Source organism: Panthera pardus, unplaced genomic scaffold (assembly GCF_024362965.1).
Source record: "Panthera pardus isolate Hobbes unplaced genomic scaffold, ASM2436296v1 HiC_scaffold_21, whole genome shotgun sequence".
NCBI classification, from domain to species: Eukaryota; Metazoa; Chordata; class Mammalia; order Carnivora; family Felidae; genus Panthera; species Panthera pardus.
In genome coordinates, this window is record NW_026526777.1 from 57,427,600 (window position 1) to 57,499,299 (window position 71,700).

At 48.9% G+C, this 71,700-nt stretch overlaps 1 protein-coding gene across 1 annotated transcript; it reads left to right on the plus strand.

The window, feature by feature from the left end:
• Window positions 1–29,140: 29,140 nt before the first annotated feature.
• Window positions 29,141–54,656, plus strand: DPT (dermatopontin). Its single transcript, XM_019423952.2, has 4 exons — window positions 29,141–29,487; window positions 41,112–41,237; window positions 50,440–50,547; window positions 53,459–54,656. The coding sequence occupies exons 1-4, from the start codon at window positions 29,183–29,185 to the stop codon at window positions 53,523–53,525; spliced, it is 606 nt and encodes a 201-aa protein (XP_019279497.1). The 5' UTR covers window positions 29,141–29,182; the 3' UTR covers window positions 53,526–54,656.
• Window positions 54,657–71,700: the final 17,044 nt, after the last annotated feature.

Sequence of the window (71,700 nt, forward strand, 5' to 3'; positions counted from 1 at the left end):
GGGGGACTGGAACACCGGGGCTTAGTTGGCAGGAGTGGAAATTGGCACAGTCTTTCTGGAAAGTAATCTGGCAGCTCTAAGGGAATTAGCCTCTGGGTGCCCTACAATACAGCAGCCTCTCTCCAGAGAACCTGCCTGGGAAAATCTTGCGTAAGCCCATTAAGGCCCCACATGGAAAATGGAACACGGGAGAATTATTTGTAGCAGCAAATAGCTGTCCCATGGCTATGGGAAACGATATACTGGTGAGCATACCCTGGAAGGAGTAAGCATAAAGGTAAGAAATGTAACGAGACACTATGACGTCAGCTAAATGCAACATACATACGTGAAACACCCGCACGCATTTCTCACAGGCAGGTACATATCCAGAACATCTATTCAACGTCGTAGAGGAGGTGCCCGCTTAATAGGAAAGAAAAGTAATGGAAAATGGGGCGTGCATGGAACCCTGAAATCAAATAAGAAAGGGACCTTGTGGGGGTCAACGTAATACACCCATATGCCACCAGCTGCGAGAGGCATTTGATTGAATCAAAGCTCTGCCCCTAAAATCCAAAAAGTTAAAAAAAAAAAAAAAGACCTACACGATACGGAACAGAGTGTTACCAGAGGCGCTCTTGGATCTCGGTGGACACTTTTCATTGAACATACGGAAATACGTGAGCCCCGTGGGACAGAAAATGCAGACTGAGACTCTGGTCTTCAATTCATGAACTCTGGGCTTCAGTCTCTAGAAGTTCTTTCCCATTCGGCAACACTGGGGAAGATGAGCCAAGCGGGGAGCGGAGGGCACGGTTTCTCGATCCTGGGACGCCGGTGACAAAGCTCCCTCCCGGCCGGGGTCTCCTAGAAACGCTCGATTTGTGTTCCTGCCTGAGCAGTAGGGTCCCTGTTTTCCCTTTGCATGCTGGCAGTAGCATATGTCTTCACCGTGGCTGCCTTCCAGCGACTTCGAAGCCAGAGCTTTGCTCCGGGCGAGCATCCAGAAGAGTGATTTGGACTCCGTGGCTGAAGAGCCCGAGTCCTTAAGGAGGACCCACAGGCGATGCCGACTGCTTCTTCCAGCCTTTGTAAGCTGAGGAGGGAAGGAGGCCGGTAGCCCTCGGTCATTCTCAAGTCTTTCCTAGGTCATTCTCAAGTCTATCCCAGCCACCGTATGCTGGCCTTAATTTGATGTGCATTCTTTTACGGGATGCCCAGGCGCTTGGGAGGGTTTCAAAAGCAAGAGGCGAAGCCTTGCATTTTTGTTGTAGATCTTTGCCCCACCTGCCTACTGGCTATGAGTCGCTGGGCAAACGCTTCCTCAAGCGTGTCGTGTCGGTGGGGAAACCGAAGCGTGTGTACCTTCTCGGTGTAAGAGAAACACCGTTCACCAAACAGAGCGAGCAAGTTCCTCCATGAGGTGGTGAGAGGCCTCTGGAGGTCTTCTGATCTCACCTCCGATGCTCTCCCCCAAGCTGCAAATGCCACGATTCTTAATGGCGAAACTACCATTGGGGGTGTCTGTCGTGTAGTAAGCTGTTTGTAAACAAGACCTCATCTCATAATTTTAACCCCGCTGCTAATTAGCTGCTCTCAGTCCTAGGTAACAAGCAAGGAATGGTCTAGAGAGGTTCCTGCCTTGTCCCAGGTGACAGAGCTAAGGCACAACAGACCCAAGAGGCAACCGAGGCGTGCGTGGGTCCATGTGCGGAGGCTTCCGCCGTCTCCATATTGGTATTAAAAGCCTCTGTTAAGATCCAGAGACATTTTCTCCAGCCCTTTGCAAACTGAGTCGTCCTCGGCACCTCGGTATTATTCCTCGGTTCCAATTAGGCAGATGTGCCCTCAAAAGTAGGACCCTGAAAGAACGAGGCAGAGAAAAATAACGAGGCTCCCACCCTGGGGACCGTTCGCCACCTAAAGAGCACACAGGAGAGGCCCAATCAGTAAAAATCCCCTTCCCTTCCTGTCTTGCGACAGGTGCACCAGGGAAGGCTGGACCCTAGAGGCTGGATTCTCGGAGAGGTGGCAACCTCAGGAAGGGTGATAAGAGACTCTCCACGGCAAACATAACCCATTTTTCCAGTCAACCAAGGGCTATTCTCTGGGCCATTTTTCTAGCTAAGACTGATGGTACCAGGGCAAGGTACAGGTTTTGATGTCTTCCCACAGCCTCTAAGTCCGCCTGAGGACTGTGCGAGAAGGAGCCTATGGCTGGTCAGCGTTATGGGTCAGGCATATTGACTTCCACTTGATCGCCAAAATGCCCCATGGTAACAGGTAACGATAATTGTACTCGCGGGGATAGCAACGGCTAGTTTAGATCCTACTATATTTTACAGCCAGTGACAAATGTCTTAGAAATATCTCATCTCACTTGACCCTCTAAACAACCCTCAAGAGTCGATATCATGACTCCTACTTTATATAATTAAAACGGAATGGGGCACCCGGGTGGCTCAGTCGGTTAAGCATCTGACTGCAGCTCAGGTCATGATCTCGCGGTCTGTGAGTTCGAGCCCCGCGTGAAGCTCTGTGCTGACAGCTCAGAGCCCGGAGCCTGCTTCCGATTCTGTTGTCTCTCTCTCTCTCTCTCTCTCTGCCTCTCCCCTGCTTGCACTCTTCTCTCTCCCTCTCTCAGAAATAAATAAACGTTAGAAAATTAAAAACACAAAAACAGACACTTGCTTAATTGTCCAGCCATTCATCTTACTAATATTTATGGCGAGGAATAATTAATATAATCGGTATCTGTAGTGAAGTGTAATCGAACATGGTTTATTATTAATAAAGGAAAAACAATTAACAGTAAGCAGAATCATAAGTGCTATTTCCTCCATAACTGGTTGCCTTCTACGTAAAAGCCTTCTTTTATTGGGGCATCTGGGTGGCTCAGTCAGTAGTTAAGCATGCAACTCTTGATTTCAGCTCAGGTCATGATCTCACAGTTCATGGGTTTGAGCCCCGCGTCAGGCTTTGCACGGACAGTGCAAAGCCTGCTTGGGATTCTCTCTCTCTCTCTGCCCCTCCCTTGCTAACACTCTCGCTCCCTCTCAAGATAAAGAAATAAACTTTAAAAAAAAAAGCTTGTTTTTTATTTCCTCTAATCTGGGAATTCATATTCTTGGGTCCCAAAGGATTCATGGGTAGAATTCAGGGGTGGAAAAGGGAGGCTGTACCTAGATTTGAATAGAAAATATAACGCTTAGGCTTTAGTAGCCTCTCACTAAAATGATGTTTTTCAGTTCTACATATCGCCGACAAACTACAGCAGTATAATCAGAAATATCTAACTTTATCACCAGTATAAACTGTATATTTTATTTTATTTTATTTATTTTAATTTTTTTAATGTTTATTTATTCTTGAGACAGAGACAGAGCATGAAAAGGGGAGGGGCAGAGACAGAGGGAGACACAGAATCCGAAACAGGCTCCGGGCTCTGAGCTGTCAGCGCAGAGCCCGACGCGGGGCTCGAACCCACAAACTGTGAGATCATGACCTGAGCCGAAATCGGACGCCCAACTTACTGCGCCCAACCCAGGCGCCCCTAAACTGTATATTTTAAAATATTTACAGATATTACAACTATTTTAAAATTTCATTTATGCTTGTGTCTACTTGGAAATATAGTTAATAGACCCACTGCTAGACCTTTTATATTTAATACTTTAATAAAGAAGCATGCACGTATCTATTGCTAGATCACAATTTTTTAAAAATATTTTGGTAAGTGCATTTCAACATATTCCATCTCTTTGATAATCCTGTGCAGTTTATGTTATGTATTTGGAACTATTGCGATCAGCGCATGGACTTTACCGTAGAAAGTTTGAGAACTGCTGCTCTCTGCCATGCCCCCAAGGTACATTTTCTTACCAGTTGGGGCTGGAGTTCAGAGAGGGTAACACTACCCAACCTCTTTAGAGCAAGGGGGCCAGACCCTCAGACCATCCCTCATAAATTCCTTCCATCCACCTTGCACCAGCCCATGAATGTCCAGATGGGTTTCCCTCTTTAGTTAGCTTATGTCTTCACCATCCCAGAGAGTAGTAGGTCATCGTGGACAGAAAGCTCCGTGACTGGTGTCTCTCCCAATATCGACTGAGGCTCAGGGCCCGTGTCACCAGCTGGTCATTCAAGAGTTTGGTGCTGGGGAGCCTGGCTGGCTCAGTCGGTTGAGCGCCCGACTTCCGCTCAGGTCATGATCTCACGGCTCGCGAGTTCGAGCCCCGCGGGGGGCTCTGTGCTGACAGCTCGGAGCCTGGAGCCTGCTCCGGATTCTGTGTCTCCCTCTCTCTCTGCCCCTAACCCACTCGCATCCTGTCTCTGTCTCTCTCAAAAATAAACAAACATTTAAAAAAATATATTAAAAAAAGAGTTTGGTGCTGACGCCTGGGTGTTGCTGGACCTTCTCTGTGATCCTGGGCAAGTTCCTCAAGACTCAGAACCTCAAGTGCCTCTCGTTTAAAACTGGGATGAAAAGGCTTGATATTTGTAAAGTGCTTCACCACTTTCAGGCCACTCCTACCTTACCCCTGGAGCTCTCACACCAGCGCGGTGGGGGCACAAACACCGTCATGTTGTATGAGACGCAGGGGAGAGGACTCAGAGGGGACGGTGCAGGGTGGCTCTAGCACCCGGATCTTCAGACTCTTCCTCAGCAGGGACACCCTCACTCTGCATCCCCCGCCGGAATGGCCTCAGGGACCTCCCTACCTGCCGTCTCCATCCTTAAAGACGCAACTCGTCCAGTGAGGACCCTTCATTTCCTCCCGCCATGATCCCTCTCGACCGCGCTCTCTGTAGCACCTGCCGCCTGCCTTCTGCCCTTACCCGTGAGCTTGGATCCCTTCCCTAAGTGGTAACACTCCCGTGCGCTCAGGTCTGAATCTCAGGTCTACCTCAAATTCGCTGACTGACCCTGAACAAATCACCTCGGCTGCGTGGGCCTCATTTTCTCACTTTTAAGTGGGGATACTGCTGATGTCGAGATTTGTCGTGAAAATAAACAAGATGGTGTACGAAGATGCTTTTGTAGAACCATGAAATAGTCTATAGGGTGTCAACCTATCAGCAACCAGAGTAGATGGGGGAGGGGGCGGGGGGTGAGGTGCAGAGAAAGGGCCCGGCTAGGTCACTTCCCCTTTCCTGACCCTTTATGTCCTCGTCTTTGACAACAACACTCTCATCTTCCTATTAAAGTTTTTGTGGGGATAAAAGGAGACAGTGCACAAAGGATCTTGATACGATGCCCGGCCCTCAACAATTTGTGCTGTCGTAAGCGGGGTGCTATTATTTTCTTTGGGGGAACAGAATCTTCTCTCGTGTATTTCGAGCCCCACAGCATTAAGCACAGTGCTGCAAATAACGGGTGCCCAAACACAATTTTAAAAGTACGATGAGGTGGGACGCCTCCGAGGCTGAGCCATTTGAGTGCCCCACTCTTGTTTTGTGCTCGGGTCATGATCCCGGGGTCGTGGGATCAAGGGCTGCATTGGCCTCTGAGCTGAGGACGGGGCCTGCTTGGGATCTTCTCTCTCCCTCTGCCCCTTCCCTGTTCTTGCACACGCTCTCTCTCTCTGTCTTTCTCTCTCTCTCTCTCTCTCTGCAAAAACAAACAAACGGACTATGAGGTGACAGAGAGATAAGAACGGCTGTAAAAATTGTAAAGTTCTGTCTAAATACCACGGCTTCCTATTTTTCCATGTTACGGAGCACGGCAAGCAGGCCCCAGTCCTGGAGGTTTATCCTGGGTTGCTCTGTGCACTTGGAAGGACCGTAGGTCACACGACCGACAACACGCTTTTTGGTTCCACTGCGCCAGAAGCTTTCCCGGCTCTCTCACCCCCAGTGGACGTTGAGCGCCACGAGAACTGAGTCCACGTTTCCCGCTCCGCAGATTCTCAGGGGTGAGGGCGACGTGAGCGAGGGAAGGCCCTTGCTGAGTGTCTGCTGCTGACCGCAATTGCTCGACCCATTCGAGGACCCAGGGTCCAGGCAGAAACGGGGCTAGGGCTTTGAATACAGAACCCCTTCCGCTTTCTCTTTGACTACTTGGGACAAAAGCCGTCCTTAGGTTGAGCCGAAATAGAGAACGACAGCATCCGATGAGGATGCTGTGATTTTTTACTCCAGGAGTTCATGCCCAGCTGAGAAATGGAAACAGGGTAAGCGTTTATAGGCATCTGTTGTTAAATTAATTAAATGCACAGCGGGGCACTATAGCAGATATGATGAAATTAGCTCTGCACCCCTAGCTTGTTAAATTAGGAGCTCGTAACCGGTGACACTAAGCAATTAAGATTGAAGCCTCGAAGTGCCTGAACTATGATGTTTCTGGAGCATGTGTCTTACTTTTGCGTCACACGTTAAGACACAAGTCGCTTTGATTTGCATACCATTTGAATCGCACGAGAGCCTCGTGGGAGTTGGTGGTATTATCTTCATTTTCAGGCTCCGAACCGTCAGCACAGAGCCCAACGCGGGGCTCGAACTCGTGAACCGTGAGCTCGTGGCCTGAGCCGAAGTTGGGCGCCTAACCGACTGAGCCAACCAGGCGCCCCAAACAACCAACATCACAGTTTCTGTGGGTGAAGAAACAGGACACAGCTGAGCTGGGGGCCTGTGGTTCAGTGTCCCTCTTGAGGCTGCGGTCAAATCATTGCTGAAGGCCCACCAGGGTGGGGGTGGGGGGGACCACTGGCTTCCAAGCTCGGTCTGGGAGGGCCATTTAGTTCCCTGCAGGCTGTTGGACTCAGGACCTCAGTGCCTCACTAGCCGTTGGCCAGAGGTCTCCCTCAGTTTCTCACCACGTGGGTGTCTCCACAGAATAGGCCACAACATGGCAGGGGTCTCGTCAGAGCACGAGAAAGTGAGGGAGAACAACCCACACGGAGCCACGGTCTTTAACAACCTGGTCTTGAAAATGGCATCTGTCCTTTCTCCCGTGTTCTGTTCATCAAGAGGGATGGGTTCCAGAGGGCTGTGAATGCCCGGAACAGGGGTCAAGGTTGCCTACGCCGTTCGTGTTGAAGACAGGACTCAAACTCAGGTGAACGTTTTGTCTGACACGCCATGTTGCTCCGGCAAGGACCCGTTAACTCCTTCCAAGGCTTCCTGCAGGGACCCTTCTTGACACCAAGAATGCAAAAACAAAACATGTGACCCGAGGAGATTCACGGTAGTTGGGCGAAGACTTAACTGGACAATTAGAGCGCACGGGGACAAAGGCTGTGCTCCAGAAAGCGCGGGGCATGGTGGGAGATCTGTGGGAAGCCAGGCAGCCACGTCCTGCAGGGAGGGACTGGACAGCCGTCTGACACCGGGGCTGAAGGGCTGGCGGGACGAGGTAAAGGGAAGACGTGGAGAAAGACCTTGCTATGTTTGCTAAGTTTGCTATGACGGGGTCATATGTCTTATTGATGATAAGAAAAGCTGTGTTGAGGGGCACCTGGGTAGCTCGGTTGGTTAAGCGGCAGACTCTTGATGTCAGCTCACATCGTGATCTCAGGGTTCGTGAGTTCAAGTCCCCGCCTCAGGCACTTCTGAGCTTGCTTGGGATTCTCTCTGTCCCTTCCCTGAGCGTGGTCTCTCCCTCTCTCTCTCTTTCTCTTTCTCTCTCGCGATCTCAAAATAACTAAATAAAAACTTGAAAACAGAGAAAGGCTACGTTTATTACCTATTTTATCTATTGCTTACCTATAGACAAATCTATTGACAAATCAATCTGCCACAAAAGAATATTAAATCAGTTTGCGTGAAATGGCTTGCAAAGCTGGCTTGTTATTACAAACACCTGTGATGGCCCAGGAGTCAGCAAAATCGTCATCTGTCTTTCCCTAGGGTCCTTCCAAGAAACCAGTCACAGGATCCATCAGCCGTGTCCACGGAACCTTTCTTTGCATTCTCGAGTTTCCCTATTTCTTCTGACGTTTGCACTTCACCCTGTACTCATTCCCCGGAATTTCCTTCCCACAAGAGCTTCAGCCAAGCTAGCCCCGAGCCGTGCTCAGCGATGATGCAGGCACAGACCTAAATACTGGATTTCTGATGGCTTAGTAACCCTCCAGCTTCTACAACCCATGACATGCACGCATACGTCTGTTCCACACTCAAAGGGGGGAAAAGAGCAAATGAAATGGGACCCAAGGTCCCATTGGCCAGTGACTCGATCCTTCCTGCTCACTACCTGTTCGTCCTCCACTCCATGAAGGACCGCTGTGGGATACACGCAAGACCAGCCGACTGTAGGAAACGTTGATATCAGGAGAGTTGACGACAACAAGCTGCATTGATTGAGCGCTTACTGTGTGCCAGGCACCGCACTCAACGCTCTCGCACACCGTGACTCTTTTGATCTTTTTAACCGCCCGTGAGCCCTATTGCACAGGAGGGGAAACTGAGGCCTGGGGAGGTTAAGTGATTTACCCAAGGGGGTGACCGCTTGAAATTCCCATCCAAGCGCTTCTGTCTTCAGAGATGGGAATTCTTAGCCCTTCGGCTGCTCCATCGTCCGAAAGCTTAGACAGGCACAGCAGACTCCTCTTGGTTCATTTGGCTCATCCATGTAGAAGTTTTACTACGGCGTGCCCAGGACTTGGGTTTAGAAAAGTCCTAACGTTTTACCTGTTCCCTCGGGTGCATTCGTTCTTTAACCCCTCAATGTTCCTTCAGGGAGTAGAGTCACTTTGCTTTATGACAAAGAGGCCTGGGGAGGGCATTTCGGGGAAGGAGCTAGCTCTGTTCTCACCCATCCCGGACTGACAGGAGCTGGTGAGAGGGCCCCCCTCCCCGGGGGGGAGAGATGGGACATGAGCATAGAGTCACCTTGTGGCAGAACACAGGGGGAAGACCAGGCTACCGAATGCGTGTGGAAGAAAGCAGCTGTGTTTCTTTCACAAGCCTTTGGAGGTCAAGGGTAGGCTACCATGACAGACGGAGGCTCTGGGAGGCGCACACACTGCGAGTTTCCAGCCACTCGGGATTCTTCAGTATGAACACCCACTGGATGCTCATGAGCGGGACCGGAGGCAGGGCCAGGGGCCAGACAGCATCCCCCACCGGCGGAGGCCAGCTGCAGGTAAAGCTTGACACGTCGCTCAGACCCTTTCCCCTAAAGAGCAGAAGCCTCAAGTCGCCTGTGGGAGGGCAGCTATCCCCGTCACCCCCAGATCAAAAGCGAAAAGCCATTAGGGCTGGGAGGAGGGAACAACTCCACCCGCCCCCCACCCCGGGTGAAGGAGGAGGAAGCGTCCAGGGGCCACATCAGCAGAAGCACCTTCAGCCGGGGGGCGGAGAAGGACCAGAGAGAAAGGCGCACCCCCACAACCTGAGCCCCAGGGTGGGCCTAAGAGCAGGTGACAACCAGCCACGCAGTCCGGGGCTGGCACGGCCAGGAGGCAGGGAGGGTCGTCCTCCAGACGCACCAGCACGCAGACGAGCGGGATGTACGTTCAGGAACACTATTTTTTCCTTCTCCACCCACGGCTAAGCTCAAGGCAGATAATTTTCCTTGTGGACCCGCTTCGTGAAGTTCTTTTCTTTCTTTTTTCCCCCCTTTCAACCTAGTCTATTCTTTTGTGAAAAGTAGACGACTCTGTATCATTCCGGCTTTCCTTTCCCTCCTTAGTCGAGGGGGCTCCTACCACACGGGAGGTCCCAAGGCCACCGGGAATGAGCCGGTTGCTCCGGGATCGCTGGTGGGTTAAAGGCTTCCCCTCCTTTCGGATTCCTGTATTTAGTTTGTTTTCATCAGGCTACAATTGCTTTTAAAAAATAAAGGAGGGACACCTGGGTGGCTCGGTCAGTTGACTGTCCGACTTGGGCTCGGGTCCTGAACTAGCGGGCTGTGAGTTCGAGCCCCGCGTCAGGCTCTGTGCTGACATCTCGGAGCCTGGAGCCTGCTTTGGATTCTGTGTCTCTCTCTCTCTCTGCCCCTCCCCCCGCTCATGCTCTGTCTCTCTCTCTCTCTCTCTGTCAAAAATAAATAAACATTAAAAAATAAAAAATAAAGGGGCGGAATGTCCTAATGGTGCCGGTTAGTCCATTCCTGGGTTTGAATCCCAGGTCTGGCTATCCCAATTAGGACTATGCGACCTCGGGTCATCTTTTTGCTTTTCTGAAGTTGTTTTGGCATGTGTAAAATATAAACAAATAATACGTATGTACATATCGGGCTCTCGTGCAGACTCAAGAATACCGAACGCCAAGAGCCTAGAACAAAGGGATCTTGCCTGGCCTGTAACCGCTGACAGTTACAACAAGTTTCGTTAGTAGATCCTCTGGGGATAAATGTCCTAGAATCTTTAAAAACTACCAAGTGGCCATTTCCAGGCGGGGCCTGCTGTCCACTTAGCCCAGAGTGATAATAACATAGCAGAGGCAGGGTTTGGAGTCCACAAGACTATTACCCTAAGGGCAAGGATCGTGGTAAAGGGGATTTATCTTGGTCTCCATCATTCTCTGTCCTAACCAGAAATGACCCAGGGGCAAAAACAACACTCTGTCTGATGTACAAACGATTGCCTCTGAAAAGAAAATAATAAATAAGGTAGGGAGAATCTCAGCCAAAAAGCCAACTATGGTTATTAAGGAGAATCTTAGAAAGTACCAAGGGTATGAGCTCAGCCGTATTTGGGCTGCGAAGCTGGCATTCTCCGTCGGCCAGGGTGACGGTCCTAAGGATTACATCCACAACATCCGAAGGGTAATTTAATTCCCGTATTCCTGACCCACTTACACTAGCGTAATTTGAACCCGGCCTGAGAGACACTGAGCGATGCACAGCCTGCCCTCTCTCCTTTCGGTTCACTCGTCCAGATGAAAATTAGTGAGGGCCTAATGTCCCTTTGAGAAGTGTTACGTCTATTGGATTTCACACGTGGCGAAGCCTTGGGGATGGTGAAGGTTTTTTTGTAAAAGTCGGTTAACTGATGGTTAGGGGGTTGTGATCACCTCGGATTTTCTTGCTTACTGTGCCCTGCGGGAATCATTCAAGAATCTGTCCGTCAAAGAAATGATACGCCATGGCGGCATCATTCATGGGTGGCTGTCCTCCCCGAAGGGATGTTTCGACGACATGGAGTTGACTTTGCGGGCACTTGACCTCTTTGCGATGCCCATTTGGACCTCCACAGACAGTGAGGGTCTCGGCTTGAGCTCCCCCGGAAACAAACAGTGAAATGTAGATTTGCTGGCAGGTTTCCTGAGAAGTGCTTTCGGGTTCGAGATCTGTCGGTAAGTGCGGAAAACAGAGCTGGGCAGAGGGAGCAGTTGAATTGTGATGTGGTGTCGACCAAGGCCTCACCCGGTCCCACAGAGTGTTCTGGAGCAGAGGACGGCCCCTCAGAGTCGTCCTGAGCTGAGGCAACGGGCCCGTCCTCTGCACCACGTATCGACCACTCACTGGGCTAAGCCTGTGGAGGGAACAAATCTTGGGGCCAGGAACTTTCTTCTTGCGAGGCACAGAGCTGTGAACAGCAGCAGCCAACACTCTGACCGGCTGGGGGGGAACGTGTGCCCCCGTCCTGGGCCGGGCCGGGGGGATGCGTCACAGCTTCCCGTCCACACCTACGTCCATGAGCAAAATCAAACACAGCTCCCGGCCTCATGGAGCTCACAGTCTAGCGGATATTCACGGTTTTTCTCAGCTTCCTTTGTCTTGACCTCACCATTCGTCTTGTCCCTGGTGGCCCTGTCCTCGCTCTGTCTTCGTCCCGCTTCCTCTCCCCCCACGGACTGTGGAGACAATTGTGATCATAATTGGGTTTGGGTCAGCACCGGGCTTCCTCCAGCTGGAGAAAAGCGTTCTATTGGCTCAGTGCTGTGTTCCCCGGGGTTCGGCTTATTGAAGTCCTCAGTGGGGGCTCCTGGGTGGCTCAGCCGGTTAAGCGTCCGGCTTTGGCTCAGGTCATGATCTCACGGTCCGCGAGTTCGAGCCCCGCGTCAGGCTCTGTGCTGACGGCTCGGAGCCTGGAGCCTGCTTCGGATTCTGTGTCTCCCTCTCTCTCTCTTCCCCTCCCCTGCTCACTCGCTCGCGTGCTCTCTCTGTCTCTCCCTCTCAAAAATAAAAAAAGTTTTTAAAGTCCTCCGTGTATGGTGTTAAAATGGAAGATGAGAAAATGAATAAATTAATGCTTATCAAGCACAATAACCTCTGGAGGAAAAGAAGTTATGTAACTCTATAAGGGCCGTGGATGTTTATCTAGGTGACGGGAAGTTTTCTCCCTTAGCCATTGAGGGAGCCCAGTCTTTTCCAGTAATCAGGTACAATCTCTTATAAAGCTTTTGTAAGAATGGATGAGACACGCAGGGGACTCAGATTATTTCCGTTCTACGGAGGAAGAAACTGAGGCGTGGCATAGGCACAGGCTTCCCCTTAAACCACAAACCCATGAAGTGCTGGAAATGATAAAAATAGCTCCAAGTTATCAAGAATCTACTGCTTTCCCTCCCTGTTAGACCCTACACTGCTATGCTTCCATTTACTGTTACATTTACTTTTTTTTTTTTTTTTACATTTACCCTGGGAGCTAACTATGAGCGAACTGAGGTTCAGAGGGGTTAAGCGACTTGCCGAGATCACACAGCAATTAAATGACAAGATTGGGAACCAGCTTGTCTTATAACGGAGCCCAGGTTCTTTGCACTACCTTATGCCCAGGCGTTCTGGTCTGTGGCTTAGCATTCTGCGAGGTAGGGAACTAGCTCTAGCCTTTGATTCGTGAGCAAAGCAAAGGAGTTTCAGAAAAGAGAGCCAGGGGCGTGATTACAGGTGAATTTCGCCTCAGGTGAAGGCTGCTGCGAAACCCCGTGTTCCTAGCGTCACAAATGTCACTGAGTTGCTGTGGGAAGAGGGCCAGTGAGGAAGGAGGGTAGGGCCTGCCCCAGCTCAGTGGGGTGGACAGTGCAGGGACCCAGCCCTCGGCTCGAGGAAGGGCCCTCGCTGGGAGTGGGCACCTCGGCCTTACCTGTGAGCCTCCTGCAGACACAGCATCAAGGAGCCGCCTGAAGCTTAGCCGGACAGACCAGGTTTCTGTCCCAGACTGACACTCTCCAGGGTGTGCCTTGGCCGTGTCACCTCACCTGCCTGAGGCACAGCGTCCCAACGGGGACATCGGGGATCATCTTTACAGCAAGATGGGCGCTTTACAGCAAGATAGGTCGAGCAAGTCGGACGCTCAACCGACTGAGCCACCTGGCGCCCCATAAACCATGTTTTCGAGCAGAGGGGGACGGCAGCCCTGGCCCGGCCAGATCACCTCCGTGCGTTTTGCCCGCCGAACAGCAGGCTCTCGGGGCACAACTTTATAGAACAGGGAGGGCTTCCTGGTTCCAGACTAAACCGAGCTGACCTGACGTCGGAGCCTCTGCGTCTCCTATTTCTCAGGAGCCTTCAGCTCTGCAATTTGCACTTCCCACGGTCCCTGCCCCCCACTTGTCAGCCACCTTGACGGCGTGCCCCCGCCCCGGGCTCCAGGGCCCTGGCTTGGAAGGGCACAACATAACAGAAACCCGCGCACCTGCTTACCAACTGGGCCCTCGGCTCCTTGAACTTCAGTTACTCCGTCTGTAAAGCGGGGATACGGTTCACGGACACGCGGGGCTCGGTCCGTGCTCCACGAAAGCCACGAATACGACGAGTAGTAGAATAGCGTCATCATCGAGATGATCATCGCGAAAAGCAAAAAAAAAAAAAAGTGTGTGCGTGTGCAAGTGTGTGTGGAGGGAGGGGGATAAATTCAGAGATTCCGTGACTGATAAATTCAGAGAGGCAGAATTGACCTCAAAGGCATTGATTTCTGACAGATGGCCACCCTGGTTCCGATAAAAGGCAGTCAGCTCTAAGGGGGCCTCAGCTTTAGAACCGCATTTTAATGAGAAGGATTTTTAACTTAGTTATCATCTGGCTCAGGGGTGCTGGTGATCATTTCATTCATTCCACAAGTATTTCTCCTGCCTGCCATGGGCAGAGTTTTCAAAATAGAACAACTACCACATTCAGACGAGAGCGGTACACGCGATTTCTTGCTAACCGGTTGGAATCCAGTGGGGGTGACGCTGAAAAGAGGGCAGGGTGGCCAGTTCCGGGCGCATCGGTGTTCCCAGCATCCTCCTCGCTCCGGGAACCCTCTCCGCCAGCACACCCCATCTCAGCATGAAGGTCCTCACTTGTTCCCTGGGACCCCCTCCCTCCCTGATGTAAATCCTGTCTTTGGTTCCCCCCCATGCCCCAGTCCCGGCCAGTTCTGAGAAATTAAACAGAGAGAGCATATTTCACATTAGAGTAATGATTATAATCCCATTGAAGCCTCTATCATTCCAGAAACATCCCCAGTATAAAGTGGAACAGGCCTTTTCGATATATGAGCCCAGAAGGATGTCAGATAATTCTCCCGATTCCGTTACAATTACCTTTTTCACTTATAAGTGTGTTCCGATTTATTTATTCATTACCATCGTCTAGATCTTTATTACTATTGGCAGAACTGTTGTCAAAATTGGTGACAGATGAAAAAAGCACAGTGCCTTACGTGTCTATAGTAGGTATGTAATCCACAGGAATTATCATTATTACCAGCCAATAAACCATGATGAATTTAAAAAATAATAATAAAGTGGAACAGGATGGGCACGAAACACCTTGGCCTAAGGAGCGGAGTCTTATAGGACCGCAGGCTCTCCAGCAAAGGATGAGGTACAAGCAGATAGTTTTGCCTCCCACTCTGACATTTGTGCCGGAAGATGGGAGAGGAGGAAGAATTTGCGGGAAGAAAATGGGCCAGATGCTGATGTGGGCTTTGGAAACAAATAAATGAATAAGACAGTCTGAACAAATGCTTAAGAACGAAAGAAGGATGTGCCTTGGAATATACTTTTTTTCTCCAAATAGGGACGTTAGCCGTGTTCTGGCTGTGACGCTTTTTGACATTTTCCCCTCCGTCGCAATCTCTAGGGCTAGACCTCTCTCCCCTCCCACCTGACTCATCTCCTGTTTGACCCATTGGATGGATCCTTAAAATGCCCCGTTAGCTAAACAGATTTTTACAAGGATTGTGTGAACCCAGCGCTTCTGTGAAATCGTCAGTCCTTAAGTCTGTTTTGCTGACATTTTAAAACAATGATCATATGGAGTGATTTCCCAAACCAAATGAGGCCAAAGGGGTTTTGCAGGGGGATATTCATTTTCATCACAATGTGATTATTTTATTCGTTTATATTCACAGGCTGGGGTCAAAATATCTTCCTGGGGCAGGGGGGGCAGCAATCTTTCAAATCACAATGCAAGTGGAAAGAAAGATTGATTCATTGGGAAATTTTCATTTACAAATGTACAGAAAGAAAACTATGGCTTATAATTTGGTGACATTTTGATTAAAATTTTATACTACTGTATGATATGGATTAAAGATCAGGAAATAACAGATTTAACATTTTTGAACCTGACACTCTCTGGAATACTGAATTTGAAATTAGTGTCTTGAGGGCAGAATTGATGTCCCTGTGGTTTACTCCCTCTTGGAATGAATTCGTAGTCATAAAATACGAAGAGAGGAAAAAAAAAATATGAGGACAGAATCCTTTAGAGCAGGGACCCACGGTCTGCAGATTGATTCCAAGTCTCCACAAATTCTCCCAGAGACGTATGCTAAAAGTCTAATGAGCATGTTTTCTTCTGGAAAGAAAGTTTACATTTTTATCAGAGTCTCAAACTTGTCTATGATTTCCCAAATGTTAAGAATCACTGTCTTGGGGTGCAGACCCTGCTTGGGATTCTCTCTCTCCCTGTCTCTCTATCCCTCACCCGCTTGTCCTCTCTCTCCCTCTCTCCAATAAATAAATAAACATTTAAAAAAAAAAATCCGTGTCTCAGAGATAAGCCACATCAATCCTCCTTCAACCAGTTGGGCCACTGCTCCCTCCTTCTAAAATCTGAATGTGTTAGCAACCTGCCCAAGAGTGTGAGTAAGAGCCCAGGAACACAAGAATTGAAACCATGCCCCCTAGCACAGTTTGCCTTTCAGCCAAACAATAGAGGCTAAATTGAGTCTTTAAATACATCATTTCCACCGTAAGTAGCTTGTAAATGGCCCATTCACACTGACGGGGAGCTGGGACCTTACCCTTGAACAGACACTCTCCCCTTCCCTTCTCCCGAAATGCCTCCTGCGCACGTGTTTGGTGCCTTGGCGAGTGTCTGGTCCCCTTTGATGAAGCGGGGAGGCGCCATCCGCTTTGGTTTCGTGGAAAAGCACTCCCGTGCCTGCCCTGACACCTGAAACCTCATAGGGCGCTTCTCGTCCAACAGGTCTTTCAGGTGTGAGGCCTCTGCCAAGGGTTCCCTGGGATAATAACAGAGAAGATAAAATTTCACAGATAGGGAGGAAGTGGGGCGAGTGGAAACCTACAGAGGTTAGTTAATGTGCCCGCTCTGCTCCCCGCCTCCCCTTGTCTCCACCGCTGCCGGGGTCTGGCCCCGGGTCGCCTGTCTGCACGCGTACTGCACACAGCCGAGCCCGCACGTCCTACTTGTGAGGGATCCACTGAGTTCATTCTTCCTCTGCGGGCATAAGGTGCAAACTGCTCTGTCTCTAGCCGGTCGGGACTAAGCAAAGTTGGATTTGAAAGGTTAAACGGCCTGTCGGCCTTCGAGTGACCTCAGTTCCCTTTTCCGGCAAACCTGGAGAGCACCGCCCCGTGCATCCGTCTTGGGGCGCCCAGAACACCCTGTTTCCCGCCACGGACTCCAGGAGTTGATGAAGTCCTTTCTCTCCGACACATAAAGAGTCGTCTCCGTGGTCTTATTAAAACTGCAACTTTCACCCGCATGCTTCAGTCGCTTCTCACTTGCTGTCAATTTCCTGACGGCCCAGGGCAGGCGACTGTTAAACGTGACGTGCTATGGAAGTCTCTGGCACCCTGCTAAGTCTGGCCGCGTGGCCGCCCGACCCTTTCACGCTGGAAAGACATGCGGGGCCACGCGTCAGGGCAGCTCAGAGATCAACTGTCTCTTCGTTGTGTGATCGGGAGAATCCGCAGAGCGGAGCACGCGTTGGAGCTGAGCCCGCGTTGCCTATGATGGTTAACAGGTATCATTCATGGGGTGCTTACCACCGAGCACCGGGAATGTTCCCATCTCGTACCCACAACATCCCATGAAGGAGACACAACCGGGAATCGCTCCGGCTACCCGAGGCACTTTTTGCTGATTCCAGCACCCGTGTCCTCACCCCTCCACCACGCACCTGCTTAGTTCAGAAGGCTTGGCGACTGGCAGAAGACGGAAAGCATCCCAGGCTGTGCTTTCATGTTCATGGGGCGGACGGCAGAAATCCAGTCCCAGAGGGCAGGACTGCGGCAGCCCAGAAAATAGGATAGGAATGTTTCTCAACCCCCTCGCTGTCACTCTGTGCCCGGCTTGCCTGAGCACCCCGCAGACACGATTATAATCGCATCCTCCTAACGATCTTGACAACTGAATATTATTATCGCAATTTTCACAACTGAAGGGACCCAGTGAGTTGAAATTACTTACCTGAGGCATCAAAGAGTGTCGAAGAGCAGGGCTTTGACCTGGAGCCCCGGTCACTCCTTTCCAACCTCCCGGAATCCATTAGAGGAAGAGGAGTTTCCGCAGACCTCCGGTCTTTAAACCGTGACTATACCTTTACCTCCGTCCCTTCTTCAACCCCGACGCAGAAGGCAAATTTAAAAAATCCTAGATCCCTTCTATCAAATTGTCTTCCTGTTGTCAGTCGGAACGTTATTGGTTGGATTATCGACGGACAACTCAAAAGAAAAGGGAGTAGGTTAATGAGTATTATGTTCTCCATTTTACACATGAAGGAACTTATACTCAGTGTAGAGCCTTGATCAAAATCAGAGAGCCTCTATATAGAGGCAGTACTGGTTATAGAAATTAGGAACATGTAAGACACTCAGGACGCTCAGATATTTATCCCTGGCCTCCTCTGGACTATTCTTTTAAGGGATTCAAAGTCAGAATTTGTAGATGGATCTCTTTCCTCATAGTTTGGATTAGGGGTGTTCCATTCCTTGTGTGGTTTGGGGAGCTTTGCCTTGGACCCACCTTAAACGGTGACAAGCGGTCCTTTGCAGTTGGTTCCTGAAATGTTGGAAGTAGATCCATTCTGAGGCCACTTTCACAGATCTGGATCATCTCTACATAGGAGGCAAGGAAAATCCCCGTGGTTCCACGGCCCTCGGGGAGACTTTGCAAAAATGTGCTTCCTTCTCCATTCCAGAAAAGTGAAAACAGCGTGTTGCTCAGCTGGTCATAGAGTAAATGCCCAAATGCCCTTTGGGTAGCCTCACCACGCTGGTGATACATGGAGCGGCTCTCTAATGACAGGGGCACTCAGAGGAACCAACTGAACCACAGAGGTGAAAATCTTATTCCAAGGCACTAAACTCTCGTGCAATTATTAGTGATTGAAAACTGCTCAGAGCTTGAAGTTCTACAAGAGCCACACTATGTATTTATTGAGCACCTACTATGGGCCAGATACTCCGTTTAGAAATGGGATGCAAGGGTGAATAACATAAGATTTCTACCTTACCATCTAGAAGTGTCTAAAAACTAAAGAAGCAAGAACACTAGAGTTTGGAAAGTATATAATAATGGCACTTGAAACAAACAAGAATGCCCAGCCGGGCACTATCCACCTGGGAGAGTCAAGGAAGCCTTTTCCAGAGAGGTGCCAGCTCAACTGAAGTCTGCAGTGAATTAGGAGAGCCAGACGAATGGAAAGGGGAGATGGAGAGTTTCCCGTGCCGTTGAAAGATCGTGCAAGGGCCAGGACGTAAGAATGATCATGGTGTTTTAAAAAATCTAATAGTAATTTGTGTGGCCGAATCGTACAGCTCGGGGGGAAGAGGCAGGGGGCAGATCGTCAGAGGACATCTCCTATCCTCTCAATAACCGATTCTTCTCCCTAACCAATAATACAATGGTGACTTTGAAGTTTTAGAGACAGAAGCTTTGTCAACACTAAACAAAGTATTTATTTTTTCAAGATTATATTTTAAATGTATTTCCAGAGTCGGAAAGGGCCTCTCGTCTAATGCACACCCCTTGTTTGACAAGGGAGGAAACTGAGGCTCAGGGAGGTTTGGTGACTTATCCAAAGTTCCCAACAAGCGCTTTTTTTTTTTAATGTTTATTTATTTTTGAGAGAGACAGAGACAGAATGCGAGTGGGTTAGGGGCAGAGAGAGAGGGAGACACAGAATCCAAAGCAGGCTCCAGGCCCCGAGCTGTCAGCACAGAGCCCGACGCCGGGCTTGAACCCACAAGCTGTGAGATCGTGACCCAAGCTGAAGTTGGACGCTCAACCGACTGAGCCACCCAGGCGCCCCTAAAGTCCCCAACAAGCTTTAATCAAGCTTCTCTTTTAGTAAATGCATGACTATCTTACGTTCCTGGATGGCAAGAATATGTATCGCCAAAGTGAATACTTTTTCCAGATCCGGGTACAACGTTCATACAACCCCCATTCAGCTGGTGAAAGGACTACGTAGAAACATGCCCCCAAAATCATTCTAGAAATCAGTGATACGGAACTCTTCCAGTCATTCCAATGGTAGCTGTCTATTCCACAGTACGTTCTAGCTTCCAACCGTAATAATAATGGATCCTTACATAACGTCTTTTATCCTAGGGATTTACTAGCATCACAGTGCTTAGCTCCTTTCTGATTAGCCATGGGAAAACGTCAGCTCTCGTTTTTTCCGGGAAAAACTCCACTCCCATCACTGGAGTCGGCACCTGGCTTTGGTGTGGAGACTGTGGACGTCGAAGTCGGAATTCTGGAGTTCGAGTCCCACGTGCTCTCTGACCAGGCTGTGTGACCTGGGGCTGAATCTGCCTACGAATCAGCGATTCTCACCTTCCACGTGGATCCAGGCCCACCTCAGAGGGTCGTTGTGAGGATTAAATGTGCACAAAGAGCTTAGCCGGGCACCCAGCATGGAGCCATGCATATGGCGGCTTCCGTCACAAGGTGGTTTTTGCTGTTGGACTTGCTTCCAGTAAAGCCAGGGACCCTCTGTTTTTGTAAAAAGGGACCAGGAGATAGTTTTTCTCTGTTATGATAATCAGGGTGTTTTAAAAAAACCTACGAACTGAGACCTTGCCAAAACAGTATCAACGGTGTCGGGCTAATACTCTTGGGTGTGGACCCCTCTCTTGGGTCCTTTGCTGCGAATACACCTTGCTTCGCATGTGTCGGCTCACTTGATTCTCCCACTCATTGTATGAAGTGGGGACTGTTAATTTTCCCGCTTGACAGAGAAGGAAACTGAGGCCCAGAGCCATTCATTAATTCGCTCGGGTGATGCCTCTGTGTCTTCCCAGGGTCAGCTAAAACTCAGCACCGGAGGCCAGCACTGAAATGTTCAGGCTCCGTTTGGGGGGCGCAAACCTGAATGCAAGAGACGGGGGAAGAGTCGAAGCATGGGCAGGCATGTTCCCTGGGAGTCTGGACCTCTCTGGAATGTTTACAAGGAGAAAGTACACCTGGGAGCAGTGGGCGGGAGGACCCATTCCCTCCATCCCTCCAGGGATGCCCTTGGATGGAGGTGCCCCTTTCCCCCCACCCCCCAGGAGCTCCATTCTTGCCTCCAGGGCTCGTTCGTTACCCCGTGCAGTCCCCAGCTCAGCAGCTGCTCCGGAAGTCAACGCTGTGAGGCTCCGTCCGAGTTACAATGCGGAGGGGCCACTTGGAACGGGTAGGATGGGGTCAGAAAGAGAGGACGAGGGAGTGCTGGAGGGAGACTGAGAAGGCCGGTGGGGATCGTGTCTCATTCGAGGAGGGCAGCTGTCAGCCCGGTAGCAGAACCCCTGGAACCCGGAGGTACTTTTTTCCCAGGACTGCCCCCAATAAGTAACCACAAACCTGGTGGCTTCAAATAATGGAAACTGATTCTCCCACCATTCTGGAGGCTATGAGTCTGAAGGCAAGGTGTCCTCAGAGCCAACGCCCTTGAAGGATCCAGGCAAGCATCAGGCTGCCGGCGATCTTGGGTGTTCCTGGGCTTGCGATGCATCACTGTGGTTTCTGTCCAACAATGTGTTGTCGGGACAAGATTTATCTTTGACTTCCTGAGGGGAACAGGTTGCAAAGGTGGGCATTAGGACGGAGTGATGTTAGGGCTGAAGACAGAGAAACAGCAGGTGGACGTCAGTCTGGCCTCACACTGAAGAGGGAGCCATGCCGATACTGCCTGACATCACCCAGAGGGTGAGAACTTTCTTCTCCTGTGAATAGCTAACGTCCACAGCAGCTGGAGACAGATGGTCAGTGCCTGGGACAGTCATGTCGTTTCAGGATTTTCCTTGTATTGAATTCAGCCAGTCATCGCTCCTATCAATCAGGTCCCGGCAGGAAGCAGGTGCCCACTGGAGAGGGGTGTGGAGAGAATTAGCGGGAGAATTACTGGGGAGAATTAGTGAAGGAACTGTCGACTAAGGTAAGAGCAGGGTTAAGGTGGAACATTCCAGGGCCAGCCGTGGCTAGAAACTGCTGAAACACCTCTCCAGGACTGAAGTGGCGGGGAGGGAGGAGGGGGTGATGTTCCTGGAGGGACCGGGCGGCAGAAGCCAAGGCTTCATGGAGCGAAACCCAGCCACTGGCAGCCAGGGCTTGGCAGGCAGGGAACCAGGGGAATTAATAATCTGACCCTCTCCTCCCATCCTTCAATAGTCCCCTGATGCCTGCCGTTGGCCAAGCCCCGCCCCCAGGAGCCAGAGCGCAAGAGGCACATTCATGCAGCTAAATGAGAAGAGTTCCAGAAAGTACAACAGAGAATGTGGAGCACAACACCTTGTAAAATGAGAACTCTTCTTTTTTTTTTTGAATACCTGACTCTGTTCAAGCCCTTTCCACGTATTGCCTCGTTCAATTTTCACGAAGGACGCAAAGTAAAGTATGTGCATGTGTGTGTGCGCGCGTGCGCGCGGGTGCGTGCCCGCGCGCGCGCACACGCACGCAAACACGTGCGCACGCATGCATGCACACACACACACACACACACACACACACACACACACACTGCAGCGCTTTGGCAACAGCAGAAATGCTGCGGCTCTGTTCGTGCAAGCCCACCGCGGAAGAGAGTCGAATTCTTCCCGGAGGTGTTAATATCGCAGCCTTTAAAACGCTGCCAGAGAAAATGAGAGTCATTAGCTCAGCCGCAGGCCGGCGACGGGGACAGGAGGAGGGCTGAGCCGCCATTCTGTTCTGCCCTGTCACTGTCTGCACAGTGGCGTGTGGGCAGGAGGCAGCTGGGGCTCCACAAAAGCAGGATTAAAACGCAGAGCCCTCAGTTTGCCCTGGGCCTGGACCAGCAGCGGGGGGACGGGGCAGAGGCGACTTGCCCCATTCGGCCTCACGCTCCGGAAGAACACGAAACTCGGAAGCATCCTCCGGGAATGAAAATGCACCTTCGCCTACGGTTCCAGGCTCTCGCATGCATCGAGTTGGAGTGAGGGGAGAGCTCGTTGGGACGACAGATTCCAGGCTCCCCGCCCCCTGCCCTCCCCACCGTCTCCCGGGTCTCGGCTTCAGCAGGAGTCACTAGCATGTCCCTCCCTGACTGCGATGCTGCCGGCTGCGGACCTCTCTGGGAAAGGCCGATTTTGGGGGGTGGGGAGGGCCTGTAAGCCTGGGAAAGGCAGGAGGCCTCCTCGGTGTCCACATCCAGCCCCCGCAGCCTCAGAGGCGAAGCGACTGATCGATGCCAGACGGTGTAGACGCCACCCGCCCTGCAGGGGAAGGGCCCCTCAGGGAGGCTACTGCCCCTGCTGAACCCCCAGTCCCACAGCCCTCAGCATGGTCAGCGGGAAGGGCTCGGTGAACGGCTGTAACTGGATCTTCCGAAGCACTCTAGGACGGGTCCCCTCGCGTCCACGCAAGGCAGGTCCCCTGGAGCCCTGAGCCCAGGGTGCACCGGGATTGCCTCTTACCGGGATTTGCAGGATGAGCCCACTGCCCCATTGCCCAGGGGTTCTCCGAGCTGCTAATGACCACCTACCTTCGTGTCAAGCGTTACAATCTGCTCTCTTGCCCCGCCATCACCACTTGGCCCCCTGGGGTAAGGCCGTCGCCTCACTAAAAGAAACGGGCTGGTGAATTCAAGTCCCCCTTTGGGTCTCGTGCCAGCTGTAAAAAGTGGGGTGAGTTACCCATCCTCTGTCCACCCCATTTTCCCCGGTGCTAAAAGGGTTATCCTAGGACTGATTGGCTGGTTAGCTCTCAGGGTTAACCTCGGCTGGCACCACGGTGGGTGCGAAAAGAGATCCGAGGAAAACAGTGGGTCGTGCCAAGAGTGGCAGGCTGGAGGGATGGGAGGACCGACGGGGATATTGCCGAGGCTATTTTAAGTAAGACCTTCCCCGGCTGAGAAACGTTCTTTTGGGCCGAAAGAGTGTATATGCAGAATGTCTCAAGAAGGAATTCTATGCCTGAGGAAGCTACCCGACTGGAGTGGGTCCAGACCCCAAAAAGGGTCCCCGGAATGGCTGTGGCTTTCCACAGCTTTTGCGATTCTACCTCTGGGTAGAGAAAGGAAAGGAAAACCTACGGCCGCACAAGAACTTGCCCGTGAATGTTCATAACCACGTTGTTCATAATGGCCACAAGGTGCAACCCAAACATTTAACATAACAGCCCAATCTGTAGAGACAGACTATAGATTTGTGATGACCCAGGGCCAAAGGCAGGGGAGAAATGGGACAGGGTAATGGGTACAGGATTTCTGCTAATGGGTACAGGATTTCTTGCTGAGTGACAAAAATGTTCTAAAATCGGCTGTGGTGACAGAGGTACCCTGTCACCTGAGAATACCCTAAAAGCCACTGAATGGTGTGCCTTCAACAGTGAATCATGGGGCGTGTGAGTTATACCTCAACAGAGCTGTTAAATGGAGAAGGAGGAGGAAGAAGAGGAAGAGAGGAAGAAGGAAAAAGAAGAATCATTCAGGCTTTGGAGTGCCCATTGGCTGAGTCTGTCCAAAAGATCTCAAGTTCATTATTACTACTAGGAAGTGGGATAGTCCGGTGATCACTGTGCGGTTTCTGGAATGAAATGAATGCTTTGGCATCTGATAGGCTTTGGTAACACTCAATTGCCCCTTACCAAGTGACTCCTGGAACTTGGGGAGAGTTTTCTGAGATGTCTTCTGTATAGTGGCTCTCATTTCGGCGTGAATCAGATTACCCGGAGGGCCTGTTGAAACACAGACTGCTGGAGAAGATATTTCCAAATGGCATAGTATCCAAAGGGCGAGCATCCAAAATCTATGAGGAATTTGTCAAACTCAACACCAAAAAATAAAAATAAAAAATAAAATAATAACAATAACCCAGCGAAGACACGGGCAAAGGACGTGAATAGACAGTTTTCCAAAGAAGACATCCAGATGGCCAACAGGCACATGAAAAGATGCTCAACGTCACTCATCATCAGGGAAGTACAAATCCAAACCACCATGAGATACCGCCTCATACCTGTCAGAATGGCTAACATTAACAACTCGGGCAGCAACAGATGTTGGCGAGGATGCGGAGAGAGAGGATCCCTTTTGCACTGTTGGTGGGAATGCAAACCGGTGCGGCCACCCTGGAAAACAGTATGGAGGCTCCTCAAAAAATTAAAACTAGAATTACCCTACGACCCAGCAATTGCATTACTTGGTATTTATCCAAAGGATACAAAAATGCTGATTCGAAGAGACACATGCACCCCCATGTTTATAGCAGCGCTATCGACAATAGCCAAAGTATGGAAAGAGCCCAAATGTCCACCAACTGATGAATGGATAAAGAATATGTGGTATATAGATGCAATGGAGTGTTACTCGGCAATGAAAAAGAATGGAATCTTACCATTTGCAACCATGTGGAGAGAACTAGAGTGTATTATGCTGAGTGAAACAAGTCACTCAGGGAAAGACAAAATCACATGCTTTCACTCATATGTGGAATTTAAGAAACATAACAGATGAACGTAGTGGAAGGGAAGGAAAAATAAGATAAACACAGAGAGGGCGACAAACCATAAGAGACTCTTAAATACATGGGGCGCCTGGGCGCCCGTCGGTTAAGCCTCCGACTCTTGGTTTCAGCTCAGGTCATGAGTTCGAGCCCCTCAATGAGCTCCAATCCCTGCTTGGGATTCTCCCTCTCCTTCTATCGCTATCTTCTATCTCTGCCTCTCCCCCATTCGATCTCTCTGTCTCCAATAAATAAATAAATAAACAAACAAACTTAAAAAAAGAGACTCTTAAATACAGACTACAAACTGAGGGTTGCTGGTGGGGTATTGGGTAGGGGGATGGGGCTAAACGGACAAATGGCATAGTATCCAAAGGACAAGGGGCATTCAGGAGGGCACTTGTTGGGATGAGCCCTGGGAATCGCTAAATTCTATTCCTGAAATCACTATTACACTCTCTGTTAACTAACTTAGATGTAAATAAAAAATAAGTTTCAAAAATCCAGAGATCCGGGGCGCCTGGGTGGCTTGGTCGGTTAAGCGTCCGACTTCGGCTCAGGTCATGTTCTCACGGTCCGTGAGTTCCAGCCCGGCGTCGGGCTCTGTGCTGACAGCTCAGAGCCTGGAGCCTGTTTCCGATTCTGTGTCTCCCTCTCTCTCTGCCCCTCCCCTGTTCATGCTCTATCTCTGTCTCAAAAAAAAATAAATAAACGTTAAAAAAAAAAAATCCGGAGATTTAAAAAAAAAAAACATGCAAAAGAGAAAAAAGCTAAAACACAGACTGCTGGGCCCCCACGTGTCTGATTCATTGGGTCTGGGGTGGGGCCAGAGGATTTGCATTTCTCACAAGTTTCCAGGCGGTGCTGAGGCTGCGGGTTCTAGAACCACACTTTGAAAACTCAGTTCTCGAAAGTCCTCAGATTATTGAGCACATGTTGCCGAGAGCCGCAGAAATCCATAGTGCAAATGAGTCGTACGTGTGCGCGCTGAGATACATAACCTCTTAAATATTTTACGTGCCGATCCATCCTGAGTGTTGATTTCTAGTGGTCTAGAAATGGACCTTCCTGTATGATTCTCATGGGCAGCCACTGTGGAGAACCACTGCTGTAGACGACTGATTGATTGACTGACTTACTGATTTTCTTCCATCCCTTTCCCCTAAGGGTTTTAAGTGCTAGCATGCAGATGCTCGTGAGTTATCCTGCATTCTGGGTACGACGTATGAGTCATCTGAAACCTTAACTCCCAGAGAGAGACGATGCAAATGACTGTAAGCACTTCACTCTGTTTGCACCTTCGTTTTCCAACCATTTCCAGGCCCCGCCTGTCCCCTGTTCTGGGCAGACCTCTCTGGCCTTACAGCTTAGAGATACCAGGGCTGGAATCCCAGTGTGCAAGAGTGAGCATCTTGATAACGCAGGCCAGTGTGGGTGTAGCTTCCTCTTACTTAAAGCCGAAAGCATCCCAGCTTATGCAACGTCTCGGGGATCTCAGAAACTGCTGAGGGCTTTGAAGCGAGTTGCCGGGGGCTTCACCGAGAAGGGTGTTCCGGAGCGGACATTAGGAACCTGTTCCACACAGGAGAATCATACAGGAAGGTTTAAAAGGGTACTGTCGTCTGAGCCCTGCTCAGAAGCGTCTGGTCTGGTGGGTCTGGGAGGAGGCACAGACACAGGTGTTTTTCAAAATCTCCCAGGTAGTTCTTGAGTGGTAATTTTTGACAGGGGGTGAGAATGATTATTCCGGCATATTATAAATCAGAGCAGCTGCCCTAAGCTTGAAGGACGCCAGTTGCCAGCCGTGGGGAATTACCTAAGGGCAAAGTGGTAGGAGAAGGTGATGGTAAAAACAAAACTAAGCCTCCGTCCAGCCCACGGCCTCCTCCCCTCCCTTTGGTAACCACAATCTCAGAGCAAATTGCATGCCCAACACACACACACACACACACACACACACGCACACACTTGCTTTCTGTCCTTGTGCAACTGTCTTTCTCCTTCAAGGTTACCTTGATGTTTAATCGAGCCCGAATGCCAGCTGGTGTATGGGCCATAGGTGGCACAAGGCGTGGGATTTCTAGTGGGATTTCCTTTTTCCCTAGTTCCACTTTCCTCTAGGAAAGTGGTTCTTCACCTTGGTGTGGATAGGAACCACGTGGAAAACTTTTAACTGTAGAGACCTGTGCACCCCGCGTGAGGTTGTGATTTGGTACTTTCTGGAGTGGAGGCCAGGAGTCTGCATTTTAACAAGCTAAGAGATCATTGGTCTACGACCACAGTTTAAGGCAACTTCTTTATGGTCAACCCCGAAGAAGATGGAAAATGGGAAATACTATCCACTTAGGAGACACCCAGAAGGCTCAACAGATTTGAACAGTTAAATCACCTAACAAGGCATACAGTGCCGATAAACACATGACAAAATGCTCAAAATCATTAGTCAGTAGGGACATGCCAATCAAGACCCCACTGAAATACCTCTAGATGCCTATGACCCAATTAAAATGGTTAAAAGAAAGAAAGAAAGAAATGGCAGTTTTCTGGGAGAAATGCACAATGACTCAGCTGTTTTATAAATCAGATAGTTTCTTATAAAGTTAAACATTCACTTGCCTTATGGTCCAGCAACCCCACTCCTAGGTATTTGCCCAAATGAAATAAAAATGTGTTCACACAGGGGCACCTGGGTGGCTCAGTCGGTTGAGCGTCCGGCTTCAGCTCAGGTCATGATATTGAAATTTGTGAGCTCGAGCCCCACGTCGGGCTCTGTGCTGACAGCTCAGAGCCCGGAACCTGCTTCGGATTCTGTGTCTCTCTCTCTCTCTGCCGCCCGCCCCCCCCCACCCCCGCTCACGCTCTCAGTCTCTCAAAAATGAATAAACTTTAAAAAAATTAAAAAAAATGTGTTCACACAAATTTTGTAACCAAAGTTCACACAAAACATCTGTACGTGAATATTTATAGCAGCTTTTTTCACAATTACCAAAAACTGGGGGGAAAAAAACCCTCCAAATGTCTTTCAGCTGTACCTGTGGTACAGCCATAACATAGAACACCACACAACAGTACAAGGAGCTGAACTATTGACACACGCAACCGCATGGATTGATCTAGAAAGCATTATTCTAAGGCAAAGGAGTCAGACACAAAAGACTACGTATGATTCCATTTACTGGACATTCTGGAAATCGCAACGCTATAGTGACAGAAAGTAGATCAGGGATTACCAGGAACAGGGTATGGGGGAAGATTTGATCACCGAGGGGGTCTAAAAGGGATTCGGGGGCTGATGCACCCGTCCTACATCTCAGTTATAGTGGGGGCTAAATGACCGTATGCTAAACATTTTAAAAGATGAATTTTATTGTATGTACATTATACTTCAATACAAAGAAAACCCCCAAGGTGGAGGAAAAACACTGAAGGATGAGTTCAGATGATTCGGATTAAATTCTTTAAGACCGGAGAGCAGAGCACAGCTTGTAGATGTCGGGGGGGGGGGGGGTCCAATTTCAGCAGCTCAGGGGGTTGCTCAAGTGCAGAGATGATGCCTACCTTCGTTTCCCGGGGCCCACAGCTCTTCCATTTGCGACTTACTAATTCACAGAGCAGCCTTGCAAACTGGCACGACATGCACCCACTCAAGGTCAAGAGACATTGGGCTGGGAACGTCAAAGAAACCGGGCATCTGGCCTTGCAGAAATCTAAATGACTCCGTCCCTTCATCCCTACTATTTTGGTGTCTTGAAATCACTCCGGGTACCCGGGGGGTCCTGGAAGGCTAGTTGGGGGAACGAATCGGGGGGGGGGGGTTTGCTGGGGGAGGGGAGCAGAGGGAGGGGAGGTCCTGAGAGACGAGGGGCAGACAGCCTGCCGTCTCAGGTGACCGCCTCCAAGGGGCGTGAAGCCATTTGCCTTTATAATCTCCCCGCAGGGTGGGTCTTTGTCCAGGGAGTTCCTTTCATTTGTATGTTCCTTACATTTCCCTAGCATTCCACCTTAAAACGAGCTGGACGGACTCATGGCCCGGGCTCTCCGCGCTGAGGTTTTGCTTCAGCAATGACACAGTGCACTTGGAACCTGCTCTCCCACATCTGGAAGCCACATGTCGGCGGCAGCTGTATAAAACGGTCAGCCCCGCAGACCTAGGGTGACGTTTTTTGCCAGAAGCCCGGGCGGCATGGACCTCGCTCGGCTGTGGGTGCTGCTGGCCCTGGTCACCGTGGCCTGGGGCCAGTACGGTGACTACGGGTACCCCTACCAACAGTACCATGACTACAGCGATGACGGGTGGGTCAACCTGAACCGGCAAGGCTTCAGCTACCAGTGTCCCCACGGGCAGGTGGTGGTGGCCGTGAGGAGCATCTTCAACAAGAAAGAAGGCTCGGACAGACAGTGGAACTATGCCTGCATGCCCACGCCCCAGAACCTCGGGGAGCCCACGGAGTGCTGGTGGGAGGAAATCAACAGAGCTGGAATGGAGTGGTAAGGGCGGCCTGGGCTCTCGGGCGGGGGCTTGGTGGCACATCTGTCCCCCGGCATCGGCTTGACCACAGCCTCCAAGGACTAGGCCAGGAGTGCACTGTAGCTTTCTTGGGGGGGGGGGGGGGGGGCGGGCCGCTGCCCAGCGGCGACATTAGACGACAGAGACCCAGGATGGGGAGTGCAGACGGGCTCCCCCGCGCCTCTGTTCCTTCCAGAGGCCGCCCTCCTCGTAATCTGGTCCAGGGACTGCTTTGGGTCTGCGAGAAGGTTCCCGGCCTGCAGACCAGAGGAGTACGGAAATTGGCAGTCTTTAAGACACTTTAGAGCCCACAACCAACGTCGTTGTGGTGTCCGGATGGCGTTTTCGTTTCGCAGCAATTTATTTTTAGTGTTTCACCAAATACTGGTGCACGGTTGTCGGGGGACAAGAAATGACTGGCCCCTCCCCACAGACCGTTTGAGAAACATGAACTGAGAGCAAGCGAATGGGGTGGGGGGGGGGCAGAGAAATGTAGGCAAAGAGAAGCGAAATGAAAAACCTCTCCGCCGCCCTGAGAAGATGTGCTCTCTCAGTTATAAATACTGAGCCCCTTCTCTCTGCCCGACCCGAAAGTGGGTTTCACCGCCGTAAAATAGTTTACGGAAAACTGTTGGGGGAGAAGGGCTGCTCTTTGCCTGACGGGGCTCCGCCACAGTCAATGGCATGGACACGGTCCAAATCTGTGATTCGCTGTGGGGTGTGACCGTCCCAGCCCCAGTACTTGGTCAGGAGCCCATCCCAGTACTACTGACGGCTAGGCTGGTTATTCATTCAGCCTGGATTAGGGGCAGGAACCCTGGGGGTGGGGAAGGGGGTGGGAAAGGGGAAGGGAGCCCTGGGAGGTTGGGAGGGGAGGGCAGCCCTAGGGGAGGCAGGTCCAGGGAGGAGGATGCCCAGCTGGGAGGCTGCTGTAAGGCAGGGCTCTATGAAGGTTCCAGCAGGCATGTGGCATAGAGGGGGTTGGGGTGGTCAAACTCTGGGGGATCGCTGGGTCAACAGACAGAACCATGATGAGAGGCCAAGAGGCAAAGACAGTGACCCGCGGAGGAGCCAGGCAAGAGAAGGGACCTCTGAGTGGTAAAAACAGCCACCGTTTATCGAGTGCTTCCGCTGGGCTGGCACCATGCTGAGTGCTTTGTATGGATTACCTCATTAGTGCTCAAAACAAATCTCTAAGTCATTTTATAGGCAGACAAACTGTGGTCTAGAGGCCCAGGTGTTTCCTCAGCCGGAAAGTGCTAGAGCCAGGATTTGGATCTTAACTCCAAAGTGGATGTGCGTGGTCCCGGTGATGAGCTATTTGAGAGCCCGCTGCCCCCGCCCAGTGGGGGCCATTGGCTCAGCTGGGGGGCCAGGGCTGGACTCAAGGGGGTTCTTCATCCTGGGAGGATGGGATCTGCAAAGGTCAGAGCACAAGCCCGGCCCTGGAGGACGGGGGACCAGCTCGGTACCCATGACTGACGAGGGGTTCCGCCAGCCTGTGGAAGGGATGAGGAGAGGGTCCCACAAGCAGCTGTAAGTGGGGCCCTTCATCCGGCCTTCCCCGTCTACCCCACTGCCTCTGGCGAGCAGATTTAATTAGCCCAAACTCCTTCTGGTAGGCGGCCAACTCAGAATCTAGCCTCACCTCAAAGACCTGAAGCAGGTCCCAGTGCCTGGCCTGGGGCTCAGGACCAACCCAGTTATACTCCCACCTGGTCCTTCCATCTGGGGGGCCATGATATGGACGGGTCCCCTTTCTAATCCCCCTTTTTAGAGACAGAATAAAACGGCACTCGGAGATGATTTCTTCACCCCAAAGGAAAAGCCCTGGGCTCTGAGTCAGAAGGCTTGGGTTTGGATCCGGGTTCTAAAGACCATGTGACCTTGGGCCAGTGGTTCAACTCTCTGGGTTCCCACCTCATCTGGAAAATGAGTGGCCCCACTACATGATCCCAGAAGAATTCACATCTCCAGCACCCCACGCTCCGTTTGGCCCTGAAAACGCACTTGGATTTTTCTGGCATTCTGTTGATCCTTGTGTTTATCCCTGCTAGGCAGAGGAAGCAAATGATGTTTAGTTTTAAACTTGCCAGCTTGCTACTCAGCTAATCACAGAGTTAAAAATGCACAACCATGAAAAACAGCCCCTTTACGGTAAACCTCGGCTGCCCCAGGACCGACACCAATTACCCCAGAGGCATGTTTTTAGATGATTATTGCCTCGAGTTGAGACTTCATTGTCAGTGAGAACTCTGAAAGGAAAGGATTTGTTTGTAGGCTGAGGGGCAGTTACGTCTTCCCACGGGCTGCAAGCTTGTAATCTGCTCTGGGGAAAGAGTCGTTGATGGTTTTGCACAATTTGGCTGCCTTTTATATATATATATATATATATATATATATATGTATATTAAATATAACTTATTGTCAGAATGGTTTCCATACAACACCCATTGCTCATCCCAACAGATGCCCTCAATGCCCATCACCCACTTCCCCCCCTCCCCCGCCCCCCATCCACCCTCAGTTTGTTCTCAGCATTTAAGAGTCTCTTGTGGTTTGCCTCCCTCCCTCTCTGTAACTTTTTCCCCCCTCCTTCCTCTCCCCCATGGTCTTCCGTTAAGTTTCTCGGGATCCACCTATGAGTGAAAACATATGGTATCTGTCTTTCTCTGCCTGACTTATTTCACTTAGCGTAATACTTTCCAGTTCCATCCACGTTGCTACAAATGGCCAGATTTCATTCTTTCTCGTTGCCAAGTAGTATTCCATTGTATATAGAAACCATAGCAATTTCTTAACTTGACACGTCTCCAAAAGCAAGGGAATGAAAACCAAAAATGAACTGTTGGGACCTCACCAAGATAAAAAGCTTCCGCACTGCAAAGGAAACAATCAACGAAACTAAAAGGCAACCGACGGAACGGGAGAAGATATTTGCAAATGACATATCGGATAAAGGGCTAGTATCCAAAAGCAATTTGGCCGCCTTGTATAACTGACTCAGCTTGCCGGTTTATTTTAAGAGGCAGGAGGAATCTCGAGCACAGGTATGACAACAATACATAGGGTCTACTAAAGACGCTTGCTAAAAAAAATAATAATAATAATAAAATAAATAAATAAAAATAAAGACGCTTGCTAATAAGAGCACAGATTTGAAAGGTGCTCCAAGCGTGGCTGAGAGGCTCGTAACACTGCTGTTTGCTATGGTTTCTCTGTAGAAACCATAGTGCCAGATTCTGGTGTGTGGATCCTGGCTCCCCAACTAATGACCACCAGGAGGCTCTACCTAGGTCCCAAGCGTGGCATTTTGCTGTTTCAGGGCATGGCTCTGTTGTTCCCGGGGAATCTTCTCTAAATTGACACAGCACAAGCTGTAGGACATGTCGGTCCTGGGCGGAACAAGATGAAGTTGGAATTTTCTAGTCAGGCTGAGCTGTCATGCGGTGGAAAGAGCTTTGGTCTTAGAGTCAGGAAACCCCTGATTCACAGCTCCTGTTTCTATCATCTGCCGGCCCTGTGGCCCTGCGCATTCATTCTAGAAAGAAAGAAAGGTGTAACACCCGCTTCGCAATAGGGGTGCAAGGAAAAATGTGTAGAGGAGCCCTACGTGTATACGGGAACTCCAAATCTAAATGTAAACAGATGCCCGGCACATCCTGGGCGGTCAGTAAAGGTTCAGAGATTCTGGAATCTGCTGAGGCTGGGTTTGGACAAGCCACCTTTGCGTGGAGCCTGCATTCAGAGGAACAGCATTGTGTTTATTGGCACCTGCTTTCTTCCTCCACTCCCCTCCCCTGGACTTCAAAGGACCTCAGGAAGACCTTTTGCAGTGGCCGCTTCCATCAGAGCTGACAATTTCAACGCATTCAAGGTCAATTTCTTACTCAACGCGCCTCCAAAGGCAAGGGAATTCAAAGCAAAACGAACCGTTCATGAATGACAAGCCATGTGATGGAGAAGAGGAGAAAGGAAAACTCTCCCACTGAGCTGTGGGAGCACCCACGTCAGTCTGAACCTGGGAATAGTGGGCAGAAACTCAGTTTTTTCCATAATCTCAGTGTTCCAATTCTAATGGAGACCAGGGCTCTGGGTAGTACGGGGCAAGCCCTCCTGATCTGTGGTTCTGAGCACTCAGGATACACAGCGCCCACCTCCTCAGAGACCCTTCCTCAGACCACCGTCTCTAAACTCACGTTTCTCACCCTCCACTCCCCAACCCGCTTTATGTTTGCGGTGGTGCACCTGTCATTAGCCAATGTGTAGTTGTATATTGCTCGTCTCCTTGAAAACAGGCTTCGCAAATGTAGGGACTTCGTCTTATTCAGTGCTGCGTAAAGTATTCTCCAGCGCCGTGGATAAGGCTTGTGCAAAGCAGGCCCACTAAATACGTATGCAAGACTAAATCTGACTCGTTAGTGGCTTGAGCAGTCCCAATCCCAGCCGGTGTTCCCACCGCCCTCACCACAGAAGCCTGCGGATTTTCCCGCAGGGGACGCAGTTTGGTTTCCATTTTTGAGTCTCGGTATTCCACTGTCCGTAATATAGGGCCCAACTTTATTGTTCACGTCTCACTGTGACGAGGTGCCTTTGCGGCCCTGCAGGATGGTCTTTTGAGATTTCCCAAAGTTCTCTAAAACATACAAAGGATGGCTGACACATTTACCTTAAGATAAATTCTTTTCTAGCTTCCACTCTCCCACCCCCCCAAATGTTAACGTCCCCATAAGCTTCAAAAAAAAAAAAAAAGAAAATACAGTAGTGAACTCTTTATCTCAAAAGCCACAGAGCCCCAGTGCCATATGGATTCCGGGCTGGATCTCGGAACAGCAAAAGGGCATTAGTGTGAAAACCGGCGAAATTCCAAGTGACGTCCGGACGTTAGGGCCGTACTGATGTCACTTTCTTGGTGTTCATCAAGGCACCGGAGTTCTGAGAGATAAGGTCAAGGGAACGACTCCTCTGTAAATCTGCATCTATTTCAAACCAAAAAGATATTTGAAAACAACGATGCAGGCTAGTAGGGCATGTACCGGGAGTTTATGAGGAAACGGCAACAGAGTCGAAGAAGCTCGGAGCTGGGAGGGATCTGGAAAATAATCCACAGCAGTCTCCTCGCTTTGTATAAGAGGAATAAAGGCCAAGAGAGCCAGAAATACATTCGGCATAGGAGCTATTACCCTTGGCCTAATTTATGTGACGCTTTGGAGTTTATAAACATTCCCCATTTATACGTTCCTTTGCTCATTCATTCCCTACCAAATGCTCATCATCACAAACTTTGCCAGACTCCGGGAACCTGAAGACAAATGATATACAGTCTACGCCCTTGGCTTCCTCATGGTCTATCTAATCTTACTTGTTCCTCACGGTAATACTGGGAGGCAGGCCTTACTATTTCCCGGTTTCGCAGATGAGAGACTGTAGCTCAGAGCGTTGGGAGACTTGCCCGGTCTGAGCTGATGAGTAGCGGGGGGGGGGGGGGGGGGGGGCCAAGCCAGACAGTCTGATGCCACAGCGCTGACGGCGGATGTGAAAGGTCAGCATTGTTTTTGTGCTTGGATAGAGCCGTGGTGAGTGCTGGGCTGGCGATGATATCCCATCCACCGAAGAATGACTTCTGGAGGCAAGGAGGCAAGTGTGGGAGGAGGGTTATGGCAGATCCAGGATTCTTGCCAACTTTCCATCAAGGTCGCGCCTCTAAGTACTAGGAATCAATCGTCTGGGGGAAACCTTGAGTTCTGCGAACTTGGCTCTTGGTTGGGCTGATCAGGATGGCAAAGCTTCCCTCCTCCGGTAGGGGGTTTGCTCCTGCCGGGGCACTTGTCAGACATAATTTTCCCAGTAAATAAGTCTGACCCACAGACTTAGGATTGCTTCTTCTGTGCGTCCGCGTGTGTGTTTCTTTGAAGCAGTGGAGAGGTAATTTTTGGAGTCAAACAGGACCATTCTCAAAAACACTGCCCCCCCCAACTGCTGACGCAAATCATGTCCACGTTCCAAGACCCAGTTTCTACTTCTACAAAGACAACTCCCTGGAATTGTCGTGATAAGCACCTTCAATAATATTGTAGGCATTCCTGGCTGTGTGTCCTTGGGGGACTCACTTAACCTCTCCCAACCTGAGTATCCTTGTGTACCAAATGCGAGGGGTGGGGGGGGAAGGGGGGGGCTGGTTATTCAAGCCATTTCACAGGATTGTTTGGATGATTGAAATAACGAACACAGAGACAGTGCTGAGCACAACGGCTGGCACATGGAAAGTCCCCGGCAAAGGTCGCTTCTTTTTACTTAGAAACCGAAACTCAAGTTTCACAGTGAATTGGAAAGCCGGCGCTGAAATATAAATCTCTGGCTTACAAAGACCCCTGATGGGTACGTACCATTTTGTTTTAGGAACACGCAATTCGGTTCTGATCTATGAATATTTGTCACATTTTCAGTTAGACCTGGAGGTAGCGTTAGATCTCCTGGTCAACAAACATTGCGATAATTGATGTTCAAGGTCTCCCGGGGCTGAGCCTGCAGTCCCCACGTGACCTGAAATGGTTCCCAGGCCATAGCTGATCTCAGGCCATAAATCCATCATAGAAGCTCATCTGCATCTTCTCAGAGGCGTTCGGGGTAGCCTTGACTTCTTGTGTTTTTCCAAAACGGGGCAGGAGTTTGTATTGTGGGGAGAATTTGTCTTTCTCCCTCGGTCCTGGCCTGTGTCTTTTTATCCAGAAAAGCTGTTCAGCAGGCCATTCGTGCTTCCCCATCTGGAAACCTGGCAGACAGGCCGGCAGACATGAAACCGGGACAGAGAAGACGGCAGAACTCTTCCCCAGATGCGGGCAGGCAGAGAACAGCCTGCGGACAGCTCGACATTATTTAAATAGGTAGTTCGCGTCTCCACCATTGTGGCAGGAGGCCCAGTACTGGCGGTGCAGCACTGACCTCCAAAAACTCTGCACTGTCACACTTTGCCCCTAAACTGGGTTCGTCTCTGCCCCTGGCCGCTTCCCTGTCCCAAGGTCCCCACCTGGTCTCTCATTTTTCTTCTCTGCCTTTAGTGTCAACCCCCTTCTTCTCCCCACTGTCTGAATTTCCACAGTGAGTGCTTCCCAGCACAGCCCTCTGGAAAGACCGAGGATAGCACCAGGCACAGAGGAAGTTCTGATGAGGGTCTGTTGAAAGACTTAAGAAACATTCTGAAGCCCTGTGAACTCTGTTATAAATGCCTTAGAGGAACCCGAAGGATTATTCTGGGGAAAAGAGAATTAGCGGGAATCGAGGCTTCACTCCAAAATAACGAGTCTCTCTTGGGGGGACTTGAGCCCTCCTCAAGCCGGGTTGGGGGAGAAGTTTGGCGGAGTGAAGGAGGCCGGGTCACCGTGTCTCACACCGTCTCCCCAACACCGGCTTTTCCGGTTTCTGTCTTGGCCAAGACTTTTGCAGGCGTTCTTTCATTCGGTCCTCACGGTGACTTGGGTGAGGCTCCGCACGGCCTGGTAAGGACAGGACAGGCACAGACCTCAACAAAAGCTCTTCCCCTGCATGCTTCTTTGTTGGACGGCGGCAGATACAGGAGAACGTTTTCTGTCTCTGCTTTCGGGGCAACAGGCCCGAGACAAGCCATTTTCCGAAGGCCACTTCCCAGAGAAGGTCCCTCCCTGAGGATCGTAAGGGGGGGACTAAGTAACTGCCTCCTAGTCTACCTTCTGGAAAGTTTCTCCCGTCAGGGGGAGCCGGGCCAACGATGATCCAGGTTGTGAGACAAAACCGAGCCTCCGGCCTTCACGGGGTTGGTGAGAAGGCAAGGCTGCCTTCCGACGTGGGGAGTAGACAGCCTCTGAAGCAGGGCACCCCGAGGTTCTCAGGGAATCTGGGCCCAAGGCTTCCATGGGGTCCCGTCATAAGCCACCCAGAAGCCTACGGGCTTGGGTCCTTATCCTCCTGTAGGCCCCTTCAGGAGCATCGCACAGGTGCCGGAAAGGGGAGCAGAGCCTCTGTTGTGTCTTTTCATCACCAACCACTTCTTTTTCTTAATGTTTATTTATTTTGCAAGAGAGAGAGCACACGAGCAGGTGAGGGGCAGAGAGAGGGAAGAGAGAATCCCAACAAGGCTCCCCGCTGTCCGCACAGAGCCTGATGCAGGGCTCAACCCCATGACCCTGGGATCGTGGCTGGAGCCAAAGTCAAGAGCAGGACGCTCAACTGACTGAGCCACCCAGGCGCCCCCATCACTAACCATTGTTAACGACTGGTTTGAATCACTCGAGCCATGCCAGCCCTCCCCTGCTCCCCCGCACCCCTCCCCTCTACAGCCACCCCCTCCCTTCTTCTCCCCTGCCTGCTCCGTGTTTGTGATTCTGCAGCTTGTGGCCAAATGTTTAAGTGACTCCTGTCAAATAAGGTGCTTTCAGAAAAGATCGAAAGTTGCCAGAAGGGAGGGGAGGAATGCCCAAAGCTCTATTCGGTTGACACCCTCAGCCTGAGGAGGCTTGGTTCCTGAGGGCGAAGGTGGATGTGGGGAGATGATCACTCACTTGGGTTCTGGAAACTTCATGGGGCGGGGGGGAGTTTCAGGGTCCTTTCTGGGTCTAAGCGATGGGCTCTCCCAAGTCAACTCCGTCATCAGTCATCCGTTCGTTCGTTCTTCTGTTAAACATCTGCTAGACCCATTGTGTCAGGCACTGTGGGGACTTCAAACTAAAGATCAAGCTGTCCCTTAAGGATTTTACCTTCTACTGGGGGTGATAAGTGAGACCTAAGTATCTATACTACAAAGTGGTGTGTGTGTCGGGGCACCTGGGCGGCTCAGTCGGTTGAGCGACCGACTTCGGCTCGGGTCACGGTCTCACGGTCCGTGAGTTCGGGCCCCGCGTCGGGCTCTGTGCCGACAGCTCGGAGCCCGGAGCCTGCTTCGCATTCTGCGTCTCCCTCTCCCTCTGCCCCTCCCCCGTGCAGGCTCTGTCTCTCTCTGTCAAAAATCAAACAAACATTTAAAAAAATTTTTAAAAAAAAAACCCAAAGTGGGTGTGTGTCTGCAACCAAGGCATCCAACCCCCGTGAACTTTGTTTTAGGGAAACAGACCCTCAGAGAATGCACTGGGGCCCACCAGCTTTCCTCTGACCGGAGACTGGGGAGCCGAGGCTGCTTTCGTCGAGTATGCTCAACAGTCGTCAAGTGGACGAAATGAAAGTATGATGGCAATAACAAATGACCGAGCAAGCGTCGAAAGCGTCAATAATAAGTCATTTAGTAAGCGCCAGGATTTTATCTGCGTGGTGTTATTTGGTCTTCACGATAACCTACATAAGTATGTGCGATTATGATGCCCGTTTTGCAAATGAGAAAACCGAGGCTGTTGGAGGCTACGAAACCCGCCCAAGGTGACACAGCTGGGGGTGGTTGGAGCACTTGGTCCGGCAGCATATCCCGTGCTGTTAGCCTTTCTGCTCCGCCGATCGCCACGTGAGAGTGAAAATGGCCGCCGACAAAAATCCACTTCAGGGAGGAATAATTTCATGGCTTGGCCACACGCACTACCAAAACCCCGGTGCAGGCTCGCTCTAGCAACACGTGTAAGTGACAGGACAGAAGGTAGGAGAGGCGAGCCCTGTGTGGTTCTCTAACTTTTACCACACGGTCTTACGCCCCGCGCCTGTCGTGTCCAAATGATCTTCACAGGGCAGCCTTCCTGAGGTGGCAAATGAGGGAGTGACAGGCACACTTGGCCTACGGGACGGTGGGGCCAGCTGCCCGGCTGACCGCCGGCGGAGAATTCACAGGACGCGGAATGCCTTCAGCACCGGGACTCCACGGGCTCAGGTCAGCTTCTCTTGCCGCACTAATTTTTACTCGAGGGAAATGATCACCCTGGGAACCCTGTCCCCGTGGTGATCCGAGTGCCTCTGACAAACCAGAACAATGGAACAACAGCCACAGGGAAACCACAGCCTGGCTCAGTTCTGAGAAGGAACATTTTTTGTTTTTTTATAGAGGAAGCCAGAATTGTAGTGATGGTAAGAAAGAAGACACCAGAAGCTTCGTGGACAACTTTTAGCGCTTTCTATTGAAAAGCTCTCACTCACGCTGCTAGAATGAGGCTATCATAGACCATCTTGGACACTCCACTGCCCCAGAGCCTGGCAGCCCATTCCAATCACGTGGCTTCCAACACGTGCCAGGCGTCTTCCCAAGGGGGTACTGCTTCCGATAAGATGTGGGCAACGGTAGGGCAGAGAAGGCTAGCGCGTCAAGGGCATTTTCATCTGCGTTCCTGAGCTCCTGGAGCTGAGGTCTCTAGGGTCCCGGCACCTGTTGCAAGTTCCAGGGACAGCAACCCAGGCTAATCTGCATGGCTGGCCAAGCACCAAGCCCAGGTCTCAGTTCTCTCCACACGGAAGCACGGAGAGGGATGCAAGAGTAAAGCCTTCCAATCAGAGCCATGAAATATATTTAATTGCTAGTGTCGTCAGGTCCACAAGATCGTTTCTAGCACTTCCAAAGAATCACGTGAAACCCGTCACCACCGATGGTTTCCTAGTTTGTGTGTCAGCACAGCCCCTCCCACCCGTCAGCACGGAGCACTTATTCTTTATCTGTGATCGTTTCTGGAAACGTACCGGTACTTGGGAAAACGGGGTTGTGTTCCGGCAGCTGTCGGGCCAGGACGCGGAGACAACCGCCTGCTCCGCTCACTCGAGAGAGGGATCGGGCTCCGTGGCCGGATGGGTGGGGAATGCAGAGAATCCGAAGGAGCTAAAGACTTATTTTGGAAGGACTTGTGAGCGACCCCCAGCCCCCTTGAGGGGGGAGCCCTCTGTGGCCAGGTGGAGAACAGCGCCCTCAATATCAGCTGGAGGTGGCAACCTTCAGGCCCCAGTGTGATTTGGGGGAGGGGGGTGGGAGAGAGGAAGTGGGGCAAAGGAGGTGGGACAAAGGAAGAAATGATCACACACCGTCCAAAACCAACGCTTAGTGAGGAAGGCGCTGTGAAGGGAAAAGGGGCCGATCCCCAGAGTGAGGGCCCAGCGACAAGGAAAGGGTGACCACGCCCCGTGGTCGAGGGGAGGGTCTGTGGACCAGAAAGGAGGGGTTGCCTTCCGTGAAGAATTAGAACGCAGCGTCTCAGGCAGGAAAAATGCTCGTCCAGGGAGTTTGAGGCCCAGTTTGAGGCCCAGTTGGCCTGTCACCACCCTGTGGCGGTGCCTCCATATACCAGGACCCACTGTGGGCACTGGGGATAAATCTGACCCAAATCTGCTCTGACCAGGTAGAGCTTATGGTTTAGCGGGAGGTAGGAAGACTCCTGGGTAAGTGCGTCCATCCATTCACGCTCTCTTCTATCCAACTCTACATTCGTAGGAGTCTGTCGGGAACAGTGTTCCCCCAAGTTTCCTTCAGCTGAAAGATTCTGAATCATGTGAATTTTAACGGTGAGCGTAATGTGATTTCTACAAACATAACGAAGTCTTGACTGTTTGCATAAAAATGGAATACGTTGTTGGGAATCTAGGTCAGTCAAAGCATGGCCTGGCTTGGTCACGGTGGCAGCCGGGGTCTTGGGTGTCTCTGTTGTTAGTTCACTTTGGATTGTTCTCTTCTCTTCAGGTACCAGACGTGCTCCAACAATGGGCTGGTGGCGGGGTTCCAGAGCCGCTATTTTGAGTCCGTGCTGGATCGGGAATGGCAGTTTTACTGCTGTCGCTACAGCAAGAGATGTCCATATTCCTGCTGGTGAGCCTGGCGGAAGGAGCCTGGAGTCCAGAGGGGAGCTTGGGGGGTGCTCTGGTCCGTGTTTCTGGCTTCAGATAAGCCTGGGCGGTCACAGACAAGCTTAGAATGCGACAGCCAGCACATAGAAGGAAATGAACAAATAAAATTAAGGAAAAGGCTAGAATAATATCCTAGCAGGGAGGGACCTTACAGGTCGCCAACCCAATGCGCCTACACCCCTCTTTTGGCAGGAAAGAAAACAGACAGAACGATAGGACAAGGAAGTCACTTGTCCGAAGTCACCCAGCTGTTTCATGGGGATGTCACCTCTAGAACTTGTCCCAAGTTTCTGGGTGTGCAAACGAGCCAGGCATTTCCACCTTGGACAAATGGATCCCCAAAGTGGCAACATTTGAAGGGTGGCTCACTCAAGTGATTTATCTCTCTGCGGTGTGATGCCAGAAGGGGCAGCCTTGCGGGTTATGCTGTCTTCTGCACCCAGAGTTCCTCCACAGATGCCTGTGTGGCTCTAAGGAAGGCAGTTCCAAAGGCTTAACATTTTTCTGTCCAAAGTAATGGTGACTAGAAAATCCAGATTCCATATGATGGAGCAGGGGCCTCCTCCAACTCTCCACAGCTGCCTCCATAAAGCAGTTCTTACCCCACCGTGGCAGGTGCACAGGCATGACTAGGACATAGGCTAGAACTGTGACAGGTCCCAAAGGCAAGGACCTAAAGCCCGTGCGTGGTGGCACAGCGTGGAAACCCTGATGGGGCAACAAGAAGCTTGAGGTTGTGTCTCTGTGTTGACGTGTCCTCTCCCTCCCTCTCCTCCTCCCCCAGCCTTCCTCCTCGTCCACTGTGACATCTCTAGCAAGTCACTTTCCTTCTCTACGGGGTCTCAAGTCCAGCCATCTTTTCTGGATCTCTGAGGTTTTTAAGAATCTCATGAAAGCTATAGATCCTGTCTTCAGCGTGTTTAAACAAAAGTTTACAGAGTCCTTAAACTCCCGAAAGCCACCAAAAGATCTTTGAGGTTGTTTTGAGCCCTAAAAATTCCTTGACTCCAAAGGTGCTTTTGCAAAGGGCAACCAGATGCCCAGAATTGTTTCCAAAGAGAGGATGAGGGTCCGAAAGATGACTGGGCCCCACTGAGAGAGAGAAGGAGGTAGGAGCCTGCCCACTGTGACCTGAGAAATGGGGCTTTCCCCAATCTTCCCGGCCCGAGTCGGCTGACAGAGACCACCCCCACCAAGTCAACCTCCAAGTCAACTTGGAGGCAAGCCCCTCTGAGGAATGCTTTGCTTAGCTGCATCTATTCTGACTGCATGGTGTCAGAGCCGAGAGCCACCATGGCTGTCCCAAGGAAAACTTGGAGAAGCTGCAAAGTGAGATTGCCACACGCACTCACTATCCCACTGGGCTGTCTAGACATCTTAGTGGCATCTTTGAATTGCCTGAGTCATGACGTTCCTTATATCATATGTCTTTAAATTGCCTGAGTCAAGACGTTCCTTATATCATATGTCTTTAAATTGCCCGAGTCATGACCTTCCTTCTATTATATGTCTTTCTAAACTGAATGAAGTCTCTAGGGCAAAAATTAGGTCTCGTTCGCCAAGGACTGCCTGGCACAAAACAGGCCCTTCATCAATTTCTAGGATGAACGTTGCAAGCCCATAGGAACAAGAACCATGGTGAAACCTGACACTGTTAGGATGACGTTTTCTAGTTGAAAAGGATTTTTCCACGTGCATTGTTTTCTTTGATCCTTTTAACAGCCTGTTGGGGTGAGGAGTGTTTTCGCACACCTTCCCACGGTGAAAACCGCTGATAACCTTCCAATCTGTAGCCTCCCCTTCTGTCACTTAAACTGGCTTGAATTACCTCCCCGGAAACTAGACGCATGTGTTGGGGGGACGTTTTTACTCTCCCACTTTGAAAGCCGATCTGCTGCACTGAGCCCGACACTGTTTGGAACGCGCTAAATGAGCATCTATCCTCTTTGTGCGTGCAGGCCTTCAAGGATTCGGAAATAGCACCGCTCTTGCAGGGAGAGAAAAAAAAAACCCACAAATCACCCCACCACCTCCCAGATGAGCGAGAGATTCATTTGTTTAGTTCGGACCGAGGTGCTGCTCTCGCTTCAGACTGAAGTTTCTCATTAGAGAGTAGAGCCTCACCGAACTCTGGCAAAAGAGAGAATTGCTGATAGATTCAGACACGCTGTCACTAAACAGTCCCCACTGGATGGGTTCCATATGTACATTTTACATGTCTTTATTTACATGTGAGAATTCAAAATCTTTGTCCGGTTGTCTGCAAACCACAAACACATGTCGCTGACGGAGCCACAACCCTTCGGAGCCTGTGTGTTAATAATCCCCAGGCTCCCAGCAGCTACAGCTGCTGCCTGCCATGTACCAGAACGTCCCCCATCGGCAGGTGACGCCGGCCACGTGTAGACGATGGGTCCCAGGAACCAACCGTTTTGAATTGAGCATCTATTTCCTTTTTCTCATGGTTCTTCTCCAGACCTGTGCCTTTCATTACGTTCATTGCATAGTACGTTTGGATGGGCAAAGAATAATGTTCTTCCTCAGAATCAATATAGGCGACATGTTCAGTTCTCCTCCAACCCAGACGTCCCATGACTCTCGCACGTTATACTCTCTGCTGCCCAGCTCCCCTCTCCCTGAAGCTCGAGTCTGACGCCAGAGAACATTTTCCTGAATGCCCAGATAGCTCGAGTCCACAACAACGAAATCAGCTTACCAGAACACTCTTCTCCCCCCCACCCCCCACTCTAGAGCACTCGATCAAACTAACCTTCAACTCTGGGTCTCGTGGTTCAGATTTCAATACAAGATGGGTGGTGTTTGCCTGAAGTCATGGCAGGGACAAGAATGACGTCACAGGCACCTCCACTGCTGTGTCTGTCACCCCCGCCCCTGCTCAGCGCTGTGCCCAGAGTCTGGGAAGAAAGGCAGCTTCTACACTGGTTCCTCCGAGCCATTGGGAGTCAGTATCAGAGAGGTGGCGACACCCACACTTTGAGACAATAGGACCGGATGTTGCATTTTTTTTTAATACAAAATTTATTGTCAAATTGGTTTCCATACAACACCCAGTGCTCATCCCAACAGGTGCCGTCCTCAATACCCATCACCCACCCTCCCCTCCCTCCCACCCCCCATCAACCCTCAGTTTGTTCTCAGTTTTTAAGAGTCTCTTATGTTTTGGCTCCCTCCCTCTCTAACCACTTTTTTTCCCTTCCGCTCCCATTTTAAAGCAACTCGCATTGAGTGTAGTCACTTCCTCTATGAACAGTGGCTGCCTCGCATTGCCTGAGGCCCAAAGCGCTCCTTTTGGGGGACAACAGCCGCTCTGAGCCCAGGCAGAATCAGTCACACCTTTCATCAGCCCGAGCGGCTGTTCACAGTGTTTTGCACTTGAGAAATTGTATGTGCTGCCTGCATGGCAGTGATGCGTTTCCCCCCACCACCTCCACCCTAGGCTCAAAGTTCAAAAGCAGCAATTTCAGAGGTGTGGCTTGTTGGCGAGTGAGCGTCGGCCACCCCAAAGCCAGGCCCCGTAGCTCCTCAGAACAAGGCAACCCTCGCGGCGATAGACATAATCTGTTGCGTCATTCTAGCTAGTCCGCTTGCCTTTACTGGAGTCTAGAGACCGTCGCTCATTCCGTTAATTTTGCCTCAGCAGCCAGTGAATGTGAATGGATATAAAATAGGTTACCATTTAGAGACTTGGATTCAGTTCCCAGGAAGGATGACGATGGTACCCTTTATGTCTTGAGCACCTAGCGTGCGCCTGCTGTTTACTTCAAGCAGGTCCAGCTGCCTCCCAGCCCTAGGCTCCGCACGCAGTGCTGAGCTCTCTCAATCCAGAGGAGAAACTAAGACCCACAGGGGCGAAGTACCAGGGAGTAAGGCGGCGGGGCCTCTAGAAGGGAAAACAGCAGAGAAGGGGGTGATGTGAGCTGGGGCAGAGATGTGGGACGCAGAGTTGTTCCCCTCAGTGTTGAAGACCGGGGCGACCGTGATGCAATGTGGCTGATGAGAGCCAGGAAGCGTGGAAATCAATGTGTTGGCTGAGCTGCCCTGGGCGTGGCCAGTGAGCTGGAAATTCAGTTCCAAGAGAGCAATTGGGAAAATATTTAGAGGTTCTCCTCTTCTGATTGAAGTCAGAGATGTCTCTGGAACCGCATTTCCATGTGCTGTGATACGTATTTGAAGCTTTTGCGACCTAAATCTCCAAAACGCCACGAGAAGGTCGACGTGAGCATCCGAGGTTCTTTTCTTCCCTCCCTTCAGGGTCTAAGGTCTCTCCACAGAGGATGGCACTTGGGTGACGGCAGAGACCTGGGCCTTCAGCCCCACGGGGCCAGTTCCCCAGCTCTCTGGGGGAGAAGCCAGGTGGCTGTCCCTTCGCAGGTGCTTTCCTTCATGCATAACTGCATTTGGGTCTTTGCACATCTTTGCGCAAATAATTCAGACAGGTTCTGATGCAGCTCCTGTTGGAGATGCCAGGCCATTAGCAAATTAGTCCAACCTGAAATATCCTCATGCCTGCTGGCTTGCCTGGAATAGCTTTGTGCAAGAGGATTGATCGTGAGCAGATTGTTTATTTAAAAACAAAAACAAAAACAAAAACAAACTTCTCCGTGATTTGCCTGCCGGAGAGGGACAACCTCTTTGTAGCCGAATGTAGAACGTAGGCCAACCTCAACACATCAGTTCTACAAATGCTGAATTTCTCCTTCACGCCACTGTGGGGGCCACTGTCCCCTTAAGGAGTTCATCGCATTGGTCATCATCGTGAAAAAAAGACATATTTATGGGATCCTGTTTTTGTAATTAAATGCTACGTATGTGGGGCCGACAAGTAATAGGACATTAGAAGAGGGTATTTAAAATAAGGTGCACAAGGTACCTGGGTGGCTCCATTGGTTAAGCGTCCGACTCTTGATTTCAGCTCAGGTCATGATCCCACAGGATCATGATCCCATGATCGCAGGTTCGAACGCAGCATTAGGCTCTGAGCTAACAGCGTGGAGACTGCTTGGGATTCTCTGTCTCCCTCTTTTTCTGTCCCTCCCCTTCTCTCTCTCTCTCTCTCTCTCTCTCTCTCTCTCTCCCCTCCCTCTCAAACTATGAAATAAATAAAATAAATAAAATAAAATAAAATAAAATAAAATAAAATAAAATAAAATAAAATAATAAGGTGCCGATTGGGACGTGGAGGAAACAGGAGGAAAACAAGATTAGAGGCTGGACTGACCAGAAGCAGCTTCTCTAAAATGTCGATTGAACATGGGCTACTCACCAAAGAATGGGTCAGAAAACATCCTCAGTTTATTCCTGTTTAGACAGAAGCTGAAGCTCCCATCCTGACGCGTTAATTTGTAAAAGTTGGGTTGTTCTTCCAGCTTTTACCTTCGGGAGGCTGTGGTGTGTGCTCCCCTGCTGTCCCATGCGGCGGGATAAGGTTGGGGACGTGGTCCTCGCTGACTTGGGGCCACGAGACAAGGCCCCGTTGTCCGTGTGCAAAACGGTGGGGCACACGGCCTGACAGCAGCCTGCAGGAGGCCGTCGTATAATCCAGTTGTCCCCACCGCCAGCAGATCAGGCGGGTGGGAAACCGATCCCGGGGCTGTGACGTTTGACTGTAGGTTCAACTGCCCCGTAATCGATGATAGAGGTGGATTTTGTTACGGTTTCACACTGAGTCACTCTCTGCCGAGGAATAGATTTAAAACCCTTTCCTTTATTAAACCCAGTCCTCAGCCAAACCTCTAACAACCAGTAAGACCGGCCTCTTTTTCCAACTAAATCGTAGCTCTACTCCCTCTTTTGAAATGGCTGTGATAACACATATCTGGGCCTGGCTCTATGATACGCCCCATTCTCACAGCAAAAGGAGCAGGGACATCTGTCGGCTGTGGCTCCATCAGTGGTAACGGACACAGGCAGCAGCCCTGTTTTGACTCTAGTTGGGCCTGTTGATAATTTCAGGGCTTTAATCTTAGATGAGAATCTTAGATGAGAATCTCCTCTATCAATCTTAAAAATCCCTTCAGTTTGAGTTTTCTTCAGCTCGTACGTGAGATGTTATTTAATTTCTTTCCATCTCGCTCGACCCCATCTAACACAGGAAGTTGTAAAGGGGTTCCACGTTATCGAGCTCTCGCTTAGTTTCCCTCACTTTGCAAGTTCTCGGTCAAGTTCTTTGTCTTGCTTGCAGATGGCATAAATGGGGTATCATTTATGTATGTAGTTATGTATGTAGGTAGGTATCATGGGGTGAGAAAGTGTACCCCAGTAGTCATTCATCCAAAGTGATAGGAGGAACGCACACACACATACACACACACGCACACACACACAGTTCTGTGTAAGGGAGTATGTGAGGATCCCAATAGAGACCTTCAATAATCTACCCATTTCAGTGTTTTTCTGCTTCCTTATAGGCTCTTTTGATGTCCTGACAAGTCCCCACGCCCCTGTTTCAGTGTCCAGCTATGAACGTTTACATTCTTTCTTTTCTCTCTATTGCTGGGGCTTTCCTCTATTAAGACGTGTTGTGTGTGCCCAACACGATCAAGAACTAAAATGGCGACACATCTATTTGGTTCTAAAACTCAGGATCCTGGATCGTACTGAAACAGTAGTTCCCTCTATGGATGGTCTTTGGGTTGTTCACTTCCCACTCATGACTTGGGCCATTTCTTTCTCTACATTTTTAGCGTCTGAGAGCAGGCATAATTTCCATCAATATGTAAATTCCTTCCCTGGCCCTGTTAATCCAGGGTCCGGTAAGAGAGTCCAAACTTGGTCTCACAGTTTTGTAACAAAATAACAACAAGAACCAAACATCAAATAAAACAAAAACCCGGCGGGATGGAGACAGAAATGTACTAATGAGCATGCACGCCTTCTTTGGGGCAATCTAGAAATTTACTGGATCGCAGTCCCCCACAGAGACCAACTGTCCAGTTGATCAGGGGACCTATATCTGATCACTACCAAAAATAAAGCAATAGAAAATGCTAAAGTATTGGATACATTTTTCCCCTTCGAAGCTTAGAACTTCGTGATTTTTTTTAATGCAAGCCTCTCTTTTCCACGTTAGTCCAAATTTGTTTAACTAACCAAGTAATCTGAGGTCAGATCAGTAAAAATTTAAAAACAAATAAATATCTAGCCTGGTCATTTCCAAATAATTTTAGTAATTGGATTTAGCTCAATAGAGTATTGCCATATGTAGATTCTGCCTTCACACATATAAAACTGTTTGGCACTTAGCTTTCATGCATTGTATCCAAGGAGTGTTTCAAAGTTCCGGAAAATATTTTACGTTCCCTGAAGTAAGGAAAACACCTCCTACCCCATTTCTTTTAATCCTAATTTGCATCATTAACATTCTCAACCAATGCCTCTTTTTTTTTTTTTTTTTGGATAAACTTTAGTCTAACACATGTTAGAATCCTCGTGGATCAGAAACCAATGGGATCCAAGTGAGGCCCTATTAAGTCCATTTATGAGTCATTTAACACTTTCATTAGAAAGGGAAGTTCCTGTTCTGGGTCCCTTTAGAAGCACTGAATAGATTTCTGAATTAGCAGACTCTAATTTTCCTTCATGAATACATTAGGCAAAAACACATATAACCCCCCCTGGGTTGGGCTTGGCATCCTAATGGAGCATAATTATGTCTTGAGAAAAGTCTCAGAAGGAGGGCAACTATATAATGTGAAGACGAATTGTGAGCCTCGAGAACGGGCTTTTGGGGCTTTAGCTAACCCCACGTTAACCTGAGCTAACCATTGATCTTGCTGCAGCCAAGCTCTGAGATCCTCCTCCGAGCCCTTCCAGTTTATAAATCAGTCTTTTCAAGATTTCATGACAATCATTGCAATACTAAGTCCACATAATGGAAGGTCTTTGTATCATCAACAGATATACAATAACGCACAATGACCTGGTGAATCCAAATCGGATGAAATTATTGACACTCACTAACTGCCTTGGAGATGCAGATGAAGACTTTGGCATACCCATTTCACACCGAAAAGGACCCTTTTTGGTCCTGAAGTTCCCCTTACGAGCCTCGGGAGGTTCTAGATTTATTCCAGGGTGGACCACAGCAAACCTACTTTTAGGGAGGCCTGGGATCAACCTAATCTTGGAGGAGAAGGAAGAAAAAGGAGGAGGAAGAAGAAACAAATTGCTCCTTATGGCTCAACTTCTACCATTTGCACATCACACATACGAGTATTAGTTCCAATAACAAACTCATAAGGTAGTTTTCATTCTTCTCTACACCGGGAAATTGAGATTAAGTGACTCTCCCAAGGCCATTTATTTATTCAGCAAATACCTATTACATAGAAGGAACTGTTCCAGGCGCCACAAAACAATAGTGGACAAGGAAAAGACTACCTTTGTGGGGATTAAATATTATTTTAATATTTTTCAAACCCTTTAATCATGACTCACAGTAAAAAAATACATACTAAACTATCACACCAGGCGTACGTCATAATTACACACACCTATACAGTATATTTGAAACAAAGTTTTTACACACACGTACACAACCTTCAGCATGTGTTCTGATATTTCCTATTCTACTTTTTATTTTTATTTTTTAATATTTATTTATTTTCGAGAGAGAGGGAGAGTCAGGGTGCGAGCGGGGGAGGGGCCGAGAGAGAGAGGGAGACACAGAATCTGAAACAGGCTCTGGGCTCTGAGCCCCGACACGGGGCTCGGACCCACGAACCGCGAGATCATGACCTGAGCTGAAGTGGGACGCTTAACCGACTGAGCCACCCAAGCGCCCCTATGTTTTAAACCTCACTTGGAAATAACCAGGTGAGTTGATTTCATGATCCACTAAGAGGTCACAATCCACAGTTTGGAAACACGATTCCAGTGGACTTGTCTGGAACGGACAACTAGTGATATTAATTAATACTTCCTCAAGGCCCGAGGAGTTATCTACAGCTTTTTCAGCGTGTAGTTAAATGGCAAGAAGAAGGAAGATGAGAAGTGGGAGGCAACTGCCCATCACCTTTCTGCAGCCCGGAAAGGTTTACTGGAGGCCATCAAACTCTGGCTTGGCTTTCCCATGATGTTCAGACGCCCTCTCTTCTTTGTAATGATAGTGCTTCTTCCTCTAAACTTTTCTTCTTCCCGCATAGGCTGACCACAGAATATCCAGGCCACTATGGGGAAGAAATGGACATGATTTCCTACAATTACGACTACTATATGCGAGGAGCGACCACCACTTTCTCTGCGGTGGAAAGGTGAGCCTGCCCAGGGGCTAAGAGTCCAAGGAACTGGGGACCCCAGCAAGGACCATGTCAGCAGGAACTTCCATCCGGGGTTTTCTCTAGTTTATTTCCTCCTTGGTCTAGAATTAAGGGAGAGGTTGCCAGGGCGATGGACAGCCGTGGGAATGGAGATATTCTCATCAACCGTTTCATGGAGCAGCTCACCCTTGGAAATAATGATGGGTTCCAGGCCGCTCCAGAGAAGGAAAACCCCAGCTAGGTCTCCCATGATGTTCTAAGCTCTGCCTTTCACTCGATTTCAGAGAGCGCTTTCCCTATAAATTCAGGGACTTTCTGTCAGGTGATAATCGCCTCACGCAGCATATGAATTCCCAAAAAGTCACCCAAACGTGTTTTGCAAACAGAACAAAACTTACATTGACTCATTCAATAATGGACTACGATGAATGTGAGTGTGGCTTACCTTTCGGGGAAATTTATGCTTTTAAATGAAACGACATCTCACCTAACTGAAGTGATCGTATTTAACATGGCCCAGGATTTGACAAACAAAAAACAAAAAACAAAAGAACAAACATTAGCAGCTCTGAAAAGGCCCCCTACATGGTTCAGGCTCCATCATCAAAGAACCTTTATGTTTATTCATAAGGGAACCCTTCATTTCTCACACATTAATCGTTCTTATTTTAGACGCATTTTAAACTAGCTTAGTTGTCTATTTTCGAGAAACACAAAGTCTGAAAATGATCAGGGAAAATAGTGCTTAGAATGAAACTCTTCACCAGGGAGAAGAAATCGCCAAATGGCATCACGCGCGCGCACACACACACACACACACACACTATTTTTAAGAAAAGGAAAGACCTGAGAACTCAAAAACCAGGGGAGCTGGGTGAAAATCAGTGGCTGTGCCATCCCAGAGGGCAGACTGGGTAACAGTGTAGCAGGGCTTTCAGTATTCTTGTGACGTCTCCATATCAACAGGAAAATTAGCTCTGCATTGCCTGTTTAAGAAGGCAGGAAAGACTACAATATGGAAAGAATACCATCCAAAATCACTACAAAAGACATATATGTTGGTGGTTAAAATACCCAATTCCCATTGGCTTGAAATGTATCAGTTATGGGGATTCACCCAGGACCTTGGAAAACTGAGATACCGTGTCACGCGTTTGTTTACTATGAACGTGCCCGTGAGATTTTGCTGCTGTCACTAACAGTCAGTGGCTTAAAGATCCACAATGTGGGTTCCTTCAGCTCTGTTGAAAGATGCTAAGGCCACCTCGTTGGAGAAATATTGTCAGGGCAGGACCGACCGACTGGGCAGGGGCTTTCCTTCCATATGCAAATCATAGTGGGTTCTTCTTGGTATGGAGTTGCTCAGCCTGAGTGCTGTAGATATCTGGGGCCAGATGAATCTCTGTTGCAGGCGCCGGTCCAGGCATTCCAGATGTTTAGCGGCATCCCTGACCCCTATCACTAGATGGCACTAGCAACCTCCCCTCCCCCTTAGTTGTGACAACAAAAAAACCCCTTGGGGAGCAACTGGGAGACCCTCCTGCCAATGATTTTAAGCAAATGACTTGGAACAACAGACTCAGAATTCCAAATCCAGACTCAGACTGAGCAGCACACCCCAGAGCTGCTGGCCAGAGGTATCTCCCAGAGCTACCTTCCAGATCAGAGTCTGGATGGAGACCTTCTCGGGATCGGTTATTGTTCACGATAACTGGGAAGTAGCCTGGCAGGTTGAAAGGGGAGAAGGATAATTCTAAGATTAAATGACAGACTGCGCTTTGGAAGGATCTGCGTGACCACGGATGGGATGGGTTTTTATTTTTGTCCTTCGTTGGGACTTTGCAAAGGATGTGACAGCCATGTCCTCCGGTGGGGTTACGGGCACGTAGTTACAGTTGGTATCGTGGGACAGGAGAAAGGGCAAGATTTGAGTTCAAGACTCTTGGAATCTGAAATCGCCGCCTAGTTATCTTAAGGAAAGGCACGTATTTCTCGGAGTCTGCTTCTTCACTTAAACCCACGAATCACTGTCAAGATTAAACGAGCAAACCTGTGCACCAGTGTGACGCTGGGTGTACCAAAGTTACTCTGCAAATAGCGGGTATAATTGTCATATCACTGTTAGGCGGTATTATTATGCCAGAAGAGCGCCACGCAGGCGCTCAAAAATATACGCAGTGTATACGTATATATACGCAGTTAAATGCACAGTTAAATGGGTGAACAAAGAACGTAGGCTTGCCCTTAGCAAAGAACATCCATTGAAATATGCCCACCACACCTCATTTTCCCCAATCGAATGCTATGGCCTTTCATCCATATGCCTGACCTCTAGGACGAATACGCGATTCAATTTCTGCCTGCGTGGATGGCGGGCATTTTCTTGTTCGCTTTATGGGGGTTTAGGGTTGTGGGCCCCCCGCTTCATTTCCCCATCATGGTGTTTTCTGAATGGAAACACATAGTGTATGGTGTGGAGCCTAGAACTCGGGAAGCACTTAGTAAAGGAATAAATGAGCAAACGGATGGCCCATGGAAGAGAAGATTCTTTACAGTGGAAAGGAGACGATGCTAAATAAATGCTTTTATTCCAAACTGTGAACCTATTTGTCCTGGAGGTACTCATGGGACAGAGCAGTGGCCAGCAGACCCCAAGTGACAAACGGGACCTCCACGTGGCCAGGAACCTGTCAGTCACCTGCAAGGTGCGACCTGCCCTGACCAAGGAGGTGTCTAGAACTCCTGACCTCACAGATGGATTACCTGATGGTTTTCTAGAGACTTCGTAGAGATCGACATGAGATTAGGTGCCCCTTCGGTTCCTAGATCCTCCAAAAGTCGATCACTGCTTCTCCCTTGGCAGCGATCGTCCTCACTGGCTTGCCTTTTGACTCTCTCCCCACAGGGATCGCCAGTGGAAGTTCATAATGTGCCGAATGACCGACTATGACTGTGAATTTGCGAATGTTTAGAGCTTCCACCTACCAAATCTGGGCGAGGGGAACGGGGCCAGGAGACCGGAGGATGTCCACGCAGGTCCACGTCAGCTGGAGCTCCAAAGCGGTTTCTGCTGCTCTTTTCTTCTCCCTGAGCTGGTTAGTGGCCACAGCACCAGCTTTCTGGGCCTTCCTGACTAGTATCACACTTCTAATAAAATCCACAATTAAATCGTGTTCTCACTTTCCGCACGTTCCATAGCAACCGTCTCACGTGACTGACAATGGCTTTCTTGCACACTGCGTATACAGTGGGCATGCTCACAGCCGGAAAAATGCCTGGTTCCAGGAGCACCTGTCACCGCCTCCCTACGGTTTTTACTACCAAATGAGCTGCAGGCAGGCCCGGGGCTGAGTGCTGTCTATGATGGGGTTTCAGTGGAGGGGAGTGAATGACAGAAACTGAAGAGGGTGGCAGGGAAGGTCTTGGCAGCTCAGTCTGTTTGGATGAAACCCAGGGTCCTCAGCAAGCCTTGAGGGGATATGCTTCCACTCTCCCCCTCCACATAAACCAGGCTTGTCTGGAAGTCCAAGTGCAGAGCTCTGTGCTCCAGGAGGGAGGAGACAGGGAGGTAAGATGGGGAGATAAGAGGGTCTGGGGCAGAGCTAAAAGGCCTGGCGTTGGAAGAATCTTCTGAGTGGGAGGAAGGTTGTTGGCATACCTCTGAGGTATGACAATGGTAATGACAATGACGCAGACACCAGAGGCACGCGTGCAAATCTGGCTCGAGTCAGACAAGTACGAGGAAGGAGACAGAAACCAGAGCACGGGACTCGAGTCAGGAACTTGAGAGGGAAAAGAAAGAGTGGCCAGGTTGCTTTGGGAATAGAAGAGAGGGTTTGAGCCCCTGGCACCTGGAGATATGGCCAGGACTCCTGGGAAGGCTGGCATATGCCCTGTAGCCATGGGAGTTACTGGAAAACTCACCTGGATTGGTCCCGATTTTCCAGCTGGGAAAGGCGGCCCTGGGACTCCATTTCTCTTCTATGTACAGTTTATGGGTGTTTTCTGCAGAGGTGACACTGTCTTTCCTCTTCCTCTGATGTCTCTGCCCCCAGCCCTCTGTACTCTCTTCATCATAAAAGAAATAAAAATGTTAACATTCACTGCGCTGCAAATGTTAAGGGTCGATTTTTGCTGTCTGCCCCTCTCCTTTCCAATTGCTTTATGGAATTGTCAGCCAGCCGTTCAGCAAATGTCACTTAGCGTTGTGATTTATGTCAAGCACCAAGCACCGTGCGAGGCACCGGGACGACAACGATGGCAAGGACAGAGTCTGGCTGGCGAATCTAATAATTAAAACATAAAGCACCAAGTGCCTTCACGAAGGACCGGACCGAGGGTAGAACCACGTTTTTGCCTTTGAACCTAACCTGATTTGCCATCAGCCTCCTTCAGCCCCCCCTCCCACCAGCTGGCCACATGCACTTGTAACTCTGGGAGCCCCTATTCCTCTTATCCACACAGTTTACCTTTTGTTTTCAAACCTGTGCCGCCCTTCCCTCCTCCTCTCCCCCAGTGGACCCAGGAGAGCAGGCAGCCGGGCAAAACCAAAGGTCCCCAAGATGGTGAATCCCAGCCAACGCACCTGCCATTTCCCATGGCGACGCCTGGTACCGTGAAAGGGAAGCAGAGCTAAGATACCCTCCTTTGCCTCCGTTGCCCTATAAGGCCATTTTTCGTGTTCTGACTTTGCGTAACGTCTTCCATTTCTTCGTTTCCACCTCCCTGGCAATTTTAATTTACAACAGGCTTCACTGTGTTATTTTTCACACAGGGAGCCATTAATATTTTAGCAACTGCTGCACTGGTTCAGGACGCAGCCAGGAAATGGGGTGTGTGGAGCCCAGCTGGAAGGCAGCCATGAGGAAAACAAAGGGCTGGTGAGAGCGGTGGGGGGTACAGGGGCTGGGGGGCTGGAGGGACGACTGTGGCGGGGAGGGGAGGTCCAGGGGACTGCAAGGGAGCAAAGGTGATTTAAAAAAAACAACAACAACAAAACCTGATAAAGCAATCCCATAAGGGCCCGCACCAAGCAGAATAAATAGGTTTCACTAAGACTAAAACTAGTCTTTGCATGCAGGCCAAGGACAATGATAGTAAAGGCATTACCCACTTGGTTCAAATCTGAATAATTTATACTCGATAACGTACGTCCCTCAGTAAGAACACAGGCTAATTCCGTGTTCGCACTACTCCAATCTTTCTGCTAACATGGGTCACAGCCTTGGCTACGCCACCTCCCCGTTCTATGAGGACATTTATTTCAGGTAACCATTGCGGGTTCTTGCAATTCTAGAATTCTGTGAACTCCATCACCGGCCCCCAATTGCTTGTAAGGAGCCTTGCTAAGGCATTTTCTTCCAGATTAGAAGCCCAGCACGAGAGCTGAAAAGCTAAGTACGACCCCTGGCTGTGACAGAGGGTGGCCTTGTAGTATTCCTCAAATCCCCAGGCCGCCATTTTCCTCAGCCACCTGGTAGGGCAAGAAACCGCTCTCCTGACAACCTCATAAGATGGTGGGCACACAAAATGGGAAAAAGGGAGGGTATTCATGCCTCCCAGGGACTATAGTCCTAACGGGGAGAGATGAGAACATGGACAATGAAGACACAAGTGGAGGAAAGATTCCTGAGGAAGCCAAGTCTCTGCCTGGCCCCGAGGGACAACAAGAACCCCTGAGGTGAGTGGAAAAACATGGGAGATCTTGTTCAGACTATCCAGGCACAGATCCTGGCTCTGTCACTTACCAACTTCCTGACCTTTCTGTACCCGGTCCTCCATCTAACCCCCAGCCTGCTAGGCTCTCTCCTTGCCCTCCCAGTCGTTCTCCCCCTATTAACCAGGGAGAATGTTGCTTCACACAGCCCGTGCCCAAACAGGTACGCCAACACAACCAAGGTCGTGTAGTCAATAGCGTCCGCTCTCAAAAAAACCTCAATCGATTTCAATTAAACCACTTCTGTTTAGTTCTGTTAAATCAAAATGCGCTGCTAAGGAGCGATAACGGAACCTGGTTAACATTCTGGGTTCCGGAGTCAGTGAGGTAAGGGAAACCCTTTGCAAAATGGTGCGTAAGCCTACATGGCTGTGTTACCCTCTAGTTATCTAACTGCTGAGTTTCTTTTATCAGTTCACTCTTTTGTAAAGCCAGGAGAAGAAACACACCTCCTTCAAAAGTCATTTTAATGATTAATAATACATTCACACACAACTCAGATTTTCATGGAGCTTACAACTTCTCAACAGAATGGAATGTCCATTGTCTCCTAAAAACTAAAAAACAACCAAAACTCCCCATGTTCTGTAAACCTATTTATTAGGAAATGTTTGAAATTGGAAATTTTGGAAAATGCAAATTATTATATTGTCGTAGACTCTAAGTCTAAAGTTCTCTTTCTTCTTAGCAAAAGAGCAGAGAGAGGATTAAAACTAGAGATAGCTAATACCCAGGAAAAAGACAAGAGCCCCGAATAAGGGTCCTTGCCTCGTATTTATTCAGATCAGAAGGCTTACAAACGTGATGGGCATGTACAAAGAGACAAAGAAACTGTGAACATTAACTTGAGGACATGAGGGGAAAAAGGGGGTCTTGAAGATACACAGTGTTTGGGGTTTGGGTCAATATAAAACAAAATCCAGGTGCCGGGCAGATGGGTAGATGGTTGTTAACAGCAGAGAGGAGGCGCCATGCCTGTTTATCTTCGCCAGCCTAGGAGATGAGACAGATAGGAGGAGTAACCTCAGGGTTAACAAGACACCTTTTCTTTCGTTAACCATCTCTGCTCCGGGCAGTTTTGCCTGCAGGGCAGTGGTCCAAAGTCCAATACACCAATTTACCTGCCCTGGCCCTATTCTCCTATGAAAGCAGCTTTCTGCTGTAGTACTAAACTTGGGGTGCTTTCACCCTGAATATCTAATCTCGTTATTCCCATGCATTGGGCACCTTTGCATTGGTTCAATTTTGGGCCTTTGCCTTTCCCTCTCTATCTTGGGCGGTATAGTAACCCCTCCCTATTTTGGGGTGCCTTTGCACCCCCCTATGCTTGGCACCTTTGTGCCTCCCTATTCTTGGCATGCCAATCTGTTTTTCCCAAACTCGGGTGTAAGCATTTTATGACTTTGTGTTTCTTTACGCCTTATTAACCCATTGGTACAGGCCCGAGGGATTCCTAATCTTAGCCCCCACATTATATCATTTGTGCCGTGACATCACTCTATTTCTTTGTTCTTCTTTCCTTTTCTATCTTCCTCGGCTTTAAAAAATGATTACCATTGACTGTTGATAATCCAAAAAAAAAAAAAAAAAAAAAGAAGAAGAAAAGTAATTCTAATCTTCTGGAACAAAAATAGTCACCAGCTGCCAAGCAGTTCGGCCCTAGGACCGCGTTCCAGTCTAAAGGTAAAAGCATATGGCGACTTCATGGAAGGAGATTATAGACCCAAACCCTTTCATCCAACCAGTTGACTGGTGGCTCATGATTTCATATGCAGAAATTCCTGCTCCTTCCCGTGCTGTTCACCATCCCCAGAGACAGTGGAACAGGTGTTCACTCTGTCAGGTGGCCAATGGGAAACTGACACTTCAAACTCCTTCACTCCCTGAAGTCCTCCGTGAGGGTTAATGCCCTCCAGCATCTGTGGGTGACCATTAATTTTAGCCTTTAAAGAGCTACTTACTCACTAACGGCGGGTGTGTTGGAAAAACACACCAATCAGTCACAATTGTCACTTACACGTTCAGAAAGCGTATGTCACCACACTAGGTACCCGAATGCCAATTTTGTTGTGGTGGTGACCTCTGAAGTGTAGTGAAATCAACATCTGAGCAGCCAGCACAGGACTCTGCACGTGCTGTGACCGTAGTGCTTTGCTAACGAGCCCCAGGCGGAGGCTGGGGGACTAAGGAACAAAGGGGTTCGGGCTGGGAAAATAGGGGCAATCCTGTATGAATCAAGACGCATCTGAGTCCAGGGGAGGTAGAGCCGTGAGTTTTGTTTGATTGTACCCCCTGCACAGCAAATATTTAATGAATAAATAAAAGTAGAGCCCGAAGACAAATCTTAACCTGGATTATGACTTCACGAATGGAGACTTGCTTCACGCCTGACCCTTTCTCTTTGTTCTTACTCCCACCGAGGGTTCACTTGTGGAACTAGCTGCTGGTTAGCTGGACCCAAGCAGTAAAACCGGTTTCTCAGAGTTAGGTGGTTTCCTGTTTATAGGCTTGCCTGGCAGGCATTCAGAGACCATTCTGGTGTCCCTCGGTTTCCCCCTCCACGGCTGGATTTCCACCGATCTGCGTGTTTCCATGGGTCTCGTTGGTTGGCAGACTCAAAGGTGAGCTCATTCACCATCCCCCCCAGGAAAGATGTTCCTGGAAATCAAACTCGCTCTGAGTCACATCTGCCTGTCCCCTACCCAGATGGTGCAATGTCATGCAGATCGGCTCTGCCCACAGGCTTCCAGGAGACAGGAACAGGAAACCTCTCACAGCACAAAACAGCGCAGCCCCAGTTGGAGAAGGGCTTCCCTCCGCGGGAGGCAAACTCACTCGGAGAGAAGGCAGGCTTTTAGTTCACTGCATGCGTAGGTAAGCCTTGATAAAATTCGCAAGTTTCTGCCAAGGGGTTAAAAAAAACAAAAACGAGAAGAGCTGCACAAGTGGATTGTTTGGAGCAGAGGGACCAGGCTTGGCTCTTCTCAGAACGACACCATTTCTTGTTCTCAAATCCCAAACCTCGCACATCTGTGCTTTTCTCCACATCAGGTTGACTGTTACTTCAACAAGGTGCCATTAACCACCTGCTTTGCTCCTGGCACATATCGACCGAGGCCAAGCGTATGAAACACACTCCTTTACCCAGGGAGACGTTCGCTCGAGATAGGGAGACGAGAGCTAAAATCTGGAGAGGTTAATACAGAAAATGAGGCTGTTCACAATCAAGTCATGATGAGTGACGCAGGAAATCTTATGCTCCTGCAGACATAGGAGGATCGCCATGGGCTTGATGGGACCGAAGCCCGTAGGACAGGTACAAGAACACTAAGGTTCACGCCAGTGGTGGAAACTTCTGAGCAAACCTGAGCCAGAGAGGTTGTTCCTCCAGGAACCCAGGGGAACCTTGGGGGTTAGGAGTCCAATTCTTACATCTTACCCATGGGAGGCTGGAGCCCACTGAGGTCAATGACTTACCCAAGGACACCTCACGTGTTAGTGGCAGAGTCGGATCTAGAAAAGCACAGTGCTGCCTTTCAATGGGCTTCACCCATCATGGTAAAATCTGGAGCAGACTCAACATCTCCTGCAATTACAGTAACGTCTGTTGTCTACCCTTGAAGAAAATGACTCATACACCGCAAACCCTCAATTCCGCAAACTCAGTCTAACCCAAGGAAGACTGGAGACATTAACGTCTTTGCTCGGTCTTCCAGCCTCCACGACGGTTTTGGCTGTCCACGCAGGGTCACGGCCTTGTTCCTCCTCCCACGTGGGCTCCGAGAAGCTTTCTGCCTGGAGAATCAGCTAGCTCGACGAGCACCACATTCTCCCCGGTGGATTAAGCCCCAGGACACCCTGTCTGTTAGCAGAAATGTGTTGGGCTGACTTCAAAACTCTAACCCGTCTCATCGCATGAGGCTTTCCTCCAGGGTTGTTTTGGAGCGTGCAGTGACCCGCATCGTAAACCAAACCAGTCACTGGCACCTGGTAGTTACAACCAATTCGTTAGATACGTACATGATGTTTCGCTAGCTGTAAATTTGGACGCCTAATCCAAAACAAGAGAATATTGTGTTGCCGTTTTGGGAGACATTGTAGAGAGTTCACCTGCCGAAAGCAGAGAAGTAAGCGAGTTTACGGTAGTGGCCACGTTGAGGTCCTTCCACACGAAACCAATCTCTACGGCCATTACGGACGCTGCTTCTGACATTAGGTGCAGCTTTGACCCACACTGGCCTCAGTGAATTCAGAGGAGGTCTCCATTTCCTGAGGTAGCCGGGTTTTTTATTTACCTGTGGCTATAGATACATGCACCAGATACTGACGACGACGAAAATTATTTTTGTGCGTACTCAGAGCAAGGTCCTTACTCAACACTTAAAGCACCCCATTTGAATACTCATAGCAGACGTACAAGGTGGCTGTCATTATCTTAATATTACAATGAAAAAATTGAGACTCATCAGTTGGATTGTTTTCTCAAGGCACACATCCTACACATCAGAGCAGACTCCGGCTTGGCCGAGTCCAGAACATCGATATTCCAATATAGACGTTGCTATGCTGCCTTCCATGGTCAATGCCGTGGATGCCAATGGCACCCTTTCTTTCACTATCTGGGGCCAGCACGAGCACCAGATCAACTTAAAGTCAAGCTTATCTGAAATCGCAGGGCCAGTCAATTCCTCCCTGGGACCCATGGAGCAGAAGGGAATGATTGCATTCCCTTCACCCAGAGGAATACCTGGTACATCGTTGGAGATTAATACGTATTTGTGGAGTGAATGAATGACTTACTTGGTTGATCATTCTTGGCTAATGCTCTAAGTGGCAGCCACTTTATCCACCTTCTCTCCCATACTATTGATTCATATTCTTTTGATTATATCCCCTGTTCTCATCCTCACATCCCCATTCACCTCATCTAAGCTCCGGGAACCTCTATCACACAGCTCAAAATAATCCTAATCCTAATCATCCAGCTTCCTTCTTTTCACAGACTTATGCCTCACCTTCTGGTTTTACATGAATCTTGTCCCCCCTCTCATCCCCCACAGCCTTCTTGGCCGTGCGTTCACATATGCTCTGAGTACTATGGACTCATCGGTCATAATTTTTGCCCCGTATGCAATTCTTGATCTTCACCTGTTTTATTTATTCCCCCACTACCACCTTTTTCCAGACCCTTATCACTGCTTCCCCATCTCCTTAGCCTGGGAAAAGAAGAAGAAGTCTTCTAAAAAGAAGAAGAAGAAGAAAAGAAGTCTTTTCTTCAGGAAATGCAGCCATCTTAGGAGACGATCTTTCTGAACATAAATGCAAGAAGCTGCAGCCCTACTTAAAATCGTTTCATAACCCACAACTAATACGGTCAATTAACCTTCAACAAAGCAGGAAAGAATATCCAGTGGAAAAAAGACAGTCTCTTCAACAAGTGGTGTTGGGAAAGCTGGACAGCGACACGCAAAAGAAGGAAACTGGGCCACTTTCTTTTGCCATACACAAAAATAAATTCAAAATGGATTAAAGACCTGAAACCAGAAAAATCCTAGAAGGGAATACAGGCAGTAACTTCTTTGACATTGGCCATAACAACTTCCTTTTAGATATGTCGCCTGAGGCAAGGGAAACAAAAGCAAAAATAAAAAAATCTTTGGGGCACCGGGGTGGCTCCGTCAGTTAAGGGTCCAACTCTTGATTTCAGCTCAGGTCGTAATCTCACGGGTCACGGGATCAAGCCCCACATAGGGCTCTGCGCTGACAGCACAGGGTCTGCTTGGGATGCTCTCCCTCTCTGCCCTGCCCTGACTTGCACTCACGAGAGATCTGTCTCTCTCAAAATAAATAAATAAATAAACTTAAAAGGAAAAAAAAGGCTTCTGCACGGCAAAGGAAACAATCCACAAAACTAAAAGTCAACCTACAGGAAGGAAGAAGATACTTGCACATGACAGATCGGATAAAGGGTTAGCATCCAAAAATGTAAGGCACTTACAAAACTCCACACCCAAACCCCAAATAATCCAACTTAAAAAAGGGCAGGAGACATGAGTAGACATTTCCCCAAAGAAGACAGCCAAGAGACACACGTGAAAAGATGCCCGATGTCATTGATCATCAGGGCAATACAAATCAAAGCTACAAGGGGATGTCACCTCGCACCTGTCAGAATGGCTGACAACAACAACCTTAAGAAACAACGCGTGTTGGCAAGGCTGTGGGGACAGGCAACCCTCTTGCTCTGTTGGCGGGAACGCAGAGGGGAGCAGCCACTGTGGAAAATACGACGGAAGTTCCTCAAAACGTTAAAAGTAGAACCACCCTATGATGCAACAGTTACAATTCCAGGCATTCATCCAAAGAATACAAACATCCCATTTCAAAGGGAGGTATGCATCCAACGTATAGAGCGTCACTATCTACAATAGCCAAATTACGGAAACAGCCCAAGTGTCCATCGACATATAGATATATATGGAATAAAAAGGAATGAAATGTTACCAGTTGCAAGGACATGGTTGGAGCTAGATAGAGGGTATAACACTAAGTAAAAGAAGCCAGTCAGAAAAAGACAAATACCATATGATTTCACTCAGGTAGAATTTAAGAAACAAAGCAAATAACCACAGGGGAAGAAAAGAGAGAGAGGCAAACCAAGAAACAGACTCCTAATTAGAGAGAACAAATCGAGGGTTCCCAGAGGGGAGGAGGGGTAGAGGTGGGTGGAGTGGGTGATGGGGATTAAGGCGGTCGCTTGTGATGAGCCCCAGGTAGTGCATAGAAAGCGTGCCCCTGAAACTAATCTTACACCGTCCGTTAACGAACTGGAATTTAAATAAAAGCTGGAAAAAAAATTCTTTTGTGATTCCTAAACGCGTTCCGAGCAGAACATACATGCCTTTCAATGACATGATATCTGTTACACGCTGGCCCCCAAGTGCCTGTGCTCCAGCCGTGCAGAATTTTCCCATTTCCCTGCAGCGATCGTGTCTGTCTTGTATTATTTCCCATACCCAGAGGGCTCTGTACCTGAACCTTCTTTCGCAGGCTGACTTGAAGTGCTGTGTTTCCTGGTTCCCAGGGCAAGTTAGAGGTCCCTGGCCAGTGCTGCCATAACACCTAATTATACACGTACCTCATAGCCCGTGTCATACTTGTGCCTCGGCCTGTTTTGACAGAGACTAAATGGTTTTTGTTTTTCTTTTTGCACCCAGCATCAGTGCGTATTTATTACCTATTAACTACGTAAGTATTCAAACGGTGAGAGAAGTGCCTTGTAACACCTGAGAGTCTACGGTTCCATGAAAAACACACATAGGGGCGCCTGGGTGGCTCGGCCGGTTGAGCGTCCGACTTCGGCTCAGGTCATGATCTCACGGTTCGTGGGTTCAAGCCCCGAGTGGGGCTCTGTGCTGACCGCGCGGAGCCCGGAGCCTACTTCGGATTCTGTGTCTCCCTCTCTCTCGGCCCCTAACCCACTCGCCTTCTGTCTCTGCCGCTCTCAAAAACAAATAAACGTTAAAAAAATTTTCTTTTTAAAGAAAAGAAAAATACACACAAAGCCCATCATCTTTCCCAAAAAGCAATAGCTTTTTACCCAGGCTCTTTGGGTCCATCCTTCCTCATCACCTTCAAATCCCACGCACGCTTGGCTGCCAGAGTGAGCAGGCAGTGATCTCTCCCTCTAATCTTACACTTTCCATGCTCCCCACAGGGCGTGGGTTTAAGTCCTACTTCCTCATAGAGCATCAACACTCTCCCTGCCCCATTCCCTGCCTGCCTTCATCCCTCGCGGGCTGGGTTAGAAAGCTTTCGTGGAGAGTCCCACAATACTGTGTGCAGAACACCATCACCTCTGCCACAATGCTTTATGGCAACTCTTTAAATGATGTTCCTATCGCCAGACAGTAAATTCCTCGAGGACAGGGGCTGTGTCATATTCATCGCTGGGTCCCTAGTAGCTAGCACGGTTATTGACCTATAGCTGGTGCTCAGTCATGGGTACTGAATTAATCGTATCTGGGTTGACAAGAGAAGTGTTGCAAAGAGAAGCATCTTTTGGACAAAGAACAGGCCTCTTAACAGACTTGAAACTTCATGTATTCCAGAAGGGCTAGGGGACTTACATTTTTCATCCAACGTCTTCAACCGAGGACGCCATTTCGTAAATACCCTTTGGTACAAATCGAAATCTGATTAGATCATAAAAATAAGTAGAAAACAAAATCGCAGATAATCTTCATAAAATGCAGTGAATTGCATAAAGCGAGTTTTTAACATGCATTGTCATAACTAATGATACATAACATTAACATCATTGCATTTATTGGTAGTATATACATGGCTGATTGCATTGTTATATGTTCCGTCTCACTGTTTGCCAATGCATGATAATCCCCATCAACAGGCAAGGTTTCAGTCAACTGGCCAACAAAGCATTTATCAAAAACTTCTTGTGAGGGGGCACCTGGGTGGCTCAGTCGGTTAAGCGTCTGACTTCGGCTCAGGTCATGAACTCGCGGTCCGTGGGTTCGAACCCCGCGTCGAGCTCTGTGCTGACAGCTCAGAGCCTGGAGCCTGTTTCAGATTCTGTGTCTCCCTCTCTCTCTGCCCCTCCCCCGTTCATGATCTGTCTCTCTGTCTCAAAATAAATAAACGTTAAAAAAAAAAAGAAGGTTCTTACAAGCTGTGAGGGGACACGCCCACTACATTTGTCTGTCTCTTCATTCATTTACCAGACACGCATTAAAATTGAAGATGCCGAACCAATTGATCCCCATCTCGGAGGGCAGCTTTGGTCGCCGTCATACATGTTCGATTCATGATTATTACCACGAGCACTGTAGGAGATTGCACAACAAAGCCAGCAAGCTTAGCTAGGAAAGTCTCTTTTGAAATAGTGTCGTGAGGCCATAAGGGAGGAGAAACCATGCAGGTTTTCATCAGAGGAACTATGTAACTTTTTGCCAGCTGCAGGCCCTCGGCCTGGCCTTACCTCCCTCCTCACCCCGACATGGGAATCGTTTGCATTCCTCACCTAGAAAGGAGACGCTGGGATTTGACAAGTTTCAATCCTCATTTGTGTATTAACCCAGCCAATCCCGGTTAACCCAGTTTCATAGAGGACCTGTTTTACGTAGAGGAACTAAATGACAAGAACTCCGCCCTCTGCGTTCCTCAGAACACCGGTCAGGTTTCTACCTGATTCTGTGTCTCCTGAAATTGGAATTCTCATCGCCCAAATAAATGCCCGTTAGCTTGCATTTTCAGGGACTTCTTTTTCAGTCGACAACACAAATCTAACAAATAACCATATAGCTCTTCTACAGACCTGTGTGGTGGGTTTCACTACCCCTGTTTTGCAAATGAGCAGGTGGCCACCCCGAAATTGGGACTTTTCCGGGTTTCTGTAGCTATAGGAGACCAGACAAAATTCAAACTCACATCTTCTGACCCCGAAGCCCAACGTCTTCCTAGTATCGCGCAAGGGACAGATGTCAAATATTGCCAAACAGGATCATTCATCCTTCCAAATTCCTTCCAGCGTGAGATTTTATGGATGTGATCTGTTAGGGCAGATTTGCTTACACGTGTTGGGCTAGGAAATCTATAATGTGTCTTCTAATCTGAAAAGTACATAATTCTCACTGGACTATATTTATAGACACCATCAATGTTGTCATGATTCAGCCATTACATATGTTGGATTGTTCCATCAGGCAACCGATCAGGGCAATGAAGAAGCAATGTATCTGATTTATCTAGCCAAGTGATTTAAGCACCATGATTAAGCCACTTAAGAGTGAAACACAGCCATGGTCATGTCCAAGATTAATATTATCTCATTCTGTCAGTATTGTACAATGTAATATGCTGTATCCCTGTTTGTCAACAGCACTATACCTTCACTAAACTGTATTTTGGGTATTAGAGAGTCTGTTAAAATTCATGTTAGCCATCCAGAAGTACTCAAATTAGTCCCTTCTGGCTTCCATCAGATCTCTATACTCTTCCACAATACCCCTTGCTTATTTTTTCAATTTCTGTTAAATTGACGAATGTGTTATTGCTATGACTTGGGCATGATGTACTTACTAAATGTTCACAGAATTCTCCACTCTTGTAGGACACTCAAGGTATGCCTTAAACTATGACTCTGAATCACTAGCAAGAGAATCTTTTGGAGCATCTAATTTTACTTTTTTTTTTTTTCCCCTTGACTGGAAGACAGCGTCCAATGTTTGAGGCAAATTTGCAGCTGTCAGGCAACTCCTAAATGGTAAATTTTTGTCCTCAGGGTAAACTCTGAGAAGCCAGGGATGGTGGCTTGCTTCCTCTGAGTGCCACCATGAATGAGAATAGTCCTAAAATATCACAAGGAGAGAGCCTAAGTACAGCCCAGGGACATTAGCCTCTCTGCCTTCAGCAACTAGTAGGATTCAGCAACTAGTAGCTGACTTCCAAGCCTGGTCACCTACTGTAATTGCTAAATTCCAGGACAAACATCCTCCTTGAAGGACGACATTGTACCTTAAAATGCAAGCAATCTGCCCCCAACCGGGACCACAAGTCTTATGTAAATTTAGTTCCAATGAGAAAAGCTGGAAAGGAATTTCTTTATCTATCGCTAGAGTTCTTGCTTCCAGGGCAAAGTATGGCACTTCCTGCCTTGGCTCAGATGCATACAGATACAGAGGAGGTTTGGTAGGGAAATATGTCATCAACTGAGCGGGGAAGGCAGCAGCGCGGCACCATTGGGAGGGTATGGAAAACACCGTCAGGATTCCTGGTCCTCATTCTGCCTCTCAAATGTGCCGTCTGCACAACTTTGGGCGAGTAAGTCAGTTCTCATGAGTCAGAGTCTTTCTCTGTAAAATAAAGATAGCTGTCCAAATTCCTCCCTTCCTCGCTGAGCTGCTGTGAAGATCAATTTAGTTATGGTGAAAAATACTATACATAACCATATGCTGATACGTTATGAGCATCAATTCCACATTCTTTTATTATTATTATTATTTACTTAAATTCAAGTTACTTAATCTACAGTGTAGTGTTGGTTTCAGGAGTAGAATTTAGTGATTCATCACTTACATATGACATCCACGGCTCATCCCAACAAGTGCCCCCCTTAATGCCATCACCCATTTAGCCCATCCCTCCACCTCCCCTCCAGCAACCCTGAGTTTTGTTCTCTGTATTTAAGAGTCCCTTATGGTTTGCCCCCCTTTCTGTTTTGCTCTTATTTTTCCTTCCCTTCCCTATGTAGTTCCACATTCTTACCTGCCCTTTGGGATGGCGTGAGTAAATCCTTTTAGGATGCCCTAAATGTCCTCAAAGAGTTGGTAAAGCAAGCATTCATTAAGCACCAAGTGTGTGTCCCATATTCCGTCAGGAGTTACAAGGGTTAACAATAAATAAAGGAAAAGTATGGGAATCCCGACTTTGAGGACCTCATAATCTAATCGCGCAGATGATATGGAGGCAAAAGAAATAAATACTGAAGAAAATCAAGATGAGGTAGATTTAAGGCCAATTACGCGAGACCTAATGGATGGATTCAAACATAACAGGGGTGAAGGGTAGACAAGTCTTTGTGGGAAAAGATGCACGAGCTAGGTGAAGATTGGGCATCTAGAGAGATTAAACTAAGGAAATGCTCATCCCTTAATGAAGCCACTTGAACTGAGACCAACGCTAAAAGAAACAGAGGTATATTAAAATTTTTAAGAGTTTGAGCAAAAATCAAATGGGATTGGCCAGTATCTGTTCTAGCAAATGGAAAGGAGCTCCAAGGAACTGTACAAAAGGAAAGACTTCCATAGCCACAAAGGAGCGGGCACAAGGAAGTTATGCTAGGCCGAAAAGTGAGTTGGTATGAAAAGGTCACTTTCCTGTAGCATGTGGGAGGGATCTATCAGGCAGATCACTTCACTCGCTCTGATCAGGTGATTCTTCATCACCCAGTTTAAAATTCCAGTTCTGGGAGGGCCGAAACTGTACTCAAGTTAAGCCTCAGTTTGGTGACGCAGGGCTCAGCATATGCAACTCCATTTGGGCCTGTTGTCTTGAGTTTATCCAGAAAAGAAGGACAAAGTAATTGAAGGGACACCAAATGACGGAATCCAAAATTTAGGTCTTAGCCCATGGATTCCTGTCTGCCTAGACAAAGGTGGAAGTGTTGGCAAATGTATAAGGAAACCTGTTCAGTGAAGTTTGCTGCAAGGCAGAATAGAAAATTCTAAGTGTTTTGATTGACAAGGTCTGTCAAGAGGCCTTGGAGTGGAACCAAACACAATGAGATACTCATGCATGTGATTCCAGACCACAAACTAGGAAAAATATCTTACTAGAGTCTGTAACATGTCCAAGATAAGTATACTTAAAAAGATAACTATCAAGATAAAGATTTCTAAATCTCCCCTAATTTCATACAACTCCCCAAATAAGCTAAGTTTTTAAATTTCCATGTTATAGATGATAAAATTAATGCATTAGAGCAGTGGATTAACTTGCCCACATAAGTGGCCGAGTTAGGATTCCAAGAGTCATGCATTCAGTCATTGTTTTCTTTTTTATTTTCATGAGCTACTTGTTCGCTCAAGGGCTGACGGGCTGCAAAACTTTTATGGCAGAAATGGCTACAAGTGGATATCTATTCTGTCATTTTGTTTTTCTCTGTGAATGGGGACGTCATCCCCATTGTCCTATTTTAGTGACAGAACACGGTAGCACTAAACGTTTTAATCGTGGAATGTGGAGTTTCTGCTGTAGGATCTTGGTTTGAAAACCACCGCTGAGCAAGTTAAAAACTTGGAGAAACGCAAGAGCAAGGATCCTTGTCTGGCACCAAGAACACTTCTGGCAGCAAATTAATTGGCTTTCTCTAGCAATTTTGCAATGCTCAGGGTTGGGATCCCAGGCGGCACCAAGAAAACAGCTGCTGGGCTCTTTGGGAGATTCAGTCACCATTAAAGACAGTCGGATAAAATATGGTTTTGACAACCCCAGTGGTTTTTCAAACGGTGCCCTGAGTTCCAGCTGGTGGCTCTGGATATTTCTGCTTCTGTTTACACCACCCAACTGAAAATCTCCCAGTGTTGAAGGTAAACCATTGGACCTTCCCATGGCAGCTCTTCCTCTCCCTAAAACGTGTGTGCAGGCTGCAGGGATCTGAGCAGCTCATAGAATGGGGCTGAGGGAGGTCACAACCTCTGAGGCTTGCTAGACATCTTCTCTTTCCAGTTGACCCAGAGTCTGCTTCTCCTCCCTGGAGGTACTTCTGTGTTCCAGAAATGTGCTCATAGGTCACGGTGCAATTCGGTGCAGCTGAAATATTACTCAGGAGATAGATGTACTTTTTTCTTCTTGTTTTGATTGCTTCGTTTTGTTTTTGTGGAAATGTGAAGAGTTGCAGAAACTTGTTGATCTCGCTAGGGAACACGTTCTACATGAACAACATTGAAAAATGGGGAAATTCAGACCACAGGCCATTAAGGCAAAGTCTACCCCCCTCCCAAGACGAGATCAGTAGAGATTTTAAATTTCTTAAATCCTGAAAGAAAACTATCCTTCCCAGAGTTCCCCCATTCAGGTTTTTTGTTTGTTTGTTTTCTGCAGTGTAAGCCTCTCAGGAAAATGGACCTCTGAGGCAAAATGTAGCCCCTCACTCAACTGGATCGAAAGATTCTAGAGCTCCAAATACCTCCTTAGATTGTCCACCTGCAGAAAGGGAGGGAGCTGAGCAGTGACGGAGGGTGAGTAATCACCATAAGTAAAAATAAATGAAAAACAGAGGAGGAAAAAGATTAGAAGAGACAGTGAATGCATACAACAGTAGAGTAAGCCAACCACACCTCAAATTCAAATAGCCCACCAGGTGGTCACAGGCCACACTCCTTTCTGACTCTGGCCCCGGAGTGGAGGGGGAGGATTGGGGAATCATCAGCGATGAAGTAAGGGGAAGTTCGTTTCTGGAGATTAGTGGTGAGGACCATTTGTTGAAGACGGACCCTTCAGAAATAAAGAATTCCATAAAAGATGCAGAGAAGGGAAGATCAAAGATGAATCCTAGAGATCCAGCCAGTGGTTCTTCCATTCAAAGACACTTCTCAGGGAGTTTCAGAAACTTCCTGTCTTCCTTACTGGCCTCGGAGCATCTGGCTCAGATGCACAGCCTCCTTCTTTGCACGTATCCAAATGTACAGAAGGGAGCAATGATCAGATTACCCACGCCCCATGCCCACGTCTCCCTGGTTTCAGATTACCAACAATAATAAACCTCTTTGTCTCGATTGTGCAGACGACCCCCTCAATTCTTTTTTTCCATGGTGAAGCTCCCTGTCGCTTTACTTTCGCCTCTCAGGTAAGTGGCCAGGCAAAAGGGTGCTGAGGAGAAGGAAGAACAGAGCGGAGACAGAAAGGTAGCCCCAGGGAAAGCCATTGCAGGACCGTGGTGAGCAGAGACAGTTATGGCAAATTTAGAAGATGGGCCTCATAACCTGTATTTATCTACTGGCTAAATAGCGTCGACCCTTTTGGAGTGTAGGGACCTCTGTAACATAGGATGACCAGCCATCCCAGTTTGCCCAGGATTATCACCGGAAGTGTTTTAGCACTGAAAGTCTCTTGTCTCCACCTGGTGCATAAAAGCCCAATGGCCATCAACATGGAAGAGCACAGGGAAAGCACAGCCCAAAAAACAGGACCAAAAGAACACTGTTTTTGGTACCAAATGCATGTAACACAGATTACCCAGCTTCTAGGGTGGCTATTGCTGCTTTTTTCCCCCCATGACTTCTTTAGTCTGGGCTGCTGTAACAGAACACCACAGACTGAATAGCTTAGAAACAACAGAAAGTTCTTTCTCCCTCTTCTGGCCAGGAGTCCAAAATCAAGGCATTGGCGGAATCTGTGTTTGGTGAGAGCCCACTCCCAGTTCACGGAGGGCATCTTTCCACTGTCCCCGTGTGGCACCAGAGGCAAGGGAGCTCTCTTGGCCTCTTTTGTAAAGGCACGAAGCCCATTCAGGAGGGCGCCACTCTCACGTCCCAATTACCTCTGAATGGCACCACGTCCTAACTCCATTGCCTTGGGGGTTAGGTTTCAATACATGAATTCAAGACGGACACAAATATTCAGACCACAGCAATGGCTGATGTGGACAACCATTATTTACAGTTCACAATAATGGATTCTTCACTGTTGCATTATTCTGAGTGTGTGCGTGTGCGTGCGTGTGTGTGTGTGTGTGTTTGCATTATTTAAATCCAAGTTTGTTGATATACATTGTAGCACTGGCTTCAGGAGTAGAATTTGGCGATGCATCAGATGCATCACTTACATATAACACCCAGTGCTCATCCCAACGAGTGCCCTCCTTCATGCCCATCACCCATTGTGCCCACCCCCACCCACCCACACTTCCCCTC

Bases quoted from the DNA above. Each gene is read 5' to 3' on its own strand.
- DPT (XM_019423952.2), top strand. From the start codon at position 29,183: ATGGACCTCGCTCGGCTGTGGGTGCTGCTGGCCCTGGTCACCGTGGCC. The intron at 29,488-41,111 runs GTAAGGGCGGCC...TCTTCTCTTCAG, and splicing joins AACAGAGCTGGAATGGAGTG to GTACCAGACGTGCTCCAACA. The intron at 41,238-50,439 runs GTGAGCCTGGCG...CTTCCCGCATAG, and splicing joins AGATGTCCATATTCCTGCTG to GCTGACCACAGAATATCCAG.